General features: G+C 38.2%; 1 protein-coding gene and 2 pseudogenes across 1 annotated transcript; 1 reads left to right on the forward strand and 2 right to left on the reverse strand.

The window, feature by feature from the left end:
- Nucleotides 1-4,203: 4,203 nt before the first annotated feature.
- TFAM (transcription factor A, mitochondrial) lies at nt 4,204-21,046 on the forward strand. The gene is made up of 7 exons (XM_027596556.2): nt 4,204-4,703; nt 5,235-5,353; nt 6,818-6,888; nt 7,301-7,450; nt 11,268-11,363; nt 16,963-17,019; nt 17,514-21,046. The coding sequence occupies exons 1-7, from the start codon at nt 4,603-4,605 to the stop codon at nt 17,658-17,660; spliced, it is 741 nt and encodes a 246-aa protein (XP_027452357.1). The 5' UTR covers nt 4,204-4,602; the 3' UTR covers nt 17,661-21,046.
- A 1,584-nt stretch (nt 21,047-22,630) lies between these two features.
- LOC113920634 lies at nt 22,631-35,745 on the reverse strand (annotated as a pseudogene).
- A 32,036-nt stretch (nt 35,746-67,781) lies between these two features.
- LOC113918569 lies at nt 67,782-68,020 on the reverse strand (annotated as a pseudogene).
- Nucleotides 68,021-72,089: the final 4,069 nt, after the last annotated feature.

Consider the following 72,089-nt stretch of genomic DNA (forward strand, 5'->3'; position numbering starts at 1 on the left):
AAGATGAATATTACTGTTATATTTTGGGAAAAAATGTAATAAAACAGGTTTACATAAAATAAAAAGTGAGTACCATCTACACATACCTGCAATACTCAGGTATAATCACCATTAAACCCAATTTTGTGTGTATTATTTTACACACTTTTTATGCATTCACACGTGTGTAAAACTACATGTGTGTAGTTTTAAAAATTCAAGCCTAATGTTTTTGAATGACTGAATGAATGAGCGAATAAAGGAACTTAAGATGTTATTTTAACAGTACTATTAGTTAAGGAAGTCAAGAAAGAGTCTTTATAGGGATAGAAAAGAAACAATAGAATGTGAGTATTGAAAAAAAACCCTGCAATTTCATGACTCGTTTGCCTATGTTGTCCTTTCATACAATCAAATATAATTTCAAAGCTGTAAACTGTGGATTCATAGGTGGAAAGTTATAACAAGATGCAACAATAAAGATAATCCTTCCTATATATCTTTCTGAATACCTATTTTCATACCAGTACAGTAAAAAGAATTCCACCTTGTAGGATTTTGAAACAATTAGAGATAATGTATTAAAATGTTTGGCACATACCAGTGGGGAGAGGGCTGGGGTATGGGTTAAATAAGTGATGGGGATTAAGGAGTGCCTTTGTGATGAGAACTAGGTGTTGTAGGGAAGTGTTGAATCACTATATTGTACACCTAAAACTAATATAACACTATATGTTAACTAACTGGAATTAAAATAAAAATTAAAAAAGATGTAAATAGCCAAGAAATAAAATGTTTGGCACATAATTGAGCAATAAATTATAATTTGAATTGATCAGGTGTTTTACAATAATGCAAGGGCAAATACTGTGAAGTTATCCCGTTTATTAACATTATTCCTTCAACATAATCATTCTGGATTTCTTCCACTCTTTAAGTCAGCTTTCAGGAATATCCGGCAATATGAATTTGAGTTTTATAATTTGCATAAAATTATAGCTACCCTTTTTGCTTGTCCTACCTCCTGCTGACTCATAGAATCAGCTTTAAAATAGAAAGGCTATATTTATTTTGCATAATGTTGCTACAGGAATGGCTAAAAATAACTTTGATGTGCTCTTAATAATTAAGGCTGCATCTTGACTTTGTTCTAATCAAGAAATAATTCGTAAACCAATACTTATCATTAGTTGATTGATGGGGGAGAAGTGTTGTCATCAGCTAGACCCCATCACCTGATCTTTACTGCTTACCTGCTTGCACCCATAGGCCTTTGCCCCACTTTTTTCTGTCCAGCTTATCTTGTAACTCAGGCAAAAGGCCATAGGGGCATAGCATCCTGGGAAGGAAACTGAAACTACCCCTCAAGTGATAGCAACTGCCTGGGCAGAGTTCAGCTGGCCCAGACCACCCAGACCAATTTGAGATTAACCCCAGCTCACACCTGCACAGATGGACCATGGAGTGAGCCATGGAATGACTGACAGTTACCTTTACCTCATTATAATACTAAAATCTCCACCCAAGGAGGAGCACAAGCCTCATTTGAGCATTTATATAACATACAATGTTAAGGCATGTTTCCTTAAGGCACATGTTTGACCTCGTGCCTACCCCTACCTACAATGACAACACTTCCCTATCCAAATATTCATCCTAACGCAAATAAAAGGAACCCATTCAGCCTTGTTCAGGGGGTCATGTCTTTGAAGTTTATTCCTCATGATCTCCTTATTTGCTGCAAATAAAGTTTACTTTGTGTGACAGCTCCACCGGTATAGTTTCTGTGACTTACCAAAGAGCACACTCGCAGTAGTTCAGTTACAGTGTCAATGGGAGAGATTATAAAATGATTTATCAAATTATTAGCTTGGATAATTCAAATGGGATACTGGTGCCTCTTACCAGGACAAGGAGCTCAAAATAGGAGAAAGTTAGTGAATTCTCTTCAGGGAAAATTGAAGTATCTGTGAGACATGATGGTAAAGATGTCCAGAAGACAGTGGCTATATAGATTTGGAACTAAAATGAGGTCTGGATTCAATATAAAATATGGGAATCATGAGGATATAACTGATAGTTGAAGTCATGGGAGTAGATAAACATTTAAAACACAACAAAGTAACAGAACCCTGGGAAAGGCTGTGGCAGGTCTTCACATTTCATAAAGTAAGTATAAATGAAATCATATGCCTTTTTGTTTAAAGACAGTTTGAACAAGTAGGTAGTATTATATTTGTAAATGCTGCATTCAGAATAAAATTACACTGCAATGTAAATGAATGTTAAAGAATATTGGTATCTGATGAAAACAAATTACAGATCTGATTTATAAGACCTGTACAGCAAGGTTTACCAAAATGACACTTTAATTTTTTTTAACATTTTATTTACTTGAGAGAGTGAGAGACAGCACGAGTGGGAGGGACAGAGAGAGAGAGAGAGAGAGGATCTCATGCAGACTCCATGCTAAGCATGGAGCCTGTTGCGGGGCTCAATGGATCCCAGGAAACTGAGATCATGACCTGAGCCGAAAACAAGAGTCGGAGGCTTAACCAACTACGCCACCCAGGCGCCCCTCAAAATGACACTTTAAAACAACAAGAAGATTTTATTTATTTATTTTATTTTTTAAAAAGATTTTATTTATTATTTGAGAGAGAGAGAGAGAGAGAAACAGCATGAGAGGGGAGATTTTTTAAATATCCAAAAGAAGTTTAACTTTTATCAAACATCTGAAAGAACAAAAACATTCTAGAAAATATAGAGAAAAATGTAATTATAAGGAAGTGTATCCTATACTTAACTCTATCTTGACAGTGAATTTTAATTGTTTATTTCTTTGTTTCTCTCATTTGACTTTATTGGGAGTGGGGGAATGTTGTGTCTTTTTCCCGAGTTTGGGGGTCTCGTACATAGTTATATAATCAGAAACCACCTGTTTCTTCCATGACAAGATGGGAAGTTTGAACAGATTACCTGGGAGGTTCCTTTCAAACCCTGAGAGTCTACGAATAGGTGATAGAAATAGAAAAAATAGATAGAAAAAAAGAGAAAAAGTAGTAGTTTCTTACTTACCACTTAAAAGTGGGCTTAGTCCTTTGTAGCACCAAAGGGCCAATGTTTCAAAGCTACAGAAAGGCAGTTGACTCTCAGCTTAATATTACAGTGGTAAGAATTTTTTCTTTTTTTTTTTTTTTAAGATTTTATTTATTTATTTGACAGAGACAGAGATAGCGAGAGCAGGAACACAAGCAGCGGAAGTGGGAGAGGGAGAGCAGGCTTCCGGTGGAGCAGGGAGCCCGATGTGGGGCTTGACTCCAGGACCCCGGGATCATGACCTGAGCTGAAGGCAGGTGGCCAACGACTGAGCCACCCAGGCGCCCAGAATTTTCAATTATTCAATTAAGAATTAACAATTATAGCTACCCAACAGAGGCTGTTTCAGGAGGTGGCTATCTTGGAAATAATTTGTGATGTAAAAGCTGATCCTTAGATACTTTTAGTATAGGTCTTCCCAATCTTTTTCATGCCATTATCTACACAGAAAATGGTTGTACAGCCTATCAATCAATAACTCAAGTATGCCTTTGTCACACGTTCTCAGGACTTTGGGAAAACTAATCTAGTCCAACATCCTCATCTGCAATGGGGAAAACTGAATCTTAGAGGATGCAACATTTAGGGATCAAGACTTTTAACATTAACGCTGGGGCTAGATAGTGTCTCCGCACAACTAATTAGCCAAAGTCTCCTTCCTAGAAATTAAGCAGGGTTGGATGCCAGGCTTGCAGACTGGGTCTGGGATAGTTGCAATGGATGGGAGGACGGTCTACATTAGTACTGCTTTAAATGTGGTCCCATGACCACTGGCATCAGAACTTGTTAAACCGTGAGGAATTTGTTGAAAACAGAGATTCACGGGCCTCACACAGACATACTTAACCAGGCACTGCGGCAAGACCAGGACACCTGCATTTTTAGGTTTGAAAACACTCCCTACTTCCCACTCCCCCACCCCCGCCCCAGCAGTATCTTTGGGCTCTAGAGCTCCAGCTCCGGCTTGAACTGAGCGGCTCCGCTCGTCGCGCAGCACCCGCCAGCCTCACCTCGCAGCAGCCCGGGCGGCACAGTTATCCCGCGTCCTCGTAGTAAAATTGTTACGTACTAGCCCTTTCGGTCGTCACAGGCGGACGCCAGCCAGCACTGCCCTATAGGTGTGAGACCGCCGCAGTCCCTCCATCAACCTCCTGGCCTCGCGGAGGAAACGACTGCGGAGGGGGGCGCCGGGGGCAGAGGCGGCTCAGCTGCGCCCCCTTGAGGCCAGGACCCTCCGCAGGAGAGCCGGGTTGCGGTTTCCCTTCTCCGCCCCCGAGCTCCTCCTCCTTTGCAGCCCCGCCCACCAGGGAAACCACTACAGCGCCTGCGTCAATTCTGCCTTGCCCCGCCCCCTACTACCAACCGGATGCTAGTGGATTTCCCATGGTGCCTCGCGAGTGGCGGGCATGAGAGTAAACTGCAGAGGGTCGGCAGCGGCTTCTACTAGTCATTGTTGGAGTTGTTCTGTTGTGCCGCAGGCCTCTGCGAGATTGGCGCCCCGTCGCTACCTTGTAGGCTGGTGCAATGGCGCTTTTCCGGGGCGTGTGGAGCGTGCTGAGTGCCCTGGGAAAGTCCGGAGCGGACCTCTGCGCGGGCTGTGGAAGTCGACTGCGCTCTCCTTTCAGGTGGGACCGCTCGCGTGCCACCTCGTGAGGTGGCACGGCCCAGGACGCTCTGGGATTGGAATGTATACTGTTTGTCCTTCTTACGAGGTCCGGGCCACTATGGCCCTTTGATTCAGACCTCGACTTTGCCTAGGTGGTTTTGAGACCAGGCCTTACGCCAGTAGTCTTTCCGGCCATTCTCCACCTTTCCCCTTCCTTCCCGCCCCACCGCACTGTCCAACCTTGTAGCACTCGTCCAGAGTTCTCTGCGAAGTCGCGCAACGAGCCTCCCGCCATCAATATCGGCCTTAAGAAGGCAGGGGCCAGGAGCTGAAGTATAGAAGCTTTCCTCCATTTTGCCCTTCCTAGCAGACTTAGAGCTTTGAGACTTCAGTTTTGCAGGTCTTCTTTCTGGTTAGGACAGGGTTTTAAGTGTCACAAACACGGTGTCATCTGTAGCATCTTGATGACATCTCATTTGGGATCTGTGTTCATATACAAATGAATATTGTCAATTAAATACTTGATATTGGTTATTTTCTTTATACGTAGTTTTGCGTACGTACCGAGATGTTTTTCATCCGCCGCGAATAGTTACCCAAAGAAGCCTCTGACTTCATACGTTCGATTTTCTAAAGAACAGCTACCCTTATTTAAAGCTCAGAACCCAGGTAAGGAGTTTTGGAGCATTTACTCTTTTATGAAGTAATAAAGAGGACACTAAACAGTTAAACTTCAAACTTGATTTGCATTTTCAAAACATCCATTGACTGCGGAAACACAACCATTACATTTAGTGGTCTGTAAAATAGGAAGTAGGACGTATTTTTTACCAGGTAGAAATGCCTTAAAAATAAATTACGAGTTAATGAAAGCTATTTTTATTTTACTTTTTTATTACTATATATATATTTTATTGAAGTATAGTTGGTGCGCAGTGTTATGGTAGTTTCAGGTGTACAATATAGTGATTTTAGTGATTCCACAACTCTACATTATGCTGTGCTCACCGCAAGTGTAGCTACTAACAGTCACCATACAATGCTGTTACAATATCATTGACTTTATCCTCCTGACATTTAATGAAAGGTATTTTAAAAATAGCAGCATGTGGAGTGGAAAGCATCCAGGGAAGAGGATGAAATAGCTGATTTTGGGGGATCTAGTTGCCATTGGCCTGGAGCACCATTGATAAACCATCTTATTTCTTACTTAGCTCCTACTTCAGGGAATTGTTAATGAAATTGCAATGAAATAATAACTTACGTGGATGTGTTCTATAAACTGTAAAGCTCTATACAAATTACTGCTAATTTCAAGAGCTTTTTCACTGGAAATTGGTTGAATTCCTGAAAAAAGAGATTTCCAGGTAGTATGTTTGTTGACTCCCTAGAAAGGCTGTGGGCCTTCCTTTGGGATTATAGTGGTATAAAGATAATAATAACAGTCAACTTTGTTTATGATTTCTAAAAGCCCTTTCACAGGGCACTTGTGAAAACCAAATGAGCTGTAATGAAAATTCTCACATTATAACGAATTGGTTTAAGAGACATGTTTCAGAAGTACTCACATCTTTTAAAATATGGTAGTTCAAACTAAGTGGTTTGTTAAAATGTTTACATACATCCCAGTCGTTCCAGTTAAAATGAGGAAGGAAATGGGGAATAATGAATTGATTTTAGAATAGTTTGTTTGCAAATAATATTTCTGTAATTGAAATACAAGGTGATGTTATATGAATGAAGACTATATTTTATTGTTTAGTCAGGTTTTATGAACTTAATAATTCCTGAAAGACTGGGGAGAAAAGTTTTGTTTGAAATACGAAGTAAAAAGCTTGAAGAAGTTGATTACCCAACTGCTTAAACTAATAATTTCTGAGGACTTTTTGGGGGTATGTGATATACTTCTTAATTTTTAGATAACAGATTTTAACAATGTTGAATAAAATATGAAATTATCAAATTTAAATTAATTGATTAAAGAAAACCTAAAGCATTGTATTGAGTTGTGTGTGATAGAGAGGCATCTGTAATAAAACTTAGAGCTAATGGATTATGCTTTCCTAGAAGTCTTTAGAAATTAATCCTGAGACATAAAATTGTGACTTTTTTTCATTTTATTCCAATCTATAGATGCGAAAAATTCAGAACTAATTAGAAAAATCGCCCAACTATGGAGGGAACTTCCTGATTCAGAGAAAAAAGTAAGCATATTGGTTTTTCAGCATTGCTGACCAGTTATTCTTCATTTAAAAACAATAGTCATGTCCTTTAAAGTACCAAAAAAAATTTTATTTAATACTCATTATCTATAAAGGAACTTCATACCTTCTGATTCACATAAACGATTAGAATTATGAATGTATCGCAGTGGTGACAAAGGGTTGGCAGCAATCTGAAATTGGAGACTAATTGGTAGACCCTCACCTTGGTTAGCATGTATATGAAAAATATATGTTTTTAATCCATATACATGTGATTCCAGAGCACATTTTCCACTTGGTGGTTCAGTCTGCTTTATCTGAAGTCATGCAGTTGTCTTTCCCTGGCAGGGGTGCTATGTTTAATTTACCAGCAGTAGTTTATTGACTTCTTATTTGGGCTTTTTATTTATAGATATATGAAGATGCTTACAGGGCAGACTGGCAGGCATACAAAGAAGAGATAAACAGAATTCAAGAACAGTTAACTCCAAGTCAGATCGTATCTTTGGAAAAAGAAATCCTGCAAAAACGTTTAAAAAAGAAAGCATTAATTAAAAAAAGAGTGAGTATCAATGAAATATTCTTTTCCTTTGGCAAAGGACTGAAATTTATATAACTAGGAATATAGGAAGTTTTTCTTATATGTGTGGCTAAATGGTAGAATGTCATCAGGAGTACCCCATTTAGGAAATAACAAGATAGGGGCGCCTGGGTGGCTCAGTTGTTAAGTGTCTGTCTTCAGCTCAGGTCATGATCCCAGGGTCCTGGGATTGAGCCCTGCAGTGGGTTCCCTGCTCTGCAGGAAGCCTGCTTCTCCCTCTCCCACTCCCCCTGCTTGTGTTCCCTCTCTCACTGTGTCTCTCTCTGTCAAATAAATAAAATCTTAAAAAAAAGAAAAGAAATAACGAGATAGCTCTTTTCTGCCACTAGTACCACTTGGCATTGAGTCTGTCTCGGAAACCCGTGTTAATTATTTTCGGATGTATCTGTATTTAAGATACGTAGTTAGGACTAGCATGAAAGCTGTAGGAACAGAGTTATGAAACAGCCAAATCAGGAATAACAAGAATCTTTGCTTCTGGGTCTTATCTAGAATAACCTGCTGATTTGAATTGTTTTATAGGTTATGGTGAATTTGATTCTGAATGTTGCTAAATAGACTGAATTCATTAACACATCAGGAAGAAGTGACTTACTGTATCTAGTCAAGTAAGAAGTGCCCATAGGATGAAATTCAATTTTTCCTTATTAAGAACCCCATATGGTTCAAAATTTGTAGTTCCCAGCTTAAGATTATTAATCCACATAAATTCTATTGCTTGAAAGAAAGACTACATTTTTCTGTAGAACCAATGTTAGGAAGAGGTAGTCAGCTTGCTGGTCCAGTACATATACTATAGAAAATAGTCATCAGAGTTAAAACTACTTCTTTGGAAAAGTAGATCTGAGACTTTGATGTGAGATGCCGACATTTCTCTCCCTGACCCTAATGTCAAGCCCTCCTAGTACCAGAGTTGAGGACTCACCCATTTTAAAGTCAGTAATCTAGATAGTCATCTAGTCTTCTGATCCAATTAGTAAAAGGGAGCCAGAAAAGATAATAAGAGAAATACTGTGTCTACTTAGGGATAGTATTTGGAGGTGTGATTACTAAAGTTTATTCTCCCACTTTTATTCTCCTTTCCTCTTTAATGCACCCATCCATTGGTAAGAGTGGAGAGGACCAGAAATGAGGATTGGGCAGTGATACGGGATTTCCCTTTCATATATTTCTTTTGTTCCTTACTCTTTCTCCTCATGCTCCCATTATTTTTTAAAAAAGATTTTGTTTATTTGAGAGAGAGAAAGAGAGAGGGAGAATGGGTGCATGTGAGCATGAGCAGGGGGAGGGGCAAAGGGAGAGATAGAAGCAGACTTCTAGCTGAGCAGGGAGCCCAACACAGGGCTCAATCTCGGGACCCTGACATTACAGCCTGAGCCGAAGGCAGACCCTTAAGTGACTGAGCCACCCAGGCAAACCTCGTATTCCCATTATATGTTTGTTACACCTGTTGTAGGTTGTCCCATAGGCCTTGGATAGTCTGTTGAGTTTGTTTTTTTTTTTTTTTTCAGTCTTGGTTCTCTTTGCTTTTGGATTTTTGAGGATTTTATTAATATGTCCTTTAGCTCAGAGATTCTTTCTTCAGCCATGTCCAGTCTAATAAGTCCATCAAAGACATTCTTTGTTTCTATTACAGCATTTTTGATATCTAACCTTTTTTTTGGGGGGTGGGGTTCATCCTTGGGATTTCCATCTCTGTGTTTTTTATTGCCAGTCTGTTCTTGCATGCAGTCTAGAGTCCTTGGCATATTAATCTAGTTGTTTTAAATTCCTGGTCTAATAATTTCAACACCCCTCTCATCTGGTTCTAATGCTTGCTTTGTCTCTTCAGATTATGTTTTTTTGCCTTTTAGTATGCCTTGGAAGTTTTTTCTTGATAGATGGACGTGAGGTACTGGGTAGAAGAAACTACTGTAAATAGGCCTTCATAATGTGATGAGTGTGGGGGCAAGAAAAGCATTCTGTAGTCCTATGATTAGGTCCTGATCTTTTAGTGAGCCTGTGCCACTGGTCTGTGAACTTTACAAGAGTTTCTGAGTTCACTCCTGCACACACCGCCTCCCCCTTAGGTGTGGGACAGGATGGCTAGAGTGTGCAGGAGTTGGGTATTTCCCTTCACTCAGGTCAGTTAGGTTCTCATTAACTAGTTAACCCTGAGGGCAGGCCTTGTTAATAGCTGAGTGCTCAAGCATTTCAAAATAGTTTCTTTTTCTCTTCCCCTCACAGAAGCAGGAGGGGATTTTTTCCAGTATTTATTGTGGAAATCTGGTCTAGCTCCTAGAGGTAAATCTCACAATACTGTGAGGACCCTCCTATGATTGGGTCCTCCTGTAGTTTTTAAACTCAAAGAGTTGTCCACACAGAGCATCCAGCAATTCCTTTATTACAACAGAGATTTTCCTACCCCAGCACTGGTTCCAGCAGGGGTTGCCTCGACTCCCTGTATTCACTTGTATGTCTCTCCAGTGTAGGGGACAGCAGTTTGCCCTGTTTCCTCCTCTTTCTCTTGGATCCAAGAAAGGTTGTTGATTTCTCAGTCTGTTCAGCTTTATACTTACTGTTAGGAAGGAGTGAGGACTTCCAAGCTCTTTGCAGGTAGAACCAGAACTTGAAGCCTGAAGGTTTTTTCTCGCAGACTTCCATTTTTACTCCCTGTTGGAATTTTTCTTTCTATTGAAGGTTCCCAGGGCCAACCAGTTAGAAATCAGGTGAGAAGTGTGGGGATCAGGAAGTTACAAGTAGAGCATGTGGGAGAGAAATCCCTAGCAGTAGCTATAGAAACAAAAAAAGAAATAGTTATGAAGTGCCTGGAGTCTACAGTAGTTTTATGACTGAAAAGTTCAGGGAGAAGGTAGTAAATCACAGGGGTCCTTCTTTTACTTATGAATAAAAATTGGGTTATTGACTTTAACCAAATTACCATCAAAAGCCATATGCTTTTTTTTTTTAATTTTTTTAAATTTATTTATTTGAGAGACAGAATGAGATAGAGAGAGTACATGAGAGGGGGTAGGGTCAGAGGGAGAAGCAGACTCCCTGCTCAGCAGGGAGCCCGATGTGGGACTCGATCCCGGGACTCCAGGATCATGACCTGAGCCGAAGGCAGTCGCTTAACCAACTGAGCCACCCAGGCACCCAAAAGCCATATGCTTTTATAAATTACAAGTACTACTATCCAAATTCAGAAACTAATTAGGATAATGCAGTATCCCTTATTCTCTGAAAGTCAGAAACTAAACTGATTTAAACAGCAAGGGATATGTGTATTTTCCATATCCTGCATCCCCTGCTCTTTGGTATCCAATTAAAAGAGTTGAATTTAACACATCGTTGAGGTTTAAAAGTTGAGAGATTTATCAGAGAAGGAAATGCAGTGAGAGATTATTAAACAGATAGTCTAGTGTTCATGAGTTGTGGTGGAGCCATGTAGTGACTAGGAGATGGTAGTGTCCTGTAAGGATGAAGCTGAGATTGTTTTAACCTTTAAAAAAGATTTTGTACATAATTGCTCAGTTATTCAGTTTGTGGAGACTATGAAAATCGTATGTAAAGGAAATGTTTTTGTATGGAAAATAACTCATAAAATCTATTATAATTTTTAAAACTTAGTGCTATCAAAAAAATTCTCATCCTCAGAACGGTCACTTTGTATAAGAATTGTAACATTCACTTACAAAAACTTTCCATATGCATAGTAGTGAATAAAGTTTCTGTAGATAAAGTTAAGTCTCACAGAAGTTAAAAACTGTATCTAACTTTTTTCATTTTTGTTACTCAGGAGTTAACAATGCTTGGAAAACCGAAAAGACCTCGCTCAGCTTATAACATTTTTATAGCTGAAAGGTTCCAGGAAACTAAGGATGGTACATCACAGGTAAAACAGAACAGCATTTGTTTTTTAAATTTTTGTTTATTTTGATTTTTAAAATATTTAGAAAGAAAATTATAGGGGTTCCATATGTTAGGAGGTGAAGAAAAGTAGTAAATTATTATAAATAAGTATACAAATAAGGTCCTCTTTCTTGTGTCTCTTTTAAAGGAAAACCCTTTTTCTTGCCACATACGATTGAGTACTTAGTGGCCAACATGTATATTCAATTTTTTTTCTATTTTAAAAAATAACATTTTCAAATTTATAGGGGTGTCAAAGTTCTGGAGACTTCTTATCTGGCAATTCTTTTTTTTTTTTTTAAAGATTTTATTTATTTGACAGAGACACAGTGAGAGAGGGAACACAAGCAGGGGAGTAGGAGAGGGAGAAGCAGGCTCCCTGCTCAGCAGGGAGCCCGCTGCGGAGCTCCATCCCAGGACCCTGGGATCATGACCTGAGCCGAAGGCAGACGCTTAACGACTGAGCCATCCAGGTGCCCCTCATCTGGCAATTCTTAACTGTTTTGCAATCACTGAGAAAGAATGAGAGTAGAATTACAATATTTTGTACTGGGATTTGAGTATAATCTATTTCTTCATCTTATACCCTTTAATAAAATTTTGGTTATGCCTGTGGGAATGTATTATACACATGAGTATCATCATATGAATGGGTCAAAGAAAAAGAGAAGCTCGTCATTCCTGCTGTGGCTTATTGTTTCCTTTATTTCCTTCTTAGAAGCTACAAATGGGGAATTGTATTTTTCCTTTTATAATATGATATGGTGAGAAAAGTGTTCAGATCCCTAACTCTTGTCAATCTGAGATGGTTTTTGCCACTCTGCCACATTTTGGGTTATTTGGATCTGTAGTTCATTTCACAAATCTGCTTAACATATGATTAAATAATGTATATGTGACATAGTCTTCCCTGGCTGTATACTTCTCACTGATTTTTTCCTTGGGATTTTATTTTGTCTTATTTTTTTTTTAAAGATTTATTTATTTATTTTAGAGAGAGCGAGAGCAGGCGTGCCAAGGAGAGGGATGGAGGGAGAGGGAGACAGGCAGACTCCCCGCTGAGTGGGGAGCCTGACGCGGGGCTCGATCCCAGGACCCTGAGATCATGACCTGAGTTAAAATCAAGAGCCAGATGCTTAACTGACTGAGACATCAGGCGCCCCACTCCTTGGGATTTAAAAATTCAGTTTCTATGTCTTTACGTTACTAAAATGCATGCCTATTTATTCTTTTAGTTGGAATTTGCTCAGTCACTAACTTTGGATTTAGTTTTCTTATAAGTATAAGAAAGTTATATGCTAGAGAATCGTCCTAAATCAGTGGTTCTCCACTCAGACTACCTTGGAATCACCTAGAAAGCTTAATGGCTGAGGGACTCTATCCCAGGGAATTAAAATTGATGCAACTGTCATTTTTAATCATTTAAAAAATATTGGTTATGCATCCTCATAGTTAAAAGAATCAAAATAAGACTTGTTATGAAAGGTACCAGTTTTCACAGCCCTGTCATACTGCTTAGTCCAGAAGCAAATACCTTCAACTGTTAGCTCACTCTTGTGGTATTTACCTCCATATCTCTAAGTAATACCTTATATTGTTACTTCTTGATTTATTTCAATTTTAAGCATTATCTATATTTTAGGCATTACCTCCCACTATTTAAGACTAACATTTAACACTTTCTCATCCCACTGTTCATGTTTCCAATCACCTGCCTCCCAGTATAGTTATCATAATTTTGGTTAGTTCAATATCGAGTATGTTGTTATGATAATGTAGTCATAGCTGAGCTGTGTCATTTGCTATGATTATTTTTCCTTTCTTACAAAACTCACTTCCACTGAAGTTCATTATGTTTTGTGTTTTTGTTTCCTTAGCTTATTATATACTATCAGTAATTTAGCCTTAAACTCTTAAATATATTCACCAGCTCTCAGTGCATTTAGATGCATTAGCTTTTCTGTCAGTTTCAGTCTGGTGCCTCTGATTTGTTCCAATTTGGTTGTGGCCTTTTATGCTTAGTGCACAGTTGACATTCGTCCTTGTGGTGCTTTTGCTTCTTCTGTTGTCTTTCTTGGTTTATAGCATCTCCCCAGAGTACATGGAAGATCAATTTTTTGAGTTTATGCATTTCTGAAAATATCTCTATCATTACATTTGTTTGATGATTTAGGCATAGAATTCTAGGGTATCATGTTCTTTCAAAAATTTAAAAATATTGCTTCTTTCTCTTGTAGCTTCTTGTTTTTTTTTTTAAGATTTTATTTGAGAGAGAGAGAGAGAGAGAGCATGAGAGGGGTGTGGGTCAGAGGGAGAAGCAGACTGCCTGCTGAGCAGGGAGCCTGATGCGGGACTCGATCCTGGGACTCCAGGATCATGACCTGAGCCGAAGGCAGTCGCTTAACCAACTGAGCCACCCAGGCGTCCCTTGTAGCTTCTTGTGATTGCTTTTGAGAAGTATAAAGCCATTTTGATTATTAATCCTTTGAATGTGATCTGCTTTCATTTTTCTTCCCTTCCCCCCTTTTTTTCCTCTGTCCTAAGAGAGAGAGTCTTCTGAGCTGGTCCTCTCATTTTCTTTTCTGTGTTATTTTCTCTTAGCCTTTTTTGCCTTTCTTTCTGGATACTGTATACATTTTTACTTAATCGCCACTGGCCCCATCTATACCTGGTATCCACAGAGTAGCTCTGTTTTACCCTTTTGAGAGGATAAATCCTAGAATCTGCCCATGGTGGGGATTTAATCTCCTTTTCAAGAGAACTTCAGTCAGTCTCCTGTTTTAAGCCCAACTTTCACCTCTGTTTTCTACCTGATGCTGCCAATTCCTGAGCTACTTGGGAATTCTGCATTGTAAACTGGTTTGCTTTTTTGGCTTTCCCCAATGCCAGCTTGGGAATTTGCCTTGTTGGTTAGGTAAGTCACCATTTCTCCACCTGCTTTTCAGCTTCTAAAATTTTGTTTCAGTAGTGCCCTCTCCTGTTGTCTTTTCCATGTGGGTTTATGCCATAAAAAAATGTTGTTTATTCATTTACTTTAAAAAAAAATAAACAGTAGAAATTTATTGCTTACAGTCTGGAGGCTGGGAAGTCCCAAGATCAAGACATCATCATGGTTGCCTACTGGTGAGGTCCCTCTTGGTTCATAGCTGGTATCCTCTCACATGGTGGAAGGGCTTTGTTTAATGGGTTTTAGGAGGGAGCAAAAGTAAATACCTTTCCATCTCTTTAATTTTCTTTAATGAATTATTTTATTTAGGTGAAAGCTGAGATTATTTAGGCGTGCAACTTCATAAATTATTGTTGAACTCAGTGAATACAAAAGTTTATGGATTAAATATAAGCAAAAAACTTAAAAGAAAGAATTGAGAGCATTACAGCAATTCCTTCCAAAGCTAAGAGAGCAGTTATTTAGTGAGTAACTGTCCCTGAATATATTAGATGTGTTTATAAAGGAAAGTTTTAAAATGTTGAAAATGTAATGGTTATGTAGCCCCAGATACTATCTGGTACCTCCATTTTTGTTGATAGGAAAAAATTTAAGAGTTCAGAACAGTAAAGTTCATTATTCTCATTCTGCTTCTCCTTAAAATCACTGATGACTTCCTCTTAGCTTTAAACAGATACTTTTCAGACCATTTGCCCGTCTCCTTCACACTTGCCTTCTCCTACCCCTGTCTGTCTCCCTCTGCCCCTCATTCTCTGCCCACCCATTTATTCCTTCAGTCTCTGCTTTCTGGAAGCAACAGCGCAAGCTGTATGAGGTGTGCTGACTCTCCTCTCTGCCTTTCCTCCAGCCATGGGTTCCCTGAATCCTTTTAATTTTATAAATGAAGAACCAAGCCTAAGGGAGGTAATAATGACTTTTTCCAAGTCATATAATTAAGTTCAGCTAAGTATAATTAAGGACTAGTGTTGTTTTGTTCCTATGACTACACCTAAACACTTTGGCACAGATTTTAGAATAAAACATTAAGATACAGGGAAGAAATAAAAACACTTAATCTTAGAAGTTAGTCTATCATAGGAATATAGATTTATACTTGGATATTAATATTGCTGAATCAAAAAGGATACATCTCCATAGCAAAGGAAACCATTAACAGAGTGAAAAGGCAGCCTACTGAATGAGAGAAAAATATTTGAAAATCATATATGTGTTAATATCTAAAATATGTAAAGGATGTGTACAACCAATAGCAAAAAAACAATCTGATTAAAAAATGGGGACGGGGGATGCCTGGGTGGCTCCGTTAGTTGAGTGTCTGCCTTTGGCTTAGGTCATATCACAGGGTCCTGGGATTGAGTTCTGCATTGGGCTTCTTGCTCAGAGGGGAGCCTGCTTCTCCTTCTGCCTGCCGCTCCCTCTGCTTGCATGCTCTCTCTGTCTTTGACAAATAAATAAATAAAATCTTTAAAAAAATGAGAGGATCTGAATAAACATTTTTTCAAAGAAGACATGCAGATGGCTAACAGGTTTTAGCTTAACATAAAAAGATGTTCAGCATCCGAAATGATCGGGGAAATGCAAATCAAAACCACAATGAGATATCCCCCTCAGAATGATATTGTCAAAAGATGGCTATTATCAAAAAGAATGGCTGTTATCAAAAAGATGAGAAAATCATGAGTGTTGGCAAGGATGCCGAGAAAAGAGAACCCTTGTGCATATGTTGATGGGAATGTAAATTGCAGCTCACTATAGAAAATGGTATGGAGGTTCCTCAAAACATAAAATTACCATATGATCGAGCTGTTCTACTTCTGGGTATTTATCTAGAGGAACCAAAAATGCTATCTCGAAATGATATCTGCATACCCCCGTGTTCATTGGGCATTATTTACAATAATCAAGACATGGAAGCAATCCAACTGCCTGTCAATGGATGAATGGATAAAGAAACTGTGGTTTATTTATCAATGGAATATTCAGCCATCAAAAAGAATGAAATCTTGCTATTTACAACAGCACGGATGGCCCTTGAGAGCATTATGCTAAGTGAAATAAGAGACAAATAAATACTGTATGATCTCTCTTATAAGTGGAATCTTGAAAACAAGCATAGTTATAGAGAATGGATTGGTAGTTGCCACAGGTTAGGGTTGGGGCCCAAAATGGGTGAGAATGGTCAAAGGGTATAAACTTCTAATTTTAAATAGGTCTTGAGGATATAATGTACAACATAGTGAATATACTTAATATTTTAAAGTTGCCTGGAATAGATCTTAAAAGTTCTCATCACAAACAAAATTTTTGTAACTGTGTTATTGTCACAGATGTTAACTAGACTTATGGTGGTGATCATTTCACAGTATATACAAATAATGAATCGAAGTTTACACCTGAAACTAATAAAATGTTACATGTTGATTATATCTCAATAAAAAGGTAAATATCTTCATCCTACTCATTTTTTGTATGTTTCAACAGTTTAATAGTTTTTATTTAGAAAGAAAGGTAGGAATTGGTAAAACTGCCTGTGATTCTTGACATCTGAGATTTTATTGTTGTAATGAATAATAAAAAAAAGATCTTTAACCACTGAAGTCTCTGTATCTGGTACTTAAACATATGTGTTTTATAGGTAAAGCTGAAGACTATAAATGAAAACTGGAAAAATCTCTCTAGTTCTCAAAAGCAGGTAAGTAGTATGGTTTTAGTTTCCAGTGTCTAGTTAGAATATCTGTGAGAGAATATATTAGGGCAAGGCTTGATTCATGTGAAAACAACTTTATATCACTAATAACACTTTAAAATATTTTAAAATTATTTTTATATCCTTAGAAACAGTGTGGCTTTTTTCTTTTGTTAGTTTTTAATTGCAAATAAAATTGGTATTTTAAAACAATGTCACTCATAACTTAGAGTGCTCACTCTATCCAGTGACAGTCATGCCTTACCTCTGCTCCTTTCCCACATCCCAAGCCCTAAAGTTGTACCAGCTTTATTAATTCTTACAAAAATCTTTATCTCTGGCTCTTTTCTCATTTTTTATCTCAAAAAGCATTCCTTCTTCAGTCCCCCTTTATGCATATAGAACAGTAAGGTGATTTCTAGAGTATATGGATCATTCTAGAAATTAATTGTAAAGGACTCTTCTAAAGAAATCATTTTAACAGTTACACTTTTTCTCAGGTATATATTCAACTTGCTAATGATGATAAAATTCGTTATTATAATGAAATGAAATCTTGGGAAGAACAAATGATGGAAGTTGGACGAAATGATCTTCTACGTCGCACAGTAAAGCACCACGGAAAAGATGACACTGAGGAGTATTAAAATAGAAGATTGAGTTATGTTCATAATGGATAGACACAAGAAACCAATTAGGTCTCAATACCTGAAGCTATTGAAAATTAGAAAGGATAAAGTTCGTGAACATTTTATATTTAATTCCTTTTTCTTTAGCCCATGGACTTCTGCCAGTTCAATACATTTTGTATTAGTATCTTACTTTGGGAAACCCAAACAGGTAAAAAGTTCATGTGAAATTTATTTTGTGTTAAGGAACTACTGAGGATCAAAATAATCCATGAAATGCAGCAGTGAATCATTTTACCTTTGATAAAGGTAAATCAGACTGTGAAGTTTTTTTTATACTTGATGACTGGAAAGAGTATTCTTGTTTCCTTATATATATATATATGGAGGCAGGAGTTTCATATTCAAAACTGTCCCAAATTGTAGAAGTCATAGTGTTCTATGATATAATTGTACATTTTAGAAGAGCACCCATAACTCATCTAGGTAAATTCCAATCCCTAGGTATAATTCATATATTCAGAGTTGATGGTTGTACATGCAAGGAATTGCTGATTTCAGTTGCAGTTTTTATAAAAGGGAGAGATTTATAAACCTTTTACTTGCCTTTTTCCCAAAGTAAAAACCAAGAAATTATGTACCAAATCTATGCATATTGTTTTATACTGCATAGAATAAAAATTTTAAATGTTTCCTAATTATATGTTTTAAGGTGAAACATTCATTTTGCAGATTTTGTTTTCTTTCTTAAATAGGGTTATGTATTCTGAATTATTTTCTCTTTCTCATGTGAGTGTATTTATCCAGAGTAGATAATTTGTCTGGTATAAATTTTAAAATGACATCTCTAAAAAACAAGTCTCCAAAGTCTTTAGGCTTGAAATTTAAACGTTTTGCATAACATATATAAGCCTGTATATAAGGCACAGCCAGCTCTGGCCTGTGAGCCAAATTGAGCCCAACGCCTGCTTTTCATGGCATGTGGGCTAAGAATTGTGTTTACAATTTTAAGTCATTAAAAAGAAAATTTCAAGACACATGAAAATTAATATGAGATTCTGTGTCAATAAATAAAGTTTTATTGGAACACGGTTATACTTTTACTCATGGTTTATGGTTGCTTTTGTGCAACGGTGACAGTTGAGTAGTTGATTCAGAGACTGTATCCTGCAAAGCCTAAAATATTTACTATCCAACCCCTTAAAAAGTTAAGTTTGTCAGCCTATGGTCTGTAGTACAGAGTAGTGTGACTCGTGTTCCAATATATAAATGTCTTGGGGTAGTTCTTTAAAACTCTTGCAGAGGTTCTTATTTTAGAATCTTTGTCACCATTACCTTAAGAGAAAAGAAGTCAGACCACTGAAAAAGCTAAGCAAACTTGTTCCACAGTGTTAGCAAGGAAAATTATCTTTAGTTTCAAATTATGTTGCAGTATAATAAAAAAGATCTGTATAGTGTGGAATGAGATTCTTTTAAAGTATTTGCTGTGGCTTAGTAAAATGAACTTCAAGAACTTTCCAGCTAGCACATACCACAAAAACCTTATCAACTTTTAGCATTTGTTTATCCTCTTAGGACAGTCAAGCAAAGGTTTTCAAAATCCATACCACTTTTTTGATCAAAATCATTCATCTCTCTCATCATCAGTTCAGGAACAGGATAACTCAAAATTTATATGTGCTTTATATTATGCTAAATATTGAGAAATGGTAGTTTCTAAATCTCCAGAAAAGCTTTGAAGATTTTTATTGTTTCTGAATAGAAAATCAGTAAAAAGTCACAAAAAGGTGACTTATGTATACTGAGCTTGACAAAGGTAGGGACTGAAGAGAAAAATAAAACAAGAGGAAGAATAAGATTTAAATGTATAAAGTTGGGTGTTTTCAAACAACTTTCCCCTGTGGTTATGAATACAGGACAGTCTGCCGTTAGTTAAATAGATACACCACGAAAAAAAAATAGATACATCATGGTTCTGAGGCTAGAGTATTTTGGGGAGGAAGAGGAGGTGCACTGTTGTCTGTCAGTCTTTCTTATTTCGGTTTCCAGGAGAATTAAGCCCTCACTCCCTGTGGCATCTAGAATGGTACTGATTATATACCATCTTTAGGAGAACGGTAAAAGTCATCAGTCAAATAATTTACTGTGCCGGTGCTTCAGATGAGCCCAGGGAGCACATAGGCGTCAATGTTGGTAGTGAATATTGTAGAATGGGTGAGATAGAGAAATGAATTCTGTAAACACCTGACAAATGTACAAAACACATCTTTGCAATTACCTTCTGCGCTCTTTTAGCATTTTACCTATGGATGCTATTTTATACTCAACACATTCAAATCAAATCTTCCTACATATATCGGGAGGCTCAGTATCCAGTAAGTTCTCAAGTATTTACACCCTCATACAGGAAAAAGAAGTATGAAACAGTGGAAAGAGCTAGAGCAGAACTAGATTATAATATCAAATTGTATTGAGTTTGCTTTGTTTGTAAGAGAATGTTACTGTTTCTACTTTATATATTAGAATAATCTGATTCCACACCTTTCTTAATAAACCAGTACATGCTGAAGACTGGCATGCCATATGCCAAATGCCATCTTGATTAACAATATACACAAAGTTTCTATTATAAAGAACAAGAACTTTTATCAGTAACCAGTGACCACTCACTTAAATTAAGCCTTGCTTTTTAGATGTTTAAGTTGCCCCAACAAAGTAATTGCTGTAGGAAGTACAGGAGAGTGCTAGAGGGGAAGATGCTGAAGAAATGAAACAGTGTTATGCTGTTCTAAGCCGTTTGTCGTAAAGAGATTTCTGTACTTTTGTTCATAGGTGTACCAATATTAGGTTTTTGAAATAATTTGATGACAGAGGGCTGTGTGATTATTTTACTTTCTGATGTTTAGTTAAAGGATGTCGTTTGCACATTCAGCCTACTGTAATCATGTAATTTTGCTATTGTATTTGGCTAACTCCTTTTTTGGAAATGCCATTTTAAAAATAAGGCAGTGTTTTTATAGTTGCTCTGAATGTGTATATTTAAATTTGTGAATTAAAAGGGTATTACTATAAGTGGATTTAAAATAACTAGAAAATTTTACTGATTTTTTTCTCACATTTGCTGTACCTAAAACAGTCATCACCAGGTTGTGCTAAAATAGCAGGAAGTTTTTATATAGTTAACTGATGATGATATCCATTATTTCTCTTAATTTTATCAACATTCACTTTAAGAATATTCTCTTCCTTTCTTTCCTGTCCCCAACCACTTTCCCTCCTCTTCATAGCACCAACCTCTTACTGACAAATTTGAAAATGTTATTAAGTACAGACTGTGTTTTAAAATTTTAAAGCAGTAATATGCTAAATATTTTTTAAATATTTTTTAAATTGAGTCTTTGGAAAGAATGAACATTTATTACTTTGAATTTGAAAAACAAAGCATAATTATACAAAGCTGCTTTCATCAGACTCACATTGTTCACAAAGTACTTTTGATAATTGAGTAAATCATTGATTATATTTAATGGCAAATAAGATACAAAACCATTTAATACATTTTAAAATATTTTAAAAAAATTTTACTGGCTAAGGAACTAAATATTTAAAATTGACCCAAAACAAGAATTTTAAATAAGCTAAACATTTTTTTTTCATTTTAACATTGTTTGAAACACCCTTCTATAAAATGGTTTCTGATTTACTTAGGTGATGTGCAACAAAGTATTTGAATTTACTCTTTTTTGCTTGTATTGACTGAATTTAGAATTTATCCAGTTTCATTTCTCTTTCCCCACAAATCCCATATAAAATATGGGAAGAAGGAAGGGAGTGTATAGTTTTGACACAGTGACCTTTTATTATATAGGCTGCCAACTACCAGCCTTAATTTAAGAAACTTGGTTATAGCCATCTCTAAGGTTCGATTTATTTATTTATTTATACACAGAACAGAAAATTTTTATTCAGTTTAAATTTCGTTATAGACATCTCTAAGGTTTTATTTATTTATACACAGATCGGAAAATTTTTATTCCATTTAAATTTGTAAAAAAAAAGGCTTTTGCCTGTTTTCATATTTATATGTTATCACTTGATTTCTGAGGATTGCAAATCAATTATGCTATAACTATTTATTTTTAAAGAACTTATTTATTTGACAGAGAGATACAGCGAGAGGAGGAACACAAGCAGGGGGAGTGGGAGAGGGAAGAAGCAGGCTTCTCACCGAGCAGGGAACTCGATGTGGGGCTCGATTCCAGGATGCTGGGATCATGACCTGAGCCAAAGGCAGCCGCTTAACGACTGAGCCACCCAGGCACCCTTAAGCTCTAACTTTAAAAAGCATTAAAGACCCCTACTGTAGCAAACAGTGTATTCTATAGTATATCAATCTTACTTTCAAATAACAGATGAAAATGATAGCGATCTCCATAATCTTAAAATCTAGGTGAAATAAATTGGACTATGAGGTCCAGTAACTTGTAAAATGTAATCAGGTCACTAGACCAACATGCTAGTGTACAACTTTAATAATTTCTAGCAGCAAAACACCTGGAATAGCCATTAACAAATGTGTTCATTGGATTGTAATTTCTTTGTAAGAAGTAATTTTTTTTAAAGATTTTATTTATTTGAGAGAGAATGAGAGAGGGGGGAGGGTCAGAGGGCGAAGCAGACTCCCTGTTGAGCAGGGAGCCCGATGTGGGACTCTATCCTGGGACTCCAGGATCATGACCTGAGCTGGAGGCAGTTGCTTAACGAACTGAGCCACCCAGGCACCCTAGAAGTAATTTTTTTAAAAAGATTATTTATTTGACAAAGCGAGAGAAGGAGCACAAGCAGGGGGAGAGGGAGAGGGAGAAGCAGGCTTCCCACGGAGCAGGGATCCCAATGCAGGGCTCTATCCCAGGACCCTGGGATCATGACCCTAGCTGAAGGCAGACGCTTAACACCTGAGCCACACAGGCGCCCCTAGAAGTAATTTTTTAAAAGTATAGTTCAATTGCAGGCAAACATGAAAGATATAAAAAATCTGGTTTATCTCCACCTTTACCAGTGGAATCAGGTGCAACTGGAACCTTAATAGTTTCAACAAAGATCCAAAGGCAGCTTCCTGTTCATCCAAAGAATCAGTAGGCGTGGCTCCTTTAATTAGTATTGTATTGGTAAAAGATTGTTGCTGCTTAGAAATTTTGCTGGACCCCACTGCTTTTCCACCTCTTCTTTTACCAAGAATTTTCACATAATTAGCAGGTATAAGTCTTGTTTGACCATCAAGACTAGCCAGAAGCCAGCCACACACTTTGGGTTGCTGTTCTTTGAGAGCTAAGTTTAGCATATCACCAGCATGGAAAGAAATTTCTTCTTCAGATACAGCAGCAAAATCATATTCTGCTCTAGCAGCTACATACATGGTCATCCTCACATTTGCCCAGTTTGTGCTGTCTGTTACTTCATCGTTATGGGTAGATAGCAGTTTCAGATGAGGTAAGGACCACCACCAAGGATAAGAGCAAAAAAGAATATTGGCCAAGATTTTGCTGAGTTAGCTGCTCCGTCCTCATCACCAAGGCAAGCCACACTTCTTCACTTTTGGCCCAAAGGTCCTCATTCTCAGAGCCTCTTAAACTATCACTGCACCATGTCTAAAGATACCTGATAGACCTAACTAAGGCAAAAGCTGAAAAAACCTTTATGAAATGTATTTTTAATTGGGAAAAGTGATTTGCTACATCCAATACAGCCCTGAAACTTACAGACAGCTGAAAAGGTAGCATCCATCATCATACTGACAGAGGCAAATGCATGCACGATACTGACCTCTGCTGCTTTCTTCAGCTTATTGAACAAATCTACTAGGTGGCAGATCATCTACACAGAGACAATTATAGCCTAACACATTATATCCATAACTATAAGGGCTATAGCTTCCAGAAACTGAATTTCCATAGGTACCATATCCTGAAGAAAATGAGCTATAAGCAGGTCTGAAACTATTCACATTGCTGCTTCCTGTCTGCTGGGATGGCCTTGGAAGAATAGGTGGGGGCACTCTGGTAAGTGTTGGTTGTCCAGGGCTCATCAGTAAAGTAGGACCCAAATCAGCAGATTGCAAAGTGGGGCCAGGTCCTAGTCCTGGCCCGGCCCCAGGAACTTGGCGGGTCTCCCAGGGTTTCTGGGGGTGGGGGGGAGGAGGCGGCTGGGAAGCCACCTCCTCTGCCTCCGCTCAGCTCCCAGGCCATGCTCTCTAAGGTTCTATTTAAATTACTTGTTTATACTGTGCATTGAATTGGGTGGGATTAAGTGATGAGAGGAGGGGTCCAAATTTGTTTATTAAACCCTCAGAAATTGTTGAAGCATTATGAGCATTTGCTACCAAGTCTGGATTTTTTTCCCTCAGTCACCAGTAGAACAGGTCCTCAGTAGTTGTGTAACTGAGGTGAACAAGAATTTTACTGGTGGCAGAGGCCAGTAGTTTTTTTTTGTTTGTGTTTTTTGTTTTTTGAGGCCAATATTTTTTACCACTTGGGAATTTATGCCTTGACTACAAAAGTACTTAGGTGAGGGTAGTGGAGATTTGTTAAAGGCATAGAAATTTTCTCTTAATTTTGACATTAACAACATCTGATTATGTGTAAACTTAGTATCAGATATAAGTTAGACCTAAACAACTCAGGATATTTACCCAAAGCTATCTCCTCACCCTCAGTCTCTACTTTTGCAAAGCTCCTTACTTGTCCACTGTAATAAGAGCCTGAATGACAATTTGAATGGATGGTGAGATATGTCACAACATTTAGCCATTACTATTATTGATAGGGTTATCTTGGATTCAGAAGGGAAGTGTCCCTCTTTTTCAATGGAAAATGGGAATTGATTGTTGATGAAGTTCGTTGCTGAATATTAAGAACAAAAAAATGTACATGAAGAAGATAATTAGAACTAGCCATTGCTCTCTATAAAAACCAAATAATGAAAAAAGTTTGAAAATGGTGAGATGAAGCCTTCCCTTTTCCTTTTCCAAAATTCATTAAAGTGGCTAAAGAAATGCAAAACAAGTAGACAAATATAGCAATATTAGAAAACAGACCGTGCCATCAATAGAGCAGTAATTTCTAGGTATTTTTGGAAGATAGGAGACGGGTAGGGACTAATAGGTGCTCACTGGTGCCAATATAAACAAACCACATAAGGTGAGTGAAAAATAAACATCGAGGTCTCACCAGTTCTGAGTAGTGGGGGCTAGTAACAAAGGTTACCCCTTAAGGTTGCTGGAGAGAAATTGGGGTTGGGTGGAGCAGAAGAGGAGTCAGAATGGACAGGCTAGAGTTTGTTTCTCCTTATTCTGCTTCAGCTAACGAAAGTAGAATGATATGATACTGCATGGTGGGTTCTATCCAAACTAGGTGCTATGATTCTTAACCCGTACTCAAAAGAATCAACCCTAGAGCTTTTAAACATGCAGATACCTAAAGTCCAAATCTGGAGGGTAGAACTAAGCATTGGCTTTTATAAGTTCTCTTGGTAAAATAATGTGCAGCTGGGGTTGAAAACTGTTTGGTGGGAGTAGTGCTGTAGTTTGGCTTCCCAACCTGGTAGTAGTGGCTGGTATTACTCTGAGTAGGTTATAGGCAGGGTAATCATAGTCCATTATCCAAGCTGGAAGGTCTTTGAAAAAGCAGGAATTAGTAGTCATACCTGGACAACAAGCAACATGGAGCATATGGCACTCTAGTTATGAGTGTGCTTAGGTATTCCTTTCACCTCTGTGTAGTTAGGCTTTCACTTGGAAGAGCCAGAGTCGTATAAGGAGCTGCTTCTGTTTACTCCAGTATGCCTTGTGAATAAAACCATTTTTTGAATGCCATGATTTGAAAAAGGCTGATAAATACTGTTTCTAGCTAACCCCAGGCTACTTTTAACACATGTAGTAAGATGAGAATTTCCTGTGAAAGAGATAGCACCTCTGCTGGTGTGGAATCCCCAAATTAAACCTTGGCCAGTAGGCTTAATGCTGTTTGAATCATGGAATCAAGCTGAGGACTGTTTTCCCTTTATGCCATGTATAGTCAGACATATTTGCTGTTTAAGGCATATGGAGCGTTCTTTAGGTTAGGCAATATGTTAGGTCATAAAACAAGCCTCAGTAAATTTAAAAAGATTAAAATCATGCAAAATAATCACAATGAAAAAATAAGGAAATTAGGGAAATGCATAAATATGTGGAATTTAAACATTTGTTCCTAAATAACCAATGTGTCAAAAATAAATCACAAGAGAAATATAAAATACATTGGAATGAATGAAAATGAAGACAATGTACCATAATGGGATACAGCTAAAGCAATGCTTCAGAGGGATAATATGTATAGCTTCTCCTGCCTACATTATACAAGAGCACAAATCAACAACCTAACCTTTTACCTTAAGACTGGAAAAGAACAAACTAAGCCCAAAGCAAATGGATGGAATGAAATAAGATTTAGAGCAGAAAATAAAATAGATAATAGAAAAACAATAGAGAAAAATCGATGAAGCCAAAAGGTGGTTATTTGAACTGATCAATAAAATCGACAAACTTGGCTGGATCAACATATGAAAAAAGATTGAAAATACCAGAATCCGAAATGAAAGAGGGAACTTTATTAATGACTATATAGAAAAAGGATTATAAAGAAATACTATGAGCAATTTTATGCTAACAAATGAAATGGACAAATTTCTAGAAAGAAAACTACTAAAGTAATAGTATAACTGATAATTCAGAAGGAAGTGAAGTTATTTTCTAAAATTGATTGGTTGAGAAAAATATTTTTAAGTGTCTTTTAAAGTTATTCAGCAGTAGAAGAATTAAAATTATAAAACTGGAGGAAAGGAGCGATTAAAATTTTCATCTTTTACTTAGATGTAAATAAAAGAGGTAAAATTGTTATTTAGAGCTATAACCAAAACTGAAACCTGAAAAGTAGAGTGGCTAGCCTGAGGTATAGAAACGAGGGTGGGACAAGTCAGGGAACGACAGATGTTGGCGGGGATGTACAGAAAGGGGAACCCTCCTACACTGTTGGTGGGAATGCAAGCTGGTGCAACCCCTCTGGAAAACAGTATGGAGGTTCCTCAAACAGTTGAAATTAGAGCTACCATTCGATCCAGCAATTGCACTCCTGGGTATTTACCCCAAAGATACAAATGTAGGGACCCGAAGGGGTACGTGCACCCCAATGTTTATAGCAGCAATGTCCACAACAGCCAAACTGTGGAAAGAGCCAAGATGTCCATCGACAGATGAATGGATAAAGAAGAGGTGGTATATATACACAATGGAATATTATGCAGCCATCAAAAGGAATGAGATCTTGCCATTTGCAACGACGTGGATGGAACTGGAGGGTGTTATGCTGAGTGAAATAAGTCAATCAGAGAAAGACATGTATCATATGACCTCACTGATATGAGGAATTCTTAATCTCAGGAACAAACTGAGGGTTGCTGGAGTGGTCGGGGGTGGGAGGGATGGGGTGGCTGGGTGATAGACATTGGGGAAGATATGTGCTACGGTGAGCGCTGTGAATTGTGTAAGACTGTTGAATCACAGATCTGTACTTCTGAAACAAATAACGTAACATATTTTGAGAAAAAAAAAAAGAAAAAGAAGAAGATAGCAGGAGAGGAAGAATGAAGGGGAGTTACTCAGAGGGGAAGACGAACCAGGAGAGATGATGGATTCTGAAAAAAAATCCGAGGTTTCTAGAGGGGAGGAGGGTGGGGGGATTGGTTAGCCTGGTGATGGGTATTAAAGAGGGCACATTCTGCATGGAGCACTGGGTGTTATGAACAAACAATGAATCATGGAACACTACACCAAAACAAATTATGTAATATATGGTGATTAATATAACAATAAAAAAATTAAAATACAAAAAAAAAGAAACGAGGGTGGGAGGGTAGGAAGTGAGACTTCTCTTAACCTTCTGATGTTTTAATTTCTAGATATTACTTAAATATTTTTTTAAAAGATTTTATTTATTTGAGTGTGAGCAACCACAAGCAGAGGGTGGGAGGGGCAAAGGGAAAGGGAGAAGTAGACTCCCTGCTGAGCAGGCTCCATCCCAGGACCCTGAGATCAGGACCTGAGCTAATTTTTTTTTTTAAAGATTTTATTTATTTGAGAGAGAGAGAACACACGAGCAGGGGGGAGGGGCAAAGGGAGAGGGAGAAGCAGACTCCCCACTGAGCAGGGAGCCCGGATGCGGGGCTCAATCCCAGGACCCTGGGATCATGACTTGAGCCGAAGGCAGATGCTCAACTGACTGAGCCACCCAGGTGCCCCTTAAGTAATTTTTAAGTGCAGAACTGAAATATGCACAGATATTTTGAGAAAAGGAAAAGAACACTATGAACAAGATTGCATATTCCCAGAGCTCTTAAGAGGTTGGCCAGGATTCAAACACTTTTTGATCTGACTCTTAACCATTATATTGTACTGTTTTCCATTTTAGCTAATTATTGAATACTTACTGTTACAGGTATTATAAGCACTCTATATCAACTTACTTAGTCTTTAATACAACCTGATGAGGTAGGTACTATCATTTTCATTTTTTGCAGATGAGAAAAACTGAGTTACCCGACATTGAGTAACTTTCTTAAGAAGTGGCAGAACCACAGTTTGAATCTAGATACTGGGATAAGAGCCCTCACTCTTAGTTACCCTATCATTCTGAAATCTGAAGAACAAAATTTCAAGAAGCTAATAATTAGTTTAAATAAAACTACAAAATTTCAAAAGACAAGTATGCTTATCTGTTATTCCAGAACTCACTTTTAATATTTTATATCCCAAAGGAATTTACAATTTTCTCTTTTACCATATGAGTATGTTTCTCTTTGATCTCACCCTTGCGATATTCACAATTCTGTATGTACACTTATGACTGATTCCTTAAAATGGTGGCAGGAAAAAAAGGTGGTGCATTTAGGGAATAGACAGGAGAATGGTGTGGCTGAAGTGCACTAGATAACCTGGAGAATATGAGACATGGTCTGTGGAAGGGAGGTCAAAGATACATCTGGGATGCTGACTGTTGACCATCCAACTATCAGATGATATAGGAGGAATACATATTTGAAAGAATGTTCATATTTTAAGTTGATGCACTTTTGACATTTAAATCTCTTTTTTGGTTGATGCATTTTAAGCTTTACTGAGATATAGTCTACATATTATATAATTTAAGGCATACAACTGAGGTTTTTATTTAGTATATCACAGAGTTATGCAACTATCACAATCTAATTTTAGAATGTTTTCATCACTCCTAAAAGAAACCCTGTCCATCCCCTACCCTCAGCCCTAGGCTACCACAACCATTAATTTACTTTGTGTATTTGTCTATTCTGAACATTTCATATAAATGAAATTATGCAACTGCAGCCTTTGTGACAGGTTTCTTTCACTCAGCATGGTGTTTTCAAGATTCATCCCTGTTTTGGCTTGTATAAATACTTCATTCCTATGGCCAAATAACATTCCATTGCATAGGTATACCATATTTTATTTATTTGTTAATCAACTTACACATTTAGACTATTGCAAATAACACTTTGGGGTTATTATGAGTAACACTATTATGACATTTGCGTATAAATTGTTGTGTGGATGTTTGCTTTTCTTGAGTACATACCTAGGAAAGGCTGGGTCATTTGATACCTATTTTTAACCCCGTCAAGTACTCCAGACTGTTATCCAAAGTGGTTGTACCACTTTACATTTCCACCAGCAATGTGGAAGGGTTCTAATTTCTCCCCATCCTTGCTAACACTTTTTTTCTTTTTTTAACCTAACAATGAAGTGGCTACAATGCAGCCAGAAAGACAGAGGAAACAGCACATCCAAAGGCCTTATATAGGATGGCGAGAATGCGGTTGATTAAAGAGATATTTAAGAGGTTGAATCCATAGGACTTGATAATGGATGGTATATGAAAGATAAGGCAGAAAAAGATATCAAAGATTATTCCCAAGTTTCTTTGGGCAACCAAGATGGGGAATACTGAAGGATCTGTTTCCTTCAACTTGGCCATTTCTCTGCTAGATCTGTGGGTTTCTTGCCTCTCTAGGCTATTGTTTTTCAGAGTTAAAGAGGCAAGACGAGGCCAGGATTTAGATTGTAGGCATATACACAAAAATGGTGAAGCTGGGAGGATTGAGAGTTGCTACATTGGATAGAGTCAAGGGTTAATTTGTATAGAGATAACCATAGTGTTGTGACTTTGTTAAATTAACATTTGTTAAATATAGCTCTGGGGTGTCAGATGGTAAGCCTGGAGAGTTCAACAAAAGACTCTAAGAGAAAGTGAAATAGAGAAGTTTATTACTCACAGGTCCTGGAGGAGGTACTCTGCCTGCCTAGAGGGGCCATGCAGGGAGGTCATGGCAGAGTGCAGGTAGAGAGAGAGCATGGCAGGACCTGGGTATATACCTTTATTAGGGTACTTGGATGGAGTGCTTTTGGGTTCCTAGGCTAAGTTCAGATTGGTTAACTCAAACCAGAAAAGGGTAGATTTTGGTAAAATTCTGGGAGTCTTAGCACACAAGGGGAAGGTCCTAGGAGGTGGAGGAGAATGCTTATTGCAAGAGTGGTTGAGGGAGTCATATCAGGAACTTATATTTACTTGTGATTCTGTGGGCTGTTAACTATCGAGGGCAAGAGCTTGAGGTAGGGGCTAATGTCAGCTTGAGGCCACTTGGCCACACCAAAAGGTTGCTGAGGCAGCAATATTAGGGAGTAGTTTAGCTAACTCTTAATACAGAGGTCTGAATGTGCATCTAAGGAAATCTGAGAGTACACCTAAGGAGACTGTACTACTAGGGACAGACAGGTGATACATCAGTACTGTGAGTGAGGATATAGGATCTGAGATGTCACTATAGGCAGAGGCTAGGTTGTAGTATCTAAAATTGGGTGTTCAACTGACAATAAGTGTGAAGAACTTTTTTGGGGGAACCAGGATCAGGTTCTAGAACAAAGAAAGAGAAACCGAAACAGCATCCACCCAGAGTCTGAAGTTCATCAAAACTAGTCTTTAACAAATCAAAGAATCATCTACAAAACATGTAATGCAAATTTCTGGGTGTCTCAGTAGATCAACAAGAAGCTCAAATGATTCTGCCACAAATGGAATATTGATCACACTTTGAAAAACACTGATGAAATTATAAAAAGATTAACTTAATGATGAATCAGTAGGCTACTAGGAGATATATCCTTTCTTTAGATCTAGGACAGATCTTAATATATTATGAATGGAGATTGGAGTTATCTACCAGGAGTGGAGCCCTACCAGATCTTTGGCCTGTCTGTGTGATCATTCTTTAAATAAGTGGCTCTTGACCTGGTGGGGATAGGAAGGAGGGCTGGCATTTTGCCCCTCAGAATATTTGGCCTTTTTTGTCTGGAGGCATTTTGATGGGGCAATACTATAGGCAATTAATGGATAGAAGACAAAGCTGCTGCTAAACATACAATATGCAGGATATTCCCCACATCAAAGAATTGTCTGGTCCCAAGTGTCAATCTTGCTGCTATTGAGAAAACCTGCTCTAAATCCTGGACTGACATAAGATGTTGGAATAAAGAGAAGAGTATTGCTGGCAAGATTTAAGAGGCACAGCTAAGGTAGTTCTAATTCATTTTTTTTTGGAAGTTGCTACTATTAGCAATATCCACACAACCACCAAAAGAAATACTAAGCTTTATGGGGGAAGAGAAGGATTAAGGGGAAGGGTGTACAAAGACACAGGAAAGCCTCAGAAACAGCTCTTACCTCTGTTCCATGAAGACTGATTCATGATGATGATGGCTATTTGCACGTTCTTGGAGGTCCTTGTAAAAGTGACCAGTAAGGAGAGCTCGTATTCACATAGCACTTCAGTTCACAAAACATTTGTACATTCCTGAGCTTATTCTTTGACTTGGGAGGTAACCATCATGGCTGCTGTAACAAATTGCCACTCTGTGACTTAAAACAACAGAAATTTATTCCCTAATAGTATTGGGATCCAGAAATCTGAAATCGATGGTTCAGCAGGGCTGTAATTCCTCCAAACACTGAAGGGGAGAATCTGTTCTTTACTTTTTCCAGCTTCTGGTAGCTGTTGGCATTCTTTGACTTGTGGTGGTTCTAGCTCTCTCTCTGCTATGTCTTCTTATCCCTTTTCTTCTTGTGTACGTGTCTCAAAACTCCCTCTGCCTTTCCCTCACAGGCACATATGTGATTGCATTTAAGGTCCACTCAGATAACCTGAGATAAGGTTCTCCTCTCAAGATCCTTAACTTAATCACATCTATTACTATGTAAGGTGATATTCACAGGTCCTAGGGGTTAGGATGTGAGCATTTTCTTCTGGAGTTGGTACCATTCGGCCCACTGCACAAGGTAATGATGACCCTCATTTTACATTATTTTACTAGGTGACTTGGTTAATGAATTGTGGAATTTGGCCTTCGAGGCCAAATGCTAGTCCCATCTTTTAACACTACTATAAATCATAACAAGAAATAAGAGAGAGAAGAAGACACAGCTAAGGCAGAAAATGAGAATAGGGAAGTAGAAAACAGTTAAATTGCAGACTTGAGATTTGGGGCAGTAAGCAAAAAGAAATACTGCTATGAAAAAAAGGCTAATAGATGAACCCAGGGGCAATGGTCAGTTAATGTATAATTAAATTACTACCATCTGGGGTTTTTCTTTGTCACCATACCTGCTGAGTTTTAGTGTTCCCGGCCTGGAATTATCTACAGGTGAGATAATGTCATTTACTTATAATAGTTGGCACAGTGCCTGGCAAATAATAGCATTTCATCATTGCAAATCACCATAGTTATCAGCCATAGTTACCGGTTAACATTTTTGTGCTCAAGTTCTATAAGGACTATTGATCTGATATTTTTCTAAACCTTGCAAACCATTACTTGCCAGACAACTAACACTCTTAGGTAAGTGGTAAACAATGCAGCTTTTATTTTTTCCTGCTCCTTGTCCAGTGTTATCCTATTGAGAGAGACTACTGTTTTTAGACTACAGCTATTGTCAATTTTGGCTACACACTAGAATAACCTGGGGAACTCTAAAAACTGTGTGACGTTCTTTTACCAATTAAAGGCCAATTAAAGAGCAACCTCTAGGAATGGGATCTGAGAGAAGGGGTACACAAACATTTTACTTTTATTTTTTAATTGTCACAGTCACATTTTAAAATTAAATATATATAGAATTTTATAATTTTAAGGAGTTGTAAAGTATTAAATTTCTAGCATATCATAAATACTGATTTAAAAATATAAGTCACATCATTTCTTTAAATGTATATAATAGGGGCTAAAAACCATAGTGTAACATGAGAACTTCATTATCACTGGGAAACTTCCTATTATTCCTTTCCATTCCACACCCTCCATAGAATTGTATCCTATTAATGTAACATAGTCTCATCCTTAAACATCTTTTATTTATTACTCTATCATAACTGAGTGGAGCAAACATATGGATATAAATTTGGATTGGGCTTTTAAATTTCCTGTGTCCATAGGCTTTAAGTACTTAAATACGGATTGTGGGATCGTTATAATTACTTTTAGAACACAATTAATAAATGCAACATTAATATATTAATAATAAACTGAATATGATATATAAATATATATTTCTTTGAGCTACATGATTTTTTGGTAAAACAAACACTGAACAGATACTCTGATGGGTATAGGAGGACTTTGCTTATTTGGGTCTTTGCAGTTATTATATGTTGGTGAAGCTTAAAAGCCAAATTTTTTTATTTTATTTTTAATATTTTAAATTTTTTTATTTATCAAGTTTTTATTTTAATTCCAGTATAGTTAACACAGTGTTATATTAGTTTCAGGTGTACAAAATTGTGTTACAACCATTCCATACAACACCTCGTGCTCATCAGGACAAGTGTACTCCTTAATCCCCATCACCTATTTCACCCAACCCCCCACCCCTCCCTCTGGTTACTATCAGTTTGTTCTCTGTAGTCAGGAGTCTGTTTCTTGATTTGTCTCTCTTTTTTTTTTTTCTTTGCTCATTTGCTTTGCTTCTTGAATTCCACATATGAGTGAGATCATATAGTATTTTTCTCTGACTCACTTATTTTACTTAGCATTATACTGTCTAACTCCATCCATGTTGCAAATAGCAAGATTTCATTCTTTTTAATGGCTGAATAATATTACATTGTGTGAATATGGATATATATATGATGTGGAGTTGGAGAGGATGTGGAGAAAAAGGAACCCTTGTGCATGTTGGTGGGAATGCAAACTGGGACAGCCACAGTATAAAACAGTATGGAGGTTCCTCAAAAAATTGAAACTAGAATTACCCTATGATCCAGCAATTGCACTACTGGGTATTTACCCAAAGAATACAAAAACACTAATTCAAAGGGATACATGCACCCCTATGTTTATTGCAATATTATTTACGATAGCCAAGAAATTATGGAAGCAGCCCAAGTGTCCATCGATACATGAATGGATAAAGATCCAAGATTTCATTCTTTTATGGCTGAATAATATTCCGTTGTATATATGTACCACCTCTTCATTCAACATCTAGTTTTTTTTATTTTTGTTTTTGTTTCCCTTGTCTCAGGAGATATATCTAGAAAAATATTGCTAAACCTGATGTTAGAGACATTACTGCCTGTGCTATCTTCAAGGATTTTTATGGTTTCAGGTCTCACATTTATGTCTTTAATCTAATTTAAATTTATTATTGTGTATGATGTAAGAAAGTGGCCCAGTTTCATTCTTTTGCATGTAGCTTTCCAGTTTTCCCAACAACATTTGTTGAAGAGACTTTGTTTTTCCCATTGCATATTCTTTCCTCCTTTGTCAAAGTTTAATTGACCGTATAATTGTGGATTCATTTCTGGGTTTTCTGTTCTGTTCCATTCATCTATATGTCTATTTTTGTGCTAGTACCATAGTGTTTTGTTCCCTACAGCTTTGTAATATAGCTTGAAGTCTGGAATTGTGACATTTCCAGCTTTGCTTTGCTTTTTCAAGATTGCTTTGGCTATTCAGGGTCTTTCGTGGTTTCAGACAAATTTTAGGATTGTTTGTTATAGTTCTGTGAAAAATGCTGTTGGTATTTCGATAGGGATTGCATTAAATGTGTAGATTGCTTTGTTAGTATAGACATTTTAACATTACTTGTTCTTCCAATCCATGAGCATGGAATGTCTTTCCATTTCTTTGTGTCTTCAATTTCTTTCAAATGTTTTAGTTTTCAAAGTGTAGGTCTTTCATCTCTTTGGTTAAGTATATTCCTGGGTACTTTGTTATTTTTGGTGTAATTATAAATGAGATTGTTTTTTAAATTTCTCTTTCTGTTGTTTCATTACTTGTGTACAGAAATCAACATTTGGGACATGTTTCTCTGTATCCTCGTTTTGTCAAACTTCTGTGTCTGTTTCTGTGTGTTAGGACAATCAGCTATGTCTCCTACACTAGAAAGTAGTGGCCTTATGAAGATGAGGTCCTGTAGTGCCCTGCTGTGTAGTATCTCATGTTCATCAGAACCTGGAGCTTCCAGAAGATCACCTGTGTGTGTTGCATGTGCCCAGCTATTGTGGCTAAGCTGCTTTTTCCTTCAGTGCAATTATCTGTAATGGTTTCCCTGTGGTGTTATGGGCCAGTCTGGGGACTCCTTGGGCTTGAGTTGAGTCATACCAGGTGTTTGCCCACGATGTAGGGCATTTTCCCTATGTTGTACACTGAGAAGCTTTCATTGGTGGGTGGGCCTATAGATAGACCAGTTGTCTGCCTCCAGCCCACTGCTGAGGCCTCTATCTGACAGGTATGTGTGGTTATCTTTCCCTCTCTCTGAGGCAGGAGTTACTTTGGAGTGGTGCTGTCCACTGTAGGGGCTGCTTGCACACTGCCAGACCTGCAGCAGTGCCCTGTATGGGCTCTGGCCGAAAGCATATTGGAGAGGGTGGTTCCCCGGAAGCACAGTGCAGGGGTGGTGTTGTGGATGGGGTGGTGATGCCAGCAAGCTTTGTGGGCCATGGTAGGGGCCCTGCAGCACTGGCACTGAAGGGTCCATTAGTCTCCACAGAAGCACAGTACAGGCAGCAGAGTGGCAGGGTGGTGGTGCTGGTAATCTTTGCATTCCTGGTTCCTCTGGGGAAGGGGCCCTGCCACAGTGGACTGAGGCTGGGTGGCAGGGGCAGGGTGGCAGTGTTAGGAAGTTAGGTAGGGGACAGGGAGAGGGAAATGGCGCCTGTCAGTTCCTTTGTTCCTAGAGGACTTCCTCAGTGATATCTGTGCCTCCAGACACTCTCTGAGTAAATAATTCTCCCGCCCCTATGCCCCAGGCACCTTTCAAATCGCTGCTTCTATGCTGTATCTCCAGGGACTGTTTGTTGTACTGTCTCTTTAAGGGTGAGGACTCAGTGTCCTCTCACTCTCCTTGCTCTCCTAGATCCGAACCAGCTGATTTTTTTTTTCTAATTTCAGGTTTTAAGTCCCACTAGTTGTAAGAACGCACTTCCATGCCTGCAGTTTTCCCCCCTCCCCCACCTGCCACAGACCGCCCTGTGAGACCATTTAGCTCCTAACCATCCATGTTTCTGCCCTTCCTACACTTTTCAGTGTGGCCTCTTCTCTATATTTAGTTGTGGAGTTTATTCTGCCAGTTTTCTGGTCATTTTCTGAGTTATTTATACTGCTGTGAGTGTTCTCTAGTTTTATCTGTGGGATAAGGTGAGTCTAGGTCATCCTATCCCGCCATCTTCCCTGGAAGTCAATAAGGTATATTTATATATTGGAATGCACAGCAATAAAAAGGAATGTGAAATACTTTTATATGCATTAGCGTGGATGAATTTGAAAAGCATCGTGTTTGGGTGCCTGGGTGACTTAGTCAGTTGAGCTTCTGACTCTTGGTTTTGGCTCAAGTCATGATCTCAGGGTTGTGAGATCAAGCCCTGCTTTGGGCTCTGCACTCAGCATGGAGTCTGTTTGAGATTCTCTCTCTCCTTCTCCCTCTGCCCGTTCCTCTAAAATAAATAAATAAAATCTTAAAAAAAAAAAAGAAAAGCGTCATGTTAAGCCAGACATAAAATAGTATATACTGTATGATTCTATTTATATAAAAATTGTAGAAAATGCAAACCAATTTATAGTGACACAAAGCTGACTGGTAGCTGACTGGGACTAGCAGTGAAGAGAGGGATGGACTGCAAAGCATTATAGGGAAACTCATATGGATGATGGAAATATTCGGTAACTTGCATGTGGTGGTGAGTACACAGGTGTAATTTATCAAAATTCATTGACTTGTACAGTTTATATATCAATATAGTTGATAAAAATATGTTTCAAGTTTTTATAAATATTAAAAAGTAAAATCTTATTGGGAATATACAGAAGAATAAATCTCTACTCAAAGTAGTAAAAGTCTGTCTCTCATTTTTGAACCAAAGCTAATAGGACTATTCCTACCAGACCATATGTCCATTTCTGAGACATGCTTCTCTCCATAACTTCCTTTAAGTCTTTCTTCAAATATCATCTTTTTAATGAAGATCATTCTGAACACTCTTTAAAATGGCAACCAATATCTCCCTCACTATACTCTGGTCTCTTCCACTCCACTCTTTTTCTTTATTCTGTAGAACTTAACATCTTCTAAGTATAAAATATACTCATTATGTTTAGTGTTTATTGCCATTTAGGATGTAAACTCCATGAGTGCAGAAATTTTTTGTTCTCTGTTGTACCTAGAACTGTGCCTGGCATATACTCAGCACTCATTAAGTGTTGAATAAAAGAGGAATGAAAGTGGATTTAAAACTGAAGACTTTCCAAGTTAGTGTATACTTGGGTCAACAAGATCCCTCATTAAACATTTTAAACCTTTCTAGGGATTTTTATAAGGGTACCCTCTCAGACACAAAAGCAAAAACAAAAAAACTTACAATTCAAGGAGGTCGATTCAGTGATTTTTGAGACAAAACTAGCAGGTTATAAATACTATGGAATTCAAGAGTACTAAGTGTAGTCACTGGTGAACTAACTCCAGTGATGATATAGGGTCTTGAATATGAGGCAGAATTCTTTAAAGCTAAGTACTCACTCTTCTTCCTTACAATGAGAATGCCAGACTTAGGAAAAACAAATTTGAGGGAAAGTAAATTTAGGATGGTTGTACAGATGTGTTCACTTGCCCAGCCTGAAGTATAGAACCATTATCTGGGGGAACAAAACTCTAACATCCTCTAAAAAGATGGTTCTTTACATAAACTGAAAGAGTAGACCAGATGTAAAGAAGTAGGAGACAACTGTGAAGCAGGAAGGGTGGGGGAAGGATGTTTACCTCCCCATGGGGATTTTGTTACATTCCCTTCCTTGTATAACATGACAGATTTATGTTTTCAGTCACAACACTGAAACCTAGTTTCTCAGAGCTTTTATCTTTTCTAAATCAGAAGAATGTCTACTTTTGATACAAAAGTGTCAAAGCTTAGGTAGATTTTTATACTACATATATTAAGCACCCAAACCCAACAAATGGAAGTAGAAAGTCAGAACTGAGTCAGAAGAAACTGGCCCAGATGTAGGGTTATTTTCAGCAATTAATGTGCCTGCTGAACTCTGAAGTAGATCAAGAAGAGAATAGTCTCTAGGATGTCCAATCCAGTGGCCCAATCAATTAAGGATGGGGTGAAGGTGAAAGGTGCTATGTTCAGAGGGAATGCAGACAACAGACATTGCTTAGACAAGTAGAAGCAAGTAATGCCTCAGGAAGCAGGCAGAGGTTAGGGTAGGTAAAAAGAGAGGGTTTGTTATGCAAAGACTAGGAAATATGTCAAGAAGGGCAGGGTGCAAGCAAGAACCCCAGTTCCAATAGGAACTATCAAGTCACCTTGCAGTTGCAGGGACTGACCTGGAGCAGTACAATACGTAGGGGAAACTCTCTTCTGAGAGCACCAAGGAAGCCACAGAGCATTCAGGTTTTCTTACAGTCTAGGTAGGATAGGGAAATTGCAATTCATGATGAATTTCAATTAGGGTCAGAAGTCTAACTTTGACAGTAATATTGAGAATCAGCATGCACAGTGGGAATAGCACTTCCCTTATAGTCTTGTTTGAAGATCAAATTAGTTATGTTTATACTGCATTTAGAATAGTACCTTACATAGTAAGCACTACATATGAGGAGTTGTATCTTACAATAGGACATAATTTTGTGAAAATGCAGTGCCTAAGTTCTCACCCATCTGATATGTAACAAAGATTATGCTGTACTTTCTTGAATAAAATATAAATTTAGAAATTTCTTGAGTAATTTAAACTTTTTAAATTGCAAATGAAACTGAATATTGATGGGTTTGAAAAATGTTGCAGAGCTGATGAAAAGAATAACAGTGGTATAAGAAAAATGTTTGAATGTTGCACATGTATCTGCACTTCTACTTTACCCAAATCACATCTAAAAATAACAAAAGAAGTAAATGAAAAATAAGTGGCAAAAGACAACTAATGGCTACATAGACTACAAGAAATAAAGATAATTGACAAACCAGTGAAGTTACAATACTCATGTATTGTATAAACCATATACAATACATAGAATTGTATAAAATGGTATGAATTATTATTTAAAGGATATCTATCTCATGTTCTCTGAGAAGTGTCATCATATAAATTGAAGTAGATAAAACATTCTTTTTTTTAAAAAAAGATTTTATTTATTTATTTGACAGAGAGAGAGCACAAGCAGGTGGAGCGGCAGGGAGAGGGAGAGGGAGAGGCAGGCTCCCTGCTGAGCAGGGAGCCTGATGCAGAGCTCGATCCCAGGACTCTGGGATCATGACCTGAGCCAAAGGCAGACACTTAACTGACTGAGCCACCCAGATGCCCCTGGATAAAACATTCTTAAGTCATCATCTGGGCAGCCAATTGTTTTGTGCTCACAAATCCAGCTTTCCATCTGTGAATAACTCTGGGTGACTAGCAATGACCTTTATTGCAGTTCCATTATAGTTATTAAAAAATGATATAGAGAGCCTCAAGCTCAAAAGGACCGAAATATGAGTATTTGTGGAGGGACCTCTTACTTCTGTGAATAGGAGCTCTCCCATGAACAGGAGCTGAATTTCAGGGCTCTTTTGAGGTTGAACTTGAGGCTGACTGGTATGGATTCCCCTCTCATAGATCCTGGATCTGACCTCAGCTCATTGAGAAGACTTTAGTTCACCCCAGATGTGAGTTCTGTGGTTGCTCTAGCACTATTTCTCAAAGACTGGGCCAAGGATCTGCTGCATTAGAGTGGCCTCTTGGGCTCAATAAAAAAGATAACAAATGGGCCAGAGAAGATTTGCAGATGGCAAATAAGCACATGAAAAGGTGCTCCTCATCCTATGTCAGCAAGGAAATGCAAATTAAAACAACAATGAGATACCACTACATACCTGTTAGGATGAACAAAATCCAGAACATGGATAACACCAAATGCTGGCGAGGATGCGGGACAGCAGGAACTCCCATTCATTGCCGACGGGAATGCAAAATGGTACAGCCACTTTGGAAGACAATTTGACAGTTTCTTACAAAACAAACTAAACATACTCTTAACCATACAATCCATTAATCATATTTACCCAAAGGAATTGAAAACTTATGTCCACACAAAAACCTGCGTATAGGTGTTCATAGCAACTTTATTTATAATTGTTAAAACCTGGAAGCAATCAAGATGCCCTTCAGTAGGTGAATGGATAAATTTGGTACATCCAGACAATGGAATATTATTTAGCACTAAAAAGAAATGAACTGTTAAGCCATGAAAAGACATGGAGGAAACTTAAATGCATATTACTAAAGTGAAAGAAACTAATCTGAAAAGACTACATACTGTATGATTCCAACTACATGAATAAGATTCTAGAAAAGGCAAAACTATGGAAACAGTAAAAAGATCAGTGGTTTCCAGGCGTAGGTGGGGAGGGAGGGAAGATTAGGTGGAGCATAGAGGATTTTTAGGACAATGAAACTACTCTGTATGATACTATAATGGTAGATATATGGCATTATACATTTGTCCAAACCCATAGAATGTACAAGAGTGAGCTGTAAACTATGGACTTTGAGTGATAGTAATGTGTTAATGTAGGCTTATCAGTTGTAATAAATGCACCAGTATGGTGGGGGATGTTGATAATGGAGGAGGCTGTGCATATGTGGGGGCATGAGGTATTTGGGAAATCTCTGTACCTTCCTCTCAATTTTACTATTAATCTAAAACTGCTCTAAAAATAGTCTATTTGTAAAACAAAACCCCCGCCAATTCCAGTACCCAATCCCAGACCTACAGGGTCACAATCTCTGAGGATAGACCCCTTGACTCTTCCTTTTGTGCAAGTAACCCAGATGATTCTTACGCCCACTAAAATTTAAAATCTACTTCATTGGAGTACATACGTGCTTCCTCAGCTCAGGCTGCCCCGTACTGGAACAGCTCAGTACCCAGCTGGCTAAGGTTGAAGGCAATAGAGACCGAAGCAAGACTCTTGCTCTTTCATCCAGCAAATACTCTTCCCAGGCTCTCTCATTCATTTTGTTAACCTCAAACAGCAGTGTAATATACACACCATTCTTGATTTTGTTATTATTACTGTTTTACGCTAGCAGTATATCAGGACATAGAGAACTGCTTTTTATAAAAAAAATTTTTTTATTTTTAAGTAATCTCTACACCCAATGTGGGGCTCACTCACAACCCTGAGTCAAGAGTTGCATGCTCTACTGACTGAGCCAGGTGCCCTGAGAACTGCTGCTGCTGCTTTTTTTTTTTTAAGCCTGTGCTGTATTCCACTGAATGGCTATACCATAATTTTTTTTTAACAGGTTCTCTAATGATTGATTGTTTCTAAACTTTTGCTGTTACAAAAAATGCTGCCATAAATACTCTTGTACATGTATGTACATGTCATTTAGCACCTCTGTGAATATATCTAAGATAATTTCCTTAAAATGGAAATGCTGGATTGAAAGTATATGCATTTATAATTTTGATCTGTGGTGCCAAGTTGCCTTCCACAGAGGTCGTGCCAATTACATACCCCTAGCAATATGTGGGCACTGCATAACTTTTTAATGACTCCTTATTACCATAATTTGTTTAATCTGTCTTGTTTGTGAATATTGAAATTGTTTCTCTATTCCACATTTATTTTGCTCTCAAAGCCACATTATTTTACTATGACTAAATTACTCAACATGGGGGATTTGACAATCTAGGGAGGGTCTTTATCCTTAGTGTTGTTATTATCATAACAACAGCTCTACAGACTCTTTTCTAAGTGTTTCTCCATCTATGATCTCACTTTTGTGGCCAGACCTCACCTCTAGCCCCTGGGAATTTCTTCTGTGAGCCCAGCAGGATGACATCCCTTAAGTCAAATTCCAAAAAAAAAAAAAAAATTCCAAAGCTTTGAAGCAGATCAGCAGATCAGGGCCCCCTAATGACTAATTACACACAGTCCTGACCCCACACAGCTTCAAGCTTGTTTTCTGCAGCCTTTCATCCCTGCATCCTTCAGTCCACTTTTCCCCAGTGGGAAAGCAAACAATGGAGTGGCAAGAGGCATGATGCATGTCCCCCAGGCTATGCAGAGGGCTCTGATCTCTGCAGTGACTTGTTTGCAAACAAATTCTTTCCCTTAAATTCTTTCCCTTAGTGCCAGAGGACTAAAGAGAGAAGTGGGAATGGGGACAGCTCTGGCACCTGGAAACTAAAGGTTTATCTGCATGAAGCAATATTAGAAGTGGTTTATGCTGAGCATCTCCAGCTTTTCATATTTTAGTTCTGCTCTAGCCTCAAACTTGGATGGTTTCTTACTGTTTGTTAAAAATTTCCCAAATATTTAGAGGTTCTCAGAGATGGTGGTCTTGGAGTGGAAATAGTTCTCGGAAAAAAGTGCTACAACTTCAGCCATGATGGCCTTTTCTCATTAATCTCCTTGGCTCTTCTAGCCTGGATCCAATTAGAAATCAGAGCGAGAGTGAGATGATACTAGAAATTATTTTGGCCAGAGATCCATGAATATTTAAATCTTACTAAGGGGGGCACCTGGGTGGCTCAGTCGGTTGAGTCTGCCTTTCTGCTCAGGTCATGATCCCAGGGTCCTGTGATGGAGCCCCGCATCGCACTGGGCTCCCTGCTCAGTGGGGAATCTGCTTCTCCCTCTGCCTCTGTTGCTCCTCCTGCTTGTGCTCTTTCCCCCTCTCTCTGTCAAATAAATAAATAAATAAATAAATAAATAAATAAATAAATAAATAAAATCTTTAAAAAAATAAATCTTACTGAAGAATAGCCAAGAAAGGCATATAACGAAGGAAGGTCAGCAAAGGAAAACAAAGTAAGCCTTGATTGATAAATGTGCTTTTGACCCCCAGCCCCAATATAGACAACTAAACCATAGTTCTGGTTTACTACAAGATAGCCATGAGGAAAAAAGAGAGAAGAGAAGGAGATTATGACAACCTACTTCCTGTGAGCATGGACCCTGGACCTTACCACTTTAGCAGTTTGGAAGGAAGACGAGAGAACCACGCTCCTGTGGATGCAATACTGGAGGAAAGCATGCTCCAAGCAAGGAGAAAGTAAAGGCACAGAAGTAGGAGCATGCTTGATATGTCCAAGGGACAGCCCCTGATCCATGGATTTTATTATTTAATCCATGATTCTGGCAGGTGTTTTGGATTACAATTGATAGCCATAGATTTAGTAATTTTAAATATAATGGCCTTCATTTTTTCATTGCACTGAATAATACTTTATTCAGAACTTTGTTTTGATCTCCTGACATACACTTATTCCTACTGGAATATAAAATTCTGAAAACCAATGATGTCATTTTCCTAATTATGGTTGGGAAGACCTTGTAAAGATAGATTATAAACCAAGAAATGTCAAATTAATGATACTGGCAGTGAATTAAGTTATTTTATTGGAAGTCTTCACTTTGATCCATAATTTGTGTACATCATTCATAAAGTAATTGATCATCTGCTTTCTCAATCATTGCATAAACCACAAAGAATAAAGTTTCCCCATTCTGATTATAGAGGAAAAAATAACTTATACCTAGAGGTTTGAGTCAGCAACACCTTGGCAAAACTTGATTTGAATGTCAAGTGGCCAAATCATTTGGAAGTAGTTTTGGTGTCCAGTGGGTTTCTCCCAGTTTCCAAGAAGTTCAGACATCTATAGTTATTCATCCCAGAAAACTACAGCTAGATATATTTTCTATCATCAGGTTCCATTTCAGGGTTTCTCAAAAGTAGTTTGTTCTACAAACATCAGAGGGCAGCATTTGATAGGGATTCCAGAAAGACAGAAAAAAATCTCCACATCAAACCTACCTGAATGCTCTATTGAGCTATGCTTTTCTCTCTTCTTTCCTGATTCCCTTTCTGTTCTTTGTAAGACAGCAAATGCCTTCACCTGTGGCTTTTCAGTACTCACTACTCTCTCCTTTCTCCACCAATAGACCTAGCTGGCTGAAGTTCATCCCTTCCCCCTCCTTTTAGGATGCCCTTGTGTACCACATAGGCTGGAAACCCAAAAACTCTATCTCCTGATTCCTTGTAGAGTTAGGTTTGCAAATGTGATTTAAATTTGGCCAATCAGATGCACTTGTGGGGCATTTGGAAGACATATATATATGGAGTGCTGATTCCATATATATGGAGGGGTTGGGCTTTCTGTAGTAGTATCACAATATCTAGTCACTAGCTCTGTGGAGCTCAAGGCACGGGATGCTGGACATGAAGTTTTTGCTGATGCCAGTCAAGCAGGAGCAGTGTGACTTCAGAGACAATAGCTATAGCAGTGGGGCATTGTGATTCCCAGATTGCTCTTTAGGCTGAGTTCCAGGGTAGTTTCCTGATTGTCTACCTTTTTGATTGTGGCATGGTAGCTGGTTCCTTGGCAGGCCAGTTCTGTCTTCTGGGAGACATTCCTGGAGGCCCTGCCTCAAATTTGTTTCCCCATCCTTTCCAATATTTATATGTACCCAATTCTCTGCATTTCTTACATCCCTTTCTGCTTAAAATAGCTAAAGTGGTTTCTGTTTTCTAAAACTGACCCCTGAGTGATACATTAACTGGAGATAAGCAAAAGGTACAGCACCATGATTCATGTCTATGATCTTTGTAGCCATCAGGTAAACTGAACTGAAATACTATGATGAAATCTAGGGAATAACAAATTACTTCTTCCCATGTGCCTTGCCCCACTTTTAAAGTAAGTTAGTGTGATTCTACTGCTGCCGCTAACAATGGATATGCAGTGGCGATCTCTTGGATTGCATGTTGGCAATTAAGCTCACAGCCATCATTCAATAAGTATTTATGTAGATGACTGTGAGATTCTTTGGAAAGGGTTATCAGGAGCTAACCACACTAACATTAGTATAGTATAGCTTCCCTGGCCCCGCCAGAGGCACATGGCTGATGGATTCTGATATAATTGGCTTGAGGAATCCACAGATCTAACAATGCCTACCAACTTCCTCAGCCATTCTAGATATCTTTCTTTTGGATGAGGCATAGTTTGGATGTGTTCTCTGACACTGTTCACACACTAGCATGAGAAGTATATAAACCCATTTGACCTCACAGGATTAATCCTAAATAAGACACATTCTATTTGTTCATGCTTTTCAATAGCTGCTCTTGGGGTATTTAAACTCTAAGAGCCCTTTACATGAATCCCCAGTATGCCAACCACTCTTAATGACGTTGTTACTCATTGTTGGCATATTGAGTAATCTCTAATAAGTGGACTCTTTAATAATAAATGTTCATATTTTTCATATAAGATAATTGACAAGACTACAAATCCAACCTACAATCTAGATCAACCTCATACCTTGATTTTCAGGGAGACACAAACTGAAATTCCTTAATTTTTTATGACCAACATGCTGCAAGAATCCCTAACTCTTATAACTACAGGGCTGAGATTACTATAAGAATTAGAGAAGGAATCAGAGATTTCCAAGCAATCAATCCCTCTTGAAAAACAACAACAACAACACACCACCATTGAAATTTCATTGCATAAGGAAGCCATTCTGTCTTCCTTGTCCATAGAAACTGTTCTTTTTGCTACCCTGAGAGCTCTCTTCCAGGAGGAGGCTAATAATCTCCCTCATACTACATCTAGTATGTAGTCAGCAGACTAGGGACCATATCCCATTTTTTCTTGTGGTTATGTGCAAAAGTGGACATTTCAAAAGAAATTTCTGAAAACATCACAGGAATTGGCAAACTCATACTAGCAAAAAAAGTAAGCAATCTTTTTAGGAATAGATATTGAGGCTACTTGGTTCAGAAGCATAGATGATACTTTTAGTTGGAGCTAAATTTGTTTCTCTGGGTGCATAATTCCCTTATGGTCTATACCCTACAATTTGCCCCCTGGATCAATGTTCCTATCTGTTCAGATTCTTTACTTATAAACAATATAAATCAACTCTGGATAACTGAAATGGTATAGGAATTAATAGCTTAGGTTTTCCTTGGTACAAATTCTGATTCTTTAACTTACTAATTTTATGTCACTGGGCAATCAAACTATCTCTATTTGCTTTCATTTGTAAAAGGGAATAATAAAAATACTACACACTTATAAGGCATTGTGAGGAATATGTGGAAAATTTCATGTCAAGAGTTTGGAACATAGTAACTATTCAGTAGGTTTCAACTATGATTTTATTTCTGGATGGCCTTTCCTGTTTTTCTCAAAAGAATTGTTTATGATAAATAAATACATACATACATACATACATACCTCGAGCTCACCACATAGAGTTTTTGATGCTTATAAATAAGCTCCCCCCCAACCCCGAATGAAAGCTTTTAATTTGCAGTGGTTGCCCTTGTGGTGTTAAATTTTGAGTTTATACTTGAAACCATTTGTGTCAGTTGGGTCCTAGAGTAAGCAGACCCTGAGACAAAGTTGGGAGTGCAAGAGGTTTATCGGGAGGTAATATCTATAAAAGGCAAAAGGGGAAAGACATGGGATTTGTCAGGGAGAACCTTCAGACTCTGATGCAGCTCTGACACCTGAGAAGGGAGAGGAGGAGAAAGCAGGTTTGGGTACGAAGAACCTCAGATCTGACAAAACATCAGCCAACCTGATGGGGAGCTCTAAAGCAAAGATTTTGTATTAGAGTATGCACTGATAGCTAGGCACTAGTGTCTCTGTGATGCTGTTGTTGGCTGGGGGATGCCTTAGAAGAATGTGGCTTTATCCTAAAAGTTAAGGTGGATCCTGAAAGCATTAATAGCTGAGGCTGCTGGCAAGTTCTTTCTTGAAGGGAAGTTCTGAGTGGTAAACACCCATGGCTGCCACAGTCTACCCCTCATACTTCTTGGCAGCAGCTCCTCCAGGGTTCTAATGAGTCTCTCTTCCTAATGGGAATGTTACAGGCTCCAACTGATATGCATTGTCCTCGCCAGGGACCATTCTAAATCTCCCTCTCCCTCAGCTACTACTTCTCTGGCCTCAGTGGCTTTTCTGTTTTGGTTTTTCCCAAAAGCTAATTCCTGAGGAGTCTGAGCCCTAGGGAACTGTATTCTTCTCAGGTCAGGATGGCTGCACTTGTCCATTCACAGTTATATTTGGATGAGGGAGTAACAGGAAGTGCCCCGATGGATCACCAGAGTTCCACACCTAGTCCTCCATCCCAGTTGTAGCCCAGAAGACCTGCCTCCTACTAACCCCTAACCTATTTAAGGCAGTGACTCCTGTTCTTGCTTGTTGATCCTAGATGTAAGGAGTCCAAAATGACCAGATGGCAGCTGTGTCTCATAGATTAATGGAAACCTTGCTATGTCTCTTCTGGAACCAGGACCTCTAATTCTGCAAATCCCAGAGTTGGGACTAAAACATAAAATCCTCTCATGGGTCATTGCAAATGATGTTAAGTGGGGCCACTCCTGCTTCCACCCCTTGGTTCCTGGACCCATGAATTTTTCCTATTGAGTACACAGCACTGTATATAGGACTCTGATTCAGTGTGTATACCTCAACCTGGAGGATGGTACCCCATCTCTGCAGAGTACTACCTAGAAGTTAGTACTTCATCAAGTCATTTCATTATGCTAACCAATTGGCAGCTTCTGGGTGGTATAACCAGTGGATCTTATGTCTTGGCCCACTACCCTAACTCCTCTCTCTCCTACCTTCAGTGGGTTCCCTGATCAGATGCTATATCGTATAGGACTCTAAGGAACTGTGGATCAAATGCTCCCTAATGATAACTTCCAAATCTGACTCATTATTAGATTCATAGACTCCCAGGTTGGAAAAAAAATTTAGAAGTCATTTGTTAGTTCAGGCTCAATCCAATCCCTGATTGACAGCTATAACACCCTTGAAAGAGATCAACAAGCCCAAAGGTGACAAAATCCATGATACGAATGCCATCCCCTTCTAAGGTCTCATTATAGACATCACTAATGTTTTTAGGACTTTTCTTTCTCTGCTGAGTCCATATAGGGCCTCAGAATCCTTTTCAACAAACTTTGGAAGCAACTAATACTAAACAATCTGATCTGTGACATTGAGTTGAAATCTATGTGCTATTATGATCTAGCCTTTACCTGAGAGATAGCTAAAGACTGGGAATGCATTGTTACTTGCAACAGCTACCATTATTTCTGTAGGAACATGCTGCCTCATTTCACTTTTTAATCCCCTCAATATGTACATAAATATTTAATAAATATTTAAATAATAAAATTTGTAGAATGAATGAAAAAATAAATAAAAGATTTGAAGAAGTGTTTCATAATTAGTTTCAGATCACCCAGAAAATCTGTTGATTCATCAAACATTTATCGAGAACCTACTATATTAAGTACTAGTGTAAGAGCTGGGAAATAGAGTTGAACAACACGGATATCTATCTTTATGGAGCTTACATTCTAGTAGATGTTGACAATAGGATATTGAGAATAGGTGAAGAATGAGAAAGTAGCAAGTAGTCAAAGTGCTGTGGTGGAAATAAAACAATTTCATGATAGGAATGATTGGGAATGTGGTTCTTTATGAGGTGATCAGGAAAGTCTGCAATGAGAAAAAGACTTTTTAAAAAAGATTTAATTTATTTGAGAGTGAGAGAGAAAGAGTACAAGCAGGGGTGGGGGGAGGCAGAGGGAGAAGCAGACTCCCTGCTGAGCAGGGAGCCTGTTGCAGGGCTCGATCCCAGGACCCTGGGATCATGACCTGAGCCGAAGGTGGATGCTTAACTGGCTGAGCCACCCAGGTGCCCAAAAGACTTTTGTTTTTATTGTGGTAAAATATACATAAGATTTACCATTTAACCATTTTAAAATGTACAGGTCACTGGCATCAAATACACTCACGTTATTGTACAACCATCACCACCTTCCATCTCCAGAACTTTTTCATCATCACAGATAAAACTCTATACCCACTAAAAAAATAACTCCCCATTTCTCCTTCCCCTCAGTCCCTGGTAACTGGTATTCTACTTTCTATTTCTATGAATTTGCCTATTCTAGGTACCTCATATAAGTGGAATCATATAATATTTGTCCTTCTGTGACTGGCTTATTTAACTTAGCATGTCTTCAGGGTTCATCCATGTCATAGCATGTATGAGAAGATGACTTTTTAAAGAGCTTTTAATTGAAATATAACATGCAAAGAGAAAAGTTGATAACTCCTTCACAATTAAACAAATCAAGGTAAGTAGCACCTAGATAAGAAATCTAAAATTACCAGTGCCACAGAAGACCCCTTCATGCTCCTATCTAGTCATAGCCCCAGTGGTAACTTCTGTCTTGACTTTTAAGAGTATATATTAACTTTGCTTATTTTAACTTTATATAAATGAAACCATACAATATTTACTATTTTTCAATCTCCTTTATTTTGTTCAATATCATGTTTGGTGGTATTCATCCATATTGTACATAGTTATAGCTCTCAAAATTCTCATTCCTTTATAGTATTCACTTGTGTAAATATACCACAATTTTTAAAAATTTTTTATTGTTATGTTAATCACCATACATTACATCATTAGTTTTGGATATAGTGTTCCATGATTCATTGTTTGTGCATAACACCCAGTGCTCGACGCAGAATGTGCCCTCTTTAATACCCATCACCAGGCTAACCCATCCTCCCACACCCCTCCCCTCTAGAACCCTCAGTTTGTTTTTCAGAGTCCATCGTCTCTTGTGGTTGGTCTCCCCCTCCGATTTCCCCATCTTCATTCTTCCCCTCCTGCTATCTTCTTCTTTTTTTTTTCTTAATATATATTGCATTATTTGTTTCAGAGGTACAGATCTGTGATTCAAAAGTCTTGCACAATTCACAGCACTCACCATAGCACGTACCCTCCCCAATGTCTATCACCCAGCCACCCCGTCCCTCCCACCCGCCCCACCATTCCAGCAACCCTCAGTTTGTTTCCTGAGATTAGGAATTCCTCATATCAATGAGGTCATATGATACATGTCTTTCTCTGATTGACTTATTTCACTCAGTATAACACCCTCCAGTTCCATCCACGTCATTGCAAATGGCAAGATCTCATTCCTTTTGATGGCTGCATAATATTCCATTGTGTATATATACCACCTCTTCTTTATCCATTCATCTGTCGATAGACATCTTGGCTCTTTCCAGAGTTTGGCTATTGTGGACATTGCTGCTATAAACATTGGGGTGCACGTACACCTTCGGATCCCTACATTTGTATCTTTGTGGTAAATACCCAGTAGTGCAATTGCTGGATCGTATGGTAGCTCTATTTTCAACTGTTTGAGGAACCTCCATACTGTTTTCCAGAGGGGTTGCACCAGCTTGCATTCCCACCAACAGTGTAGAAGGGTTCCCCTTTCTCCGCATCCGCACCAACATCTGTCCTTTCCTGACTTGTTAATTTTAGCCATTCTGACTGGTGTGAGGTGGTATTTCACTGAGGTTTTGATTTGGATTTCCCTGATGCCGAGTGATGTTGAGAACTTTTTCATGTGTCTGTTGGCCATTTGGATGTCTTCTTTGGAAAAATGTCTGTTCATGTCTTCTGCCCATTTCTTGATTGGATTATTTGTTCTTTGGGTGTTGAGTTTGATAAGTTCTTTATAGATTTTGGATACTAGCCCTTTATCTGATATGTCATTTGCAAATATTTTCTCCCATTCTGTCGGTTGTCTTTTGGTTTTGTGGACTGTTTCTTTTTCTGTGCAAAAGCTTTTTATCTTGATGAAATCCCAATAGTTCATTTTTGCCCTGGCTTCCCTTGCCTTTGGCGAGGTTTCTAGGAAGAAGTTGCTGTGGCTGAGGTCGAAGAGGTTGCTGCCTGTGTTCTCCTTTAAGATTTTGATGGACTCCTGTCTCACGTTTAGGTCTTTCAACCATTTGGAGTCTATTTTTGTGTGTGGTGTAAGGAAATGGTCCAGTTTCATTCTTTTGCATGTGGCTGTCCAATTTCCCCAACACCATTTGTTGAAGAGACTGTCTTTTTTCCATTGGACATTCTTTCCTGCTTGGTCAAAGATGAGTTGACCATAGAGTTGAGGGTCCATTTCTGGGCTCTCTATTCTGTTCCATTGATATATGTGTCTGTTTTTGTGCCAGTACCATACTGTCTTGATGATGACAGCTTTGTAATAGAGCTGGAAGTCCGGAATTGTGATGCCGCCAGCTTTGCGTTTCTTTTTCAATATTCCTCTGGCTATTCGGGGTCTCTTCTGGTTCCATACAAATTTTAGGATTATTTGTTCCATTTCTTTGAAAAAGTGGATGGTATTTTGATGGGGATTGCATTGAATGTGTAGACTGCTCTAGGTAGCATGGACATCTTCACAATGTTTGTTCTTCCAATCCATGAGCATGGAACGTTTTTCCATTTCTTTGTGTCTTCCTCAATTTCTTTCATGGGTATTTTATAGTTTCCTGGGTACAGATCCTTTGCCTCTTTGGTTAGATTTATTCCAAGGTATCTTATGGTTTGGGGTGCAATTGTAAATGGGATTGTCTCCTTAATTTGCCTCTCTTCTGTCTTGTTGATGGTGTATAGGAATGCCACTGATTTCTGTGCTTTGATTTTATGTCCCTGCCACTTTACTGAATTCCTGTATGAGTTCTAGCAGTTTTGGGGTGGAGTCTTTTGGGTTTTCCACATAAATTATCATATCATCTGCAAACAGTGAGAGTTTGACTTCCTCTTTGCTGATTTGGATGCCTTGATTTCTTTTTGTTGTCTGATTGCTGTGGCTAGGACTTCTAATACTATGTTGAATAGCAGTGGTGATGGTGGACAGCCTTGCGGTGTTCCTGACATTAGGGGGAAAGCTCTCAGCTTTTCCCCATTGCGAATGATATTCGCTGTAGGTTTTTCATAGATGGCTTTTATGATATTGAGGTATGTGCCCTCTATCCCTATACTCTGAAGAGTTTTGATCAAGAAAGGATGCTGTACTTTGTCAAATGCTTTTTCTGCATCTATTGAGAGGATCATATGATTCTTGTTCTTTCTTTTGTTAATATATTGTATCACATTGATTGATTTGTGGATGTTGAACCAACCTTGCAGCCCAGGATAAATCCCACTTGGCCATGGTGAATAGTCCTTTTAATGTACTGTTAGATCCTATTGGCTAGTACTTTGGTCAGAATTTTTGCATCCATGTTCATCAAGGATATTGGTCTATAATCCTCCTTTTTGATAGGGTCTTTGTCTGGTTTTGGGATCAAGGTAATGATGGCCTCATAAAATGAGTTTGGAAGTTTTCCTTCCATTTCTATTTTTTGGAACAGTTTCAGGAGACTAGGTATTCATTCTGCTTCAAATGTTTGGTAGAATTCCCCTGGGAAGCCATCTGGCCCTGGGCTTTTGTTTGATGGGAGATTTTTGATGACTGCTTCAATTTCCTTCGTGGTTATAGCATTATTGCATTATTTGTTTCAGAGGTACATTGCATTAATGCAATATCTGTTCAGGTTTTCTATTTCCTCCTGGTTCAATTTTGGTAGTTGATACATCTCTAGGAATGCATCCATTTCTTCCAGGTTATCTAATTTGCTGGCATAGAGTTACTCATAATATGTTCTTATAATTGTTTGTATTTCTTTGGTGTTGCTTGTGATCTCTCCTCTTTCATTCATGATTTTGTTGATTTGGGTCATTTCTCTTTTCTTTTTGATCAGTCTGGCCAGGGGTTTATCAATCTTGTTAATTCTTTCAAAGAACCAGCTCCTAGTTTCGTGGATCTGTTCTACTGTTCTTTTGGTTTCTATTTCATTGATTTCTGCTCTGATCTTTATTATTTCTCTTCTCCTGCTGGGTTTAGGCTTTATTTGCTGTTCTTTCTCCAGCTCCTTTAGGTGTAGGGTTAGGTTGTGTATTTGAGACCTTTCTTGTTTCTTGAGAAAGGCTTGTATTGCTATATACTTTCCTCTCAGGACTGCCTTTGCTGTATCCCAAAGATTTTGAACAGTTGTGTTTTCATTTTCATTGGTTTCCGTGAATTTTTTTAATTCTTCTTTAATTTCCTGGTTGACCCATTCATTCTTTAGTAGGATGCTCTTGTATTTGAGTTCTCTCTGACTTTCCTCTTGTGATTGAGTTCTAGTTTCAAAGCACTGTGGTCTGAAAATATGCAGGGAATAATCCCAATCTTTTGGTATCGGTTGAGACCTGATTTGTGACCTAGGATGTGATGTATTCTGGAGAATGTTCCATGGGCACTAGAGAAGAATGTGTATTCTGTTGCTTTGGGATGGAATGTTCTGAATATGTCTGTGAAGTCCATTTGGTCCAGTGTGTCGTTTAAAGTCTTAATTTCCTTGTTGATATTTTGCTTAGATGATCTGTCCATTTCAGTCAGGGGGGTGTTAAAGTCCCCCACTATTATTGTATTGTTGTCAATGTGTTTCTTTGCTTTTGCTATTAATTGCCTTATATAATTGGCTGCTCCCATGTTAGGGGCATAGATATTTACAACTGTTAGATCTTCTTGTTGGATAGACCCTTTAAGTAGGATATAGTGTCCTTCCTCATCTCTTATTACAGTTTGGTTTAAAATCTAATTTGTCTGATATAAGGATTGCCACCCCAGTTTTCTTTTGGTGTCCATTAGCATGGTAAGTGGTTTTCCACCCCCTCACTTTCAATCTCTGTGTGTCTTTGGGTCTAAAATGAGTCTCTTGCAGACAGCATATTGATGGGTCTTGTTTTTTAATCCAATCTGATAGCCTGTGTCTTTTGATTGGGGCATTTAGCCCATTGTCATTCAGGGTAACTATTGAAAGATATGAATTTAGTGCCATTGTATTGCCTGTAAGGTGACTGTTACTGTATATTGTCTGTGTTCCTTTCTGGTCTATGCTGCTTTTAGGCTCTCTCTTTGCTTAGAGGACCCCTTTCAATATTTCTTGGAGGGCTGGTTTCGTGTTTGCAAATTCCTTTAGTTTTTGTTTGTCCTGGAAGATTTTTATCTCTCCTTCTATTTTCAGTGACAGCCTAGCTGGATATAGTATTCTTGGCTGCATATTTTTCTCATTTAGTGCTCTGAAGATCTCATGGCAGTCCTTTCTGTCCTGCCAGGTCTCTGTGGATAGGTCTGTTGCCAATCTAATGTTTCTACCATTATAGGTTACATATCTCTTCTCCCGAGCTGCCTTCAGGATTTTCTCTTTGTCTCTGAAACTTGTAAGTTTTACTATTACATGTTGGGGTGTTGACCTATTTTTATTGATTTTGAGGGGGGTTCTCTGTGCCTCCTGGATTTTGATGCCTGTTTCCTTCCCCACATTAGGGAAGTTCTCTGCCATAATTTGCTCCAACATACCTTCTGCCCTTCTCTCTCTTTCTTCTTCTTCTGGGATCCCAATTATTCTAATGTTGTTTCGTCTTATCATATGGCTTATCTCTCAAATTCTGCCCTCGTGATCCTGTAGTTGTTTCTCTCTCTTTTTCTCAGCCTCTTTATTTTCCATCATTTGGTCTTCTATATCACTGATTCTCTCTTCTGCCTCATTTATCCTAGCAGTTAGTGCCCCCATTTTTGACTGCACTTCCTCAATAGCCTTTTTGATTTCGACTTGGTTAGATTTTAGTTTTTTATTTCTCCAGGAAGGGTGTCTCTAATGACTTCCATGCTTTTTTCAAGCCCAGCTAGTATCTTTAAAATCATGATTCTGAACTCTAGGTCCGACATCGTACTAATGTCCATAATGAGGGAGTAGGTCCCTGGCAGAGGGTACTACCTCTTGTTCTTTTTGCTGAGGTGATTTTTTTCGTCTTGTCATTTTGTCCAGAGGAGAATAGATGAATGAGAGAACAACATGCTAACAGTTTAACAACGTCCCCAGCAAATATACTCTAAAGGAATCAGAAAAGACCTGAAACGGGGGGAAAAGAAAGGGAAACAAAGAATAAAGAAAGAAAAAAAGAAAAGAAAAAGAAAAAGATAAAAACAAACAAAAACAGAACAAAACAAAAAAAGAGAATATGATCAGATATGATCAGGCTAGTGCATAGATCAGTGCCACACACTAGATTTTGGGTGTATTTTGGTCTGTTAGAAGAAAAATGCCTCCAAAAATTTTAAAGAAAGAAAGACTTATATATGTACAAAATAAGGGTTGGTACAATGAAGGGATGGAAGATGACTGTACAGATGAAAATTATAAAAGATTTTATAAAAGGAATTGATAAGATAAGTTGTTTGAAAAAAGAAAGAAGAAGGTTTTAAAAAAGAAAAAAAAGGGAGAGAATATATATGATCAGGCAGGAGACTAGAACAAAGCCATACACTAGTGATTTAGGGTATATTTTGATTTGTTAGAAGAAACTGTATCTCAAAATTTTAAAGAGAGAAGAACTTATATATATATATATATATATATATATATGCCAAAAATAAGTGTATCTACTATGAAGGGATAGAATATGACTCTAAAAATGAAAAATTAAAATGTGTTTTTTTTCAAAAAGGGATTGATAAGATGTTGGTTGAAAAAAGGAAAAAGAAAAATTAAAAAAAAACCAGTTAAAAAATTCACCTTGAAAAGCTAATGAATCATGGTAAAAAAGCCATGAATTCTATGGGCAGTATTTCCCTAGGCCTGGAGTTCTCCCTTTCTCCTTGATTGGTAAACTTGGTCTTGGCTGGCTGTTCATGTTGATCTTCTGGGGGAGGGGCCTGTTGCCGTGGTTCCCAAATGTCTTTGCCAGAGGAGGAATTGCCCCACCCTTGTTGGTCCGCGGTAAGGAATCTGCTCGGGTTTGCTCTTGGGAGCTTTTGTTCCCTGCAAGCTTTCCGTACAGCTTTGGAGGATGAGAGTGAAAATGGTGGCCTCCCGATCTCCGCCTGGAAGAGCCGAGAACTCGGGTCCCCGCTCCTCAATCCTCCCCCAGAGAAAAGCAGTCACTCCCGTGTCCCCGGTCTCCAGCCGCACTCCATGCTCACCCGGCCTGTGACCGAGCATTTCTATCTCTGGCACCCAACTTGGTGTGGTCTCCAAACCCAGCAGATCCCTGCAGTACGCTCCCGTGCTACTCCTCCTGGGGGAGGAAGGGGCGTCTCCCTGGATCTGCCGCTTGTTGGGTCTCTGCTGGAGGAGCAGTGGCCCGACTGTGTTGCCGATCACAGTTGATGGCAACCCTGAGCTGAGAGCCCGCACCTCGGCTCCGTCTCTGCAGCCGGCTTCCCTGGGAGCTCAGCCCCACTCAGGCACCCCCGGTCTTTCTGTGACCCCGAGGGTCCTGAGGCCACACTGTCCCATGAGGGTTCTACCCCCCACTTAGCCACTGGAGCAACGTCCCTCAGCGGAGCCGACTTCTAACAGTTCTGATTTTGTGCTCCGCGGCTCTATCACTTGCCAGAAGGGGCCAACAGAGGCCCCCTCCCCCACTGTGTATCCTCCCGAATATCGCCTCGGATTCACTTCTCCACAGGTCCTACCTTCTAGTAGGTGGTCGCTTTTCTGTTCAGAGAGTTGTTGCTATTCTTCTCTTCGATCTCCTGTTGAGTTTGTATGTGTTCAGAATGGTTTGATCCCTATTCAGCTGAATTCCTGAGACCAGACGAAATCCAGGTCTCCTACTCCTCCGCCATCTTGCTCTGCTCCCCAATATACCACAGTTTATCCATTAAAGTGTTGAGGGGTACTTAGGTAATTTCTGCCCTTAGCTATTATAAATAGTGCTGCTATGAACATTCTTATACCTGTCTTTTGGTGAACACATGAATAGATTTATATTACTTATATGCATATATAATATATATTGAATATATGGTATATAACATGAATATATAATGTGAACATGTCATATACATTCCTATACATATGAATCTGAAGTGGAAATGCTGGCTCACAGATTATGTATATGTATATGTTTAACTTTAGTTGCTTTCCAAAATAGAAAGGGTCACATTTAAGCTGTGGCCTGAAGGACAACAGAAAGTGGAAGCTGCATGGAGATTTCTTTACTAACATCTCTCCACTGCTGTGCCAAAAATGTATCCTTTCTTAAAGTGGTTAGAGTCCAATGAGAGAAGACCTCCACCTCCTTTTGGCTGTGGTCTCCCAGTGACACTGTAGTGAGAGGAGCCTCTGTCATTTTGGTCAGACCAAGGCAGACAGGAGAGGCTGACTGATGACTCAGCCACCTCGGCTCCACTTCCCAGAGCTCCACTTACCACATCAGTGAGCCTGGCAGTGGGGGGAGACATAAACACACCCGTTGTGTTGATATCAGTGCTAGCAAAGATGTCAAGAGCCAAACCTGAGAAGAGGAGGAGAGCACTGGGGGTAAATATGTCAATGGAAAAAAGATCAAATGAAGGCTTGAAAGTCACATCTAAAGAATTGTTTCAGTAACAGTGGCAAATGAAACACAAGGCCTCTGCTGCTAGAATAATCAGTGGTACCTGTTTCAGATTCCTAAGCATGTTTTTGGGAGGTCTTACGACTCAGAGTTTTGCCAGTTGTGTGGCCTGGGATGAAAGACATCAACAGAGGTTGGAATTCAGGGCTTTCTTCTCAATAGAAATGAAAGGAGGCCAAAAAACTGGCCACAGTAATGCCTTTAAACGCTGTGGGGGTGAGGGACTGATTCTTTGTCCTGGTTCAGGAAGTATAAACAAAACTGGCAGAAACTGGTCATTTTGAGGAAAAGTTTCCAGTGGGAAAGAGAAAAGTTTACTGGCTTTGCCCTTCAGTGGTTTAGAATTTCCTCAGGGTAAAGAGAGGTTCCAGTGTGTTTCTTTCAGGTGCTACTCATAAAGTCCCATCTTTTGAAGAAAAGAAATAGAACAAAAATGATTGGCATGCTAAGGTGAGGTTTCTGTCTCTCCCTGTGGCCACAAGTCACTGATCCCTTTTTGAATTGCATGCTGTGTCTTTAATGTAGCCAATCAGGGGTGTGGCAAATTGTCCTTAACCCAGGGCTCGAAGGGATTTAGTCTTTATTTATTTATTTAAATTCAATCAGCCAACATAGAGTACATTGTTAGTTTCAGATGTAGTGTTCAATAATTTATCAGTTGCGTATAACACCCAGTGCTCATCACATCAAGTGCCCACCTTACTGCCCATCACCCAGTTAATCCATAACTTCACCCACCTCTCCTCTAGCAACCCACAGTTTGTTTCCTAGAGTTAAGAGTCTCTCATGGCTTTTCTCCCTCTCTGACGACTTCTCATTCAGTTTTCCCTCTCTTCCCCTATGATCCTCTGTGCTGTTTCTTATATTCCACATGAGTGAAACCATATGATAATTGTCCTTCTCTGATTGACTTATTTCACTCAGCATAATACCCTCCAGTTCCATCCACGTCAATGTAATGGTAAGTATTCATCCTTTCTGATGGCTGAGTAATATTCTATTGTGTGTATGTATATATATATATATATATACCATATCTTCTTTATCCATTATTCTGTCAATGGATGTCAATGGACATCTGGGCTCTGTCCATATTTTAGCTATTGCGGACATGGCTGCTATAAACATGGGGGTGTAGGTGCTCCTTCAGGTCACTACTTTTGTAGTGATTTACCCCACTACTTTGGGGTAAATTCTCAGTAGTACAATTGCTGGGTTGTAGGGTAGCTCTAATTTCAACTCTTGAGGAACCTCCATACTGTTTTCCAGAGTGGCTGTACCAGCTTGCATTCCCACCAATAGGGTAAGAGGGTTCCCCTTTCTCTGCATCCTTGCCAACATTTTTTGTTTCCTGTCTTGTTAATTTTAGCCATTTTGACTGATGTAAGGTGGTATCTCATTGGTGTGAGGTGGTTTTGATTTGTATTTCCCTGATGGCAAGTGATGTGGAGCATTTTTCATGTGTCTGTTGGCCATTTGCCTGTCTTCTTGCGAGAAATGTCTGTTCATGTCTTCTGCCTATTTCTTGACTGGATTATTTGTTTTTGGTTATTGACTTTGATAAGTTCTTTATAGATCTTTGATCCTAGTCCTTTATCTGATAAGACATTTGCAAATATCTTCTCCCATTCCATAGGTTGCCTTTTAGTTTTGTTGACTATTTCCTTTGCTATGCAGAAGCTTTTTATCTTGATGAAGTCCCAACAGTTCATTTTGGGTTTTGTTTCCCTTGCCTTTGGAGACATGTCTAGGAAGAGTTGTTGCAGCTGAGCTCAAAGAGGTTGCTGCTTGTGTTCTCCTCTAGGATTTTGATGGATTCCTGTCTCATGTTTAGGTCTTTCATCCATTTTGAGTTTATCTTTGTGTGTGGTGTAAGAGAATGGTCCAGTTTCATTTTTCTGCATATGGCTGTCCAATTTTCCCAACACCATTTGTTGAAGAGACTGTCTTTTTCCATTGGATATTCTTTCCTGCTTTTTCAAAGATTAATGGACCATAGAGTTGAGGGTCCATTTCTGGTTTCTCTATTCTGTTCTATTGATCTATGCATCTATTTTTGTGCCAATACTATACTGTCTTGATGATTACAGCTTTGTATTATAGCTTGAAGTCTAGAATTGTTATGCCACCAGCTTTGGTTTTCATTTTCAACATTCCTCTGGCTAGTTGGGGTCTTTTCTCATCTGTGTATACACTCAGAGTTCTGGTCTTCTCCCCATCTACCTTCTTCTTCTTCTTCTTCTTCTTTTTTTTTTTTTAGCTCCCACAACAAAGTAAATGTTTTTTCTCCTTTTAAGATTAAAAAAGTATATATCCTCAGGTTGTCTCTTATCTTCCAAAGTTCAGATCTTTCTATCCATCGATCTGATTGATTTCACAGAAGCCCTAGAAGTAAGCACACAGTCACAGAGGGGCAAAGTTGTGAACTCTTACACACTCATGTTTTTGGCATTGTCACTTGTACATTTTTTAACAGATTATTTTCCGGTCATTAAATGGTAAATTTTTTTTTTTTTCAATAAGGGGCAAGGTTTACAGAGTTACCAAAATCCACATTTTTGAAGACTGGAGGAAGGAAAGAGTTGAAATGTGGTACAGGATGAGAAACAACTTTGAGCATAGGTAAAATTCTGCTTAGACTCACCTTTTCCCCTCCTCTGATGACATCACACATGCTGATACTTTTCCCTGGAGGCCCTGAGAACATAAAACAACAAGCCATCCCCTTGGAAATTTACCTACTTTCCTATAGTTATTTGACTGGAAGAAGAAACCTACAAGGGAGAGAAGAGAATTTCAAGGTCAAATTTGGCCATGTTTCTGCTATTTCATATCTAACCCCTGAGTTTTTTCACTGGGATCCAATTTCTCTGTTAAAATCAAAGAGCATCTGATCTCTGCTTATCCAGGGGCTGGGATGGTCCAATGCCAGTATTTAATGCTGAACGTGAAGTAGGACAGACAGCTAAGGTGCTTTACTTGAAGCATCCAAAAACTAGAGCAGACAGAGAGGGAATCTAGGAGCATGCAAAGTAAAAACATATATACGATATGATTTGATAAGATATAAATATAACAAAAAGTTAGAAAAGAAAAAATACTAAGGACATACTAAATGTAAACATGCTGAAGAGATTGCTGGATAAGTGTTTTCATAGTGTGGCAGAACAAATAAAGAAATGTTTCCTCAACAAATAGTATATTTAGAAAATTTCCATGTCATTTATATTTGTCTAGAAAGTGCTATTTTGAAAACACCTAGATGTCTTGGGATTAAACTTCTCAATTCTTAGGGAAGGAAGTGATTCCTTGTTCACTTATTTATTAACTCAAAATATGTTTAAATAGAATTTACTGTGTAGCAAGCACAGTATTAGGCACTAGGAGTAGGACATAGAATAAGATCATTGAAAACTATGAGGATTAAATGGGGTAAATGAAAAGTACTGGTATATAATAGATACTTAATAATATGTTATTTCTTAAAAAAAAAAAAAAGACCTACATGGTCCTTGCCCTCTTGGAGCTTACAATATAACAGGGAAGATATTAAACAGATTATTACTCATTCAGACATTGAATGTGTACACTGGAGCGTTATGATGCAGAAGTGCATGGTGTTTTCAAGCAACTCAGTCAGGGAAGGCTTTATAGAAGAATATGATTAAAAAGAAAAAAAGAGGACAGAGTTGCTTTCCTTCCTCCGGTGTATAAAACCAAGTAAATATGTTGGTAACATATTTACATATATTTATATGTAATATATATTACATATATATTACATATTTACATATATTTAGTAACTCAGGTGTTACTACTGTCACCTCTGGGCATAGTGTTTCTCCTTTGAAAAGAATACATTAACATCAAATTAAACAAAAAGCTCATAAAATGCATGATGGCACACTGACCAATCAAAACATACCAAGCATTCTTTTCCAGAGGATTGGAAAAGAGATTCATTTTGAAATAATTATCTGGCAATAGGTTCAACCTGAAAATAACAAACATGAGGCCATAATTATTTTCCAACAGAACTAAAGACTTATTCTACTTTCGGAAATTGTATAACTCTTTCATAGCACTGGAAGCTCAATACTGTGTTTTATGTTCTAAGGATAGAAACATGATGTCTGTTTTATTTCACAACATGAATTGAAAGCATTTGTGGGACAGGATGTTGTTTTGGTTCAATAGGTTGTTCAAGGTTCCTTAGGAGTTTTATCCAGTAACTGCTTTCAGCTTTAAGGTATTAATGTTTCCACTTGGTTTTCAGATCCAAAGACTGCATAAGCAGATTTTTCTGTTTTTGATGCCTTATGCTACTGCTAGTGTGGTTTAAGGTAATCAATCATATAACTGAGAGTAATAAAGGACTCTGGCTAAGAGTTTTTACCCAAATAAAACATGCATTGCTTTGAGTGGAGATGGCGATTATTCAAGGATTGCAGGAATAGCTTGGAGTCAAACCTCAAAAATGTCCCAGATTTGCAACTCATGAGCTAGTTGGGAAGGCTGTCCCTCACGTTAATTCAGGTAAGATGCTGGCCAGGCTGATGTTAATAAAACTACTACCTGATGGGAACAATAAAGTGACTGATTCCCTTGGGCTTTTCAGCAAGTCTCCACTCCTCCTTCAGGGATCTTTCTGCCAGACTCCACAAGGAAAACCCGCTCTATCTTTCTCTGGGGACCCAACTCCAGGGTTTGTGTTTAGGATCACAATTAAGTAAGTCAGGATTGTCATAGACTGTTTTCTCTCAGGACTCTTTCCCTCAGGGATCTATCATTCCTATCTGCCAGTCCTCTGAACTTTGCTGTTGCCCTCCAGAGGCCTAAAGTTCACCACACTGGAGCCCTACTTTGGTCTGCCCTACTTGGCCCAATATTGCTAATGATAATTTCCTCCAAATTTTATGCTTCCCTCTACATTAGTTCTGACATTTTCCTGCAAATGCGTCTCTACTACATTAGTTTACTCTTGTTTCAAACAAGTTACCACAATTTTAGGGCTTAAAACAGCACAAACTTTTTATTGGACAGTCCTGAAGATCAGAAGTCTGAAATGGTGTCTTTGGGTTAAAATTGAGGTGTCAGCAGGGCTGCACTCCTTCCTGGAGGCTCTAGGAGAGAATCAATTTTTTTGGCTTTTCTAGTTTCTAGAAGCTTCCGTCATTGCCTGTGGCAATCTTCCTTCATCAAAGCCAGCAGTGGCTGGTTGAGCCTTTCTCATATCATGTATCTCTGACTTTGCTTTTGTCATCACATTTCACTTTGATTCTTATTTTTCTCCTTTTACTTTCACTTTTCATCCTTGTGATCACATTGGGTCTACCTGAATAACCCAGAATGATATTCTATTTTGAGGTCAGCCAATTAGCATCCTTAATTCCATCTTCAGTCTTCACTCTGTCTTTCCATGTAGCATAACATATTCACAGGTTCTGGAGAATAGGATATGGACATCTTTATGGGGTCCTTAGTCTGTCTACTACACTCATCTTCAATCCTACAATCAAAAATTTTTTTATTTCTCCAATGACTCCCTACAAAGCTGAAAAATAGGTCTGGTAATTGAACTCAATAGAAGATGTTAAAGGCAAATATGCAGGACATGTCCCTACTCATTTTCCTGTGTCTGTTTACATGAGTCAACCATGGTCCTTTTCTATAAAGAACCCAGAGGAGTCTTCAGAATCCTTTTTTAACATAGTATTCTTAGTAAACCCTTCCAATTGATCAGATCTGGTGTTAAGATGAAACTCATTTGATATAGCTGCTTTAGTAGGTTACTTCTTCCTTTTAATTGGGAACTTCTGGATATGCAATGTTTTAACCCAAAGGAATGCTTTTAATGGCAAATTTTAGAGTACCAGTAAACAGCCCCTGGAGGCTAGTATGCTTAGGAGGTTTTCCTGGAATTTTTTTTCTTTTTAAGATTTTATTTATTTATTTGAGAGAGAGAGATCATGAGCAGGGGGAGCGGCAGGCAGAAGGAGAAGCTGGCTCCCCACTGAGCAGGGAGCCCAATGTGGGACTCGATCCCAGGACACTGGGATCATGATCCTAGCTGAAGGCAGATGCTTAACTGACTAAGCCGCCCACATGACCCTTTCCTGGAAACTTTTAAGGTATAATACATGTGCCAATTTCTGTTCCCCCTCTTCCTAAGGCCACCACCGCACAGAAGACTGGATTGGATGATCTAGGACAGGGCTCCTCCTTCTCAGCACTGCAGGCATTTTGCATGGGATAATTCTCTGTTGTGGGCTTTGTCCTGTGCATTGTAGGATGTCTGGCAGCATCCCTGGCCTTTGCCCACTTGATGCCAATAGCACTTCTTCAGTGAAAAACATCTTTAGACACTGTCAGATGTACTCTGGGCAACAAAATAGCCCCCAGTTGAGAACCACTGCTCTAGTAGAATGAAATAGAAACCACCTATTTCTGGAGTTAATGTTAGAAAGAAATACTTTTGTTTTGTTGTGTTGTGGTTCTTTGACTTTCCTTTGGTTTATTTTTAATGGCATTTTCATTTATTATTATTATTCTTTGGTTTTTTGCCAATAGAAGGCCCCATCAACAATATCATTTCCCCAGGTCTTCATTTCAGATATCCAAATCCCGGACTAGAGGGGAAGCCCCTTTGTCAGCAAGGGTATAGCATAAGCACAAGTATTGGTTCTACTCATTTTTAAATGTCAGCTCTAGTGCACTCCTTCCAGTAACCCTTCTCTGCCCACTTCTGAACTCCTGTTGGCTAAACCTCCATTAACTCTTGTCACATACATCTGGTAGTCCTGGTCATTTTATTTATGGATACACGGCTGACCCCAGATAGACTACTTTGAGATTGGTTTTTGTAACTTACTTGGGTACAATACCCTGCACATAATAGGTACTTAACAATCACTTAAAAAAAAACTTACTTATTTCACAGAATTTACAAAGTCAAGTAAATCATTGAGGTTTATGAAAAGTAGCAGACATGATTCTCTCCTACCACTCTTCCATTTTCTAAAACCTAGAAGCAATCATTTTTACTGTTTTTTAAAGAATGTTTTGGTATTTAACTCCATGTCGCTAAATAATGCCTGTATTGCTGCCTCTTGATTTTTCAGTTTTAAGCAATGTCTATGTAGGGAAGATAGGGATTTAGCTCTCTTTACATACATACAAATTGCTAATCTTCAGGAAATGAAAATTACATTATTAATGTGTACTCCCAGGACAGTCTTTCCAATATGTTTATATCATTGTTCTTAGTTGAGTAATATTCATTGTTTATGTCATTATTAGTATATAAATGCTTCTCACAGCTGAACTATGTAGAATACAATGGTTGCTATTCCTTTTCTGCACATTTTTTTGAAGTAAATACACATCCACAATCCCTAATTTGCAATTCCAAAATTCAAAGAGCTTGGAAGATCAAAACCAAAAACAAAACAATTTTATGTTGGCAGCAAATTCATTTGACAGCAACATCTGACCTGAACATATCTGGCTACCTATAGTTCTTACTTATGCTAGCTGGTATGATTACTTAGATGCTTTGCTGCAGAAATTTTGATGTGTGTAAGTCACCTACTTGGGGAGTTATAGAATATATACCATATCCACCATATTTCTGAAATCTGGAAAAAATCTAAAATTTGAAATATATCCCTCTCTAAGGTGTTCATATAAGTGATTTTTGTTTCTTTATTAAATTTCCTTTTCAAAAATTTATACCATGAAATACAACAAACTTACAGAAAAGTGCATAAAAGAAAAATGTACAGTTTAATGAATATTTGTAAAATTACAAATAATGAATATTTGTAAAATGAATATCTGTTTATCTATCACCCAGGTCAAACAATATAAGATGGTCAGCACCCAAGAAGCTTCAAGCTTCCCTTCCCAATCATCACCCTCTTCCATGCTTTTCGTGGTAACCATTAAGCCTAACTTTTATGTATTAATTTCCTTGGTATTCATTTTAGTTTGCCACCAAATCACACATCCCTAAACAAATATTTTTTTCTGTTTTTGAACTTCAGATAAATGAAATCACATATTATGTATATATTTTGTGGCTTTCTTTTTCCATTTAAAAATGTTTTGAAATAAACTCAAATTTATAGAAAAGTTGAAAATATAGTACAAAATTTTTTTCTGCACTGACAGTAAATTGCTAATATGTCCTATATAATTCTCCATAGTGTCCCCTACTTCTGGGATTCTTTAGTATGTATTGCTTATAAACAATAATGTTCTGTTATATAACCTCAATATAACTATCAAAAGCAGGAAATTAGCCTTGGTACCATATACCATCTAACTCTTAGACTCCAAGTTTTGTAAATTGTCCCAATAATGTCTTTTATAGCTAATCCCTAATTTGCAATTCCAAAATTCAAAAAGCTGGAGTTCAGAATCACTACACTGCATTATTTGTCCTCTCTCTTTAGTCTCCTTCAATTAAATTCAAAATAGTTCGTCCAGTTTTCCTTGGCTTTCATGACCATGAAACTTTTACAGATTATAGGTCATTTATTTTGTAGAATGTCCCTCCACTTAAGATTATCTGACATTTACCCTTAATTAGATTTACTTTATGTATCTCTGGCAAGAAAACTATAAAAGTGATGTTACGTTCTTTTCATTGCATTCTACCAGGTGGTACATAATTTCTACTTGTTCCATTATTGATGTTTATTTTGATCACTTGATTAAGGTCATTAAGTTTGCTAGGCTTTCAGCTGAAAATTTACTCTTTTGTCCTTTATAATCAATAGATACTTTGTGGGGAGATTCTTGTATAATATTGAAGTACCTCATTTAAATATCTCATGAAACTTTATCTTTAAATTTATGTTGATTTTGAGCCATGGTTTCCAATTTTATTCAAAGGATTATAGTGCTTTAATATATTATTTACTGTGATGCTCGAATCATCCAGGTTTCACCAGTGGTATCTCCTCAAGACAGTTCTTTGCCCTTTTGACATGTCACCATCATTCTTTAAGCCATTCCTTATTTTCTGGCACAGGGAGAAAGAATATTCCAGGACCATCTTCTACTTTTCCTGCTCCTATCCTGGAACCAACTATTTTTCCAAGAAACTTAATTCTATGATTCCACTTAGTGGATATTTAGAAAATAAGATCTGGCTACTAGGTGTGCTCATTGTTTTTGAAGGTATTGCTGCTCCCATATTCTCTTAGTGGACATAGCTAGAGAATATATGTGTGTGTATGCATATATTTATATGTATAAATGTGTGTTTATATGCTTATATATCATACATATATAATATTCACACATAACAGTACACATTTACATCCAGATTTACTTCTCTATCAGTCTATGAGTTAAAAACTATGAATCTTCAATACCTAATTTTATTTCAATACCGCAGGGTTCATTCTAGTTTTCCTTCTTTCCACACTTTTACTCCCTTTCTCCCAACAATTAGGAAACTGATTCCCATTATCCTTAACAGATTTACCTAACTGATCAACCCCTCTTATGCAATCAATATCCCATCACTGCTGCTGTCCCCTCCCCCACTTTTATGCTCTTATCATTTTACTGGTGCTCTGACACCATGCAATGGACCTGTGACTAGCCTTATGATCCTTAGTAATCCTTCCATCTTACTCCTCCCTAAGTGACCACTGATATTCTATGTATCTCTATAAATGAGTATGAATTTTCTAGAATTTTATGTAACTGGAATCATGCAGGGTGCACTCTTTCTTTCAGCATAAGTAATTTAAGATTCATTCATGTTGTTATGTCACTAGTTCCTTTCCTGCTATTGCTGAGCTCTATTCCATTGTATGGCTCTACCACAATTTGTCTATCTATTTATCTGCTTATGAATTTAAGTTGTTTCCACCTTTTGGCTCTTAAAAATAAAGCTGCTATAAAAATTCATGTGCAAGTCTCTATGTGGACATGTGTCTCCCTTTCTCTTGGGTAAATACCTAGGAATTAAATGGCTGGATAAAATTATAGGTATATATTTAACTTTTTTTTTTTTTGGTCACACATCTGCCTTTATTATGAGCAGCAGGTGGGACACTTCCAGCAATAGTAAAAAAATTAATTTACAAAACAGGGACTCAGGGAAGCCACCTTTTTGGAACACTTGGGAACTTATATGTAGATGCCAAACCAGAGCAACAGGAAGAGGACTCCAAAGTCCATGAAGAGCAAGGCTACCAAGGAGATAAGGAGCTCTTTGTAGATATCCCAAGGGCACCTAGTGGTGGTAACCTCATAAACAAAGAACCAGTTGGTGAAAAACATGCCAGTGGCCAACAACACCATGTCAGATGGGGGAAGACAGCCAGGTTCATTGGGTTGGTGTATCTAGTCATGGCCTCAGGCTCCATTTTGCCAGGTATAGGTTAATCCACCATTCTGCCACCAGAATAACACATCGGCAGGAGCGGTATATGTTTAACTTTTAAGGAAACTGCCAAAAATTTTTATTCATTTTTTTTAATTGTGTTATGCTAGTCACCATATAGTACATCATTAGTTTTTGATGTAGTGTTCAATGACTCATTAATTGCATATAACACCCTGTGTTCATTACTTTATCAAAGTGGTTGTGCCATTTTATATTCCTACCAGCAGTGTATGAAAGTTTCAGGTTTTCTACATCCCCGCCAACACTCATGAAGTCAATCTTTTAAATTTTAGCCATTCTAGTAGGTATGTAGTAGTATGTCATTGTGTTTTTAATTTGCATTTCCCTAATGACCAGTGATAATTGAGCTTATTTTCATGTGCCCTCTCTATGTCTTCTTTGGTGAAGTATCTGATTAAATCTTTTCCTAATTTTTAATGTCTTGTTTTTTTTCTCTTATAGTTGAGTTTTGAGTATTCAAAGGATACTTTGGATACAAGTTCTTTATCAGATTTGTGCTTTGCAAAGATTTTTCCCAGTATGTGGCTTGCCTTTTCATTCTCATTCTTTAATATAATTTTCATTCTTCCATTTAAAGAAAAATGGCATTTTTTTAAAGAGCAAAAATTTTAAATTTTGTTGAAGTCCAATTTATGAATTTGTTATGAATTGTCTTTTTAGCGTGATGTCTAAGAAATCTCTGTTTAACCCAAGATCACCATAAGTATTTCATAATTTTGTTGCTGTTACAAGTGGTAATCCTTTTAAATGTCAATTTCAAAATCTTTGGTTTTAGTATATAGGTGTAATGCTATATAGTTCCTCTCCATCATGTCTGGGGGCGTATAATGCCTGGTTTTCCCACTCTTAGTCATGCTTATATTTGAGTTGAGATAGTGTCAACATGATCTATCCGTTAAGAAGTTCGCCTTCAACATCACTTAAGATTTCTGAACCATTAATGTTGCCTTGATGAACCATTTCATTATGGGTTGTAAACTGGTAATTTTCTAATACTATCATTCTTGCATTTACTACCTGTGATTAATTTAAAAAGAAGAAATTTCCTTGGTCACTTATTTTGTTAGCTTGCAGTACAGTGTACAGGGAAAGCTGTCTCTTTCACTTATCATTCTTAGGATAAGGATTTCATGCTGTAGTAACTTCTAAAAGCAATCAGTGAGTTTTTGTTTTTGGAATATCATTATGAACACATGGATTTTTATATATTTGATATACTTCAATTCATTGGAGCCATTATTTTTTGAGATGCTTAAGTTTTCCCATCTTTGGTCAATATGAGCCCCCTTCTACTTGGCTCCTGTGTTCTTTCAGTATGACACTAGTAGCCATTGATAACTTTCTTGCTTTCAGGCTGGACAAGATGTCTCTGATTAACTGTACATTTCATGTTACAGATTTGGAATTGCCATTTCTAAAAGGTGCTCTGGTTCTCTTTTTGGAGAAATAGTATGAAGAGATTACAGTCTAGATACTAGGGGCACTTATTACTCCTGGGGTGTCATTGTTTCTTTTAGTGGTGTATGTTCATGAGCAGAAGTATTTAAATTTTGTTAAATTTATTAATATTTTTCTTAATATTAACCTTATCCTTTAAAAAAAGATTTTATTTATTTGAGAGAGAGAGAGAGAGAGGTAGAGAGAGAGAGGAAACATGAGCAGAGGAGAAAGGCAGAGGGGAGAGGGAGAAGCAGACTTCCCACTGAGCAGGGAGCCAATGTGGGGCTTGATCCCAGGACCCAGGGATCATGACCTGAGCTGAAGGCAGACATTTAACTGATTGAGCCACCAGGCGCCCTTAACATTATCCTTTTTTGTGTTTTGTTTGGGACTATTTTCTTATCCTGAAGTTCGGAAAATATTCTTCTATATTATCTTCTAAAAGGGTTTATTGTTTTGCCTTTCCTACTTAGTGCCATGAGCCAAGTGGAATTGATTTTGATTTGATTGCATGGTAAATGTTCCAATATCATTTTTTCCCAAAATGATACTCAATGTTCCTGTCATTATGTATTGAAAAGCCCACCCACCTCTTTTTTTTATTATGTTATGTTAATCACCATACATTACATCATTAGGTTTTGATGTAGTGTTCCATGATTCATTCTTTGCGTATAACACCCAGTGCTCCATTCAGTATGTGCCCTCTTTAATATCCATCACCAGGCTAACCCATCCCCCCACCCCCCAGCCCACCTACTTCTAACTACACTACTACCTTTGTCATAAGTCAAGTATCCATATATGTGTAGATCAGTTTCTGGAGCACATATATTTTACTCAATTTGTCTATTGGCCTATTCTTGCACCACTACTTTCTCTTAAGTGTTATAGTTTAATGTCTCTATTTTTTGTAGAGCCAATGTCCTTACCATAATTTTTTCTTGTGTATACTAGGTTTTTAAAATTTTAGATATATTTTAGAATTGACTTGTTTTTTTTATTTTATATATATTTTAGAACTGGCTTGTTAGTATTCCTCCAAACCTACTGAGATTTTTATTCAGTTGCATTGAAATTCTAGATAAATTTGTGGAGAATTGTTCTCTTAATAATATCCCAATCCATGTACATAGTCTCTTTATTTGTTTAAATCTCCTTTAATTTTCTTTATTAAAATTTTGCAGTCTTTTGCCATATGAGCCTTACAAATCTTAGGCTATAATTATTCCTAGTTACTTAATATTTTTGATAATATCATAAATGGCATATTATTTTAACTTTTGTTTTTTGAATGTTTGTTGCTCATATGTAGAAATAACAAATTTTATATTGATGTTGTATCTAGCAACCTTGCTAAACTGAATTATTTATCAGATTATTTTTGTATTTCTAGGAACACAATCATATAACTTGCATATAATGACACATATTTTGTGTTTAACCCTTATATATTATATTTCTTCATTTTGCTTTATAGTTTTGTCTAGGACCCTTAGGGCAATGTTGACAAGAAGTGGGACAACAACATCCTTATTTTGTTCCTTATATCAAAAGGATAATTTTCAGTGTCTCTGCATTAAAAATTATGTTAACCTGTGGGTTAAGATTTATTTTTATTTATTATTTTTTGATAAAAAAGATTCCTTCTATTTTTAAGTTTGCTGAACTTTTTCTTTTTAATCACGAAAGTTGAATTTTATCAAATGTTTTTTCTGCCTCAACTGAACTGATTGTATGATTTTTCCTCTTTAATTTCTTAATATGACAAATTATATTGATCATTTTTTTTAACTGTTAAAGTCTCCTTGATTTGCTGGTTTAAACCCATCTTGAGGGGCGGAGCAAGATGGCAGAGGAGTAGGAGACCTGGATTTCGTCTGGTCTCAGGAATTCAGCTGAATAGGGATCAAACCATTCTGAACACCTATGAACTCAACAGGAGATCGAAGATAAGAATAGTAACAACTCTCTGAACAGAGAAGCGACCACTTACTGGAAGGTAGGACGTGCGGAGAAGTGAATCTGAGGCGATATTCGGGAGGATAGACAGCGGGGGAGGGGGCCTCCATCGGCAGCTTCTGGCAAGTGATAGAGCCGCGGAGCACAAAATTGGAAATTTTAGAAGTCGGCTCCGCTGAGGGATGTTGCTCCAGTGGCTAAGCAGGGGGTGGAACCCTCACGGGACAGTGTGGTCTCAGGACCCTCGGGGTCACAGAAAGACCGGGGGTGCCTGAGTGGGGCCGAGCTCCCAGGTATCAGAGCGGGGAAGCCGGCTGCAGAGATGGAGCTGAGGCGCGGGCTCTCAGCTCGGGGTTGCCATAAACTGTGATCCGCGGCCCAGTCGGGCCACTGCTCCTCCAGTAGGGACCCAACAAACGGCAGAGCCGGGGAGACTCCCCTTCCTCCCCTGGGAGGAGCGGCGCGGGAATGCACCGCAGGGATCTGATGGGTTTGGAGACTCCACACGGGGTCGGGTGCCAGACATAGAAACGCTCGATCACAGGCCGGGTGAGCACACAGTGCGGCCGGAGACTGGGGAGACGGGAGTGACTGCTTTTCTCTGGGGGGCACACTGAGGAGCGGGC

The sequence above is a fragment of the Zalophus californianus genome, chromosome 15 (assembly GCF_009762305.2).
Source record: "Zalophus californianus isolate mZalCal1 chromosome 15, mZalCal1.pri.v2, whole genome shotgun sequence".
NCBI classification, from domain to species: domain Eukaryota; kingdom Metazoa; phylum Chordata; class Mammalia; order Carnivora; family Otariidae; genus Zalophus; species Zalophus californianus.

Coding starts and splice junctions, on each gene's coding strand:
- TFAM (XM_027596556.2), top strand. CDS start 4,603: ATGGCGCTTTTCCGGGGCGTGTGGAGCGTGCTGAGTGCCCTGGGAAAG. Junction 4,704..5,234: donor CGACTGCGCTCTCCTTTCAG/GTGGGACCGCTC, acceptor CTTTATACGTAG/TTTTGCGTACGTACCGAGAT. Junction 7,451..11,267: donor AAGCATTAATTAAAAAAAGA/GTGAGTATCAAT, acceptor TTTGTTACTCAG/GAGTTAACAATGCTTGGAAA.